The 52,134-nt window shown below is 68.6% G+C and overlaps 1 protein-coding gene across 1 annotated transcript; it reads right to left on the reverse strand.

Moving 5' to 3' along the window:
• Positions 1 to 1,169: 1,169 nt before the first annotated feature.
• SHANK1 (SH3 and multiple ankyrin repeat domains 1) lies at positions 1,170 to 42,562 on the reverse strand (the record flags this gene model as incomplete). The annotated part of the gene is given in 26 exon segments (XM_062600946.1): positions 1,170 to 1,802; positions 1,805 to 2,129; positions 2,305 to 3,268; positions 3,969 to 4,056; positions 4,644 to 4,733; positions 5,522 to 5,640; positions 6,450 to 6,506; positions 8,105 to 8,128; positions 9,854 to 9,937; positions 10,648 to 10,783; positions 11,578 to 11,702; positions 12,972 to 13,054; positions 22,980 to 23,055; positions 24,319 to 24,432; positions 25,340 to 25,500; positions 26,305 to 26,608; positions 27,650 to 27,716; positions 28,271 to 28,348; positions 29,276 to 29,392; positions 31,762 to 31,929; positions 33,129 to 33,286; positions 35,654 to 35,762; positions 37,994 to 38,065; positions 39,603 to 39,806; positions 42,345 to 42,439; positions 42,442 to 42,562. Coding segments are annotated over 26 exon segments (4,572 nt in total), but the record flags the coding sequence as incomplete, so codon positions are not given.
• Between the last annotated feature and the right edge of the window lie 9,572 nt (positions 42,563 to 52,134).

Raw genomic sequence — 52,134 nt, forward strand, 5'->3', positions numbered from 1 at the left:
TGTTTGCACCCAGGAGCTCGTGCAACAGGCATCGGTGTGCTCGTGGCACTCAGGTGTTGGGGGCTGGGGTGCACGTTGCAGCTGAGTGCTCGGGTATTGGGTGAGCAACGGGGATTAGGGTGCTCTTTGCACCCAGGGGCTCGTGCAACAGGCATCGAGGTGCTCGTTGCAGCCGGCTGCTCAGATACTGGGTGAGCAACGGGGCTCAGGGTGCTGTTTGCACCCGGGAGCTCGTGCGATGGGCATCGGTGTGCTCGTGGCACCCAGGTGTTCGGGTGTTGGGGAAAGGGGAGGAATGGAGGTGAAAAGGGGGAAGGGAGAGCGAAAAGGGGAGGAAAAGGGGGGAACGGAGAGGAAAAGGGGGGAACAGAGAGGAAAAAGGGGAGGAAAAGGGGGGATCAGAGGGGAAAAGGTGGGAATGGAGGGGAAAAAGGGGAGGAAAAGGGGGAACAGAGAGGAAAAGGAGGTGACAGAGGAAAAAGGGGAAGAAAAGGGGGGAACAGAGGGGAAAAGGGGGGAACGGAGAGGAAAAGGGGGGAACAGAGGGGAAAAGGGGGAGGAAAAGGGGGGATCGAAGAGGGAAAGGGGAGAACGGAGGGGAAAAGGGGGAGGAAAAGGGGGGATCAGAGGGGGGAAAGGGGGGAAGGGAGAGGAAAAAGGGGAGGAAAAGGGGGGAATGGAGGGGAAAAGGGGGAGGAAAAGGGGGGATCGAAGGGAAAAGGGGGGAATGGAGGGGAAGGGGGGAATAGAGAGGAAAAAGGAGGGAATGGAGGGAGAAAAGGGGAGGAAAAGGTGGGAATGGAGGGAAAATGGGGGGAAGGGAGAGAAAAAGGGGAGGAAAAGGGGGGATCAGAGGGGAAAAGGGGGGAATGGAGGGGGAAAGGGGGGAATAGAGAGGAAAAAGGAGGGAACGGAGAGGAAAAAGGGGGGGAACGGAGGGGAAAAGATGGGGAATGGAGAGGGAAAAGGGGGGATAGAGAGGAAAAAGGAGGAACGGAGGGGAAAAAGGGGGGAACGGAGGGGAAAAGGGGGAGGGAACGGAGGGGAAAAGGCGGGGGAACGGAGGGGAAAAAGGGAGTGGAAAACGGCAGGCAAATGGGGGGGGGAAAGGGGGGCCGGGGAGAGGGGAGCTGGGAAGCGGAGGCGAGCGAGGGGCGGCGGGCGCCTACCTGTGCCGCTGCAGCGAGCCGGGTCGCTCGGGCCCGGAAAGCGGCGGCGGCAGCGGCGGCGCCATCGGGGCCGCGGGGCCACGGTCCCCCCACTCCTCCTCCTCCTCCTCCTCCTCCTCCGCCGATGTGCTGCAGCTTGGAGCTGAGCTCGCTGATGATGCTGGCCTTGACGGCGGCGACGGCGGGCGGCGGCACGGCGACGGCGGGCGGCGGCGGCGCCGCGGCGTCTTCCCAGGGCAACGTGGGCGAACGGCGGGCGGGCGGCTCCGGGGCTCGGCGCGGCGGGAAGGGCCTGGCGCGAGGTTTGGGCGCCTTGTCGTAAGGCGCCGCCGGCCCGTCCAGGTAGGAGACGTAGGTGTCGAGGAGCTCGGCGCCCTCGCTCGACAGCGACAGCGTCGACACGGAGCTGATGGTCTCCAAGTGATGGTCGCTGCTGCTGCGGCTGTCGACCTCCTCGATGCCCGAGTCGGTGACGGCTTCGGCCGCCTCGGCCGGGATGGCGATGGAGGCCACCACGGCGGAGAAGTTGACGTGGGGCTCGCGGGGAGCCGCCGCCGCCGCCGCCGCCGCCGCCTGCGTCAACGTGGCCACCTCGCTGTCGTACGACGTCAGGCTGGAGGCCGTCGAGTCGAGCGGGTTGGCGGCGGCGGCACCGCGACGCCGCCGTCGGCTTTGTCGAAGCTGTTGGAGAACTCGAGCGGCGGCGGCAGCGGCTCGGCGAAGAGGAACTCGTCCTCGGCGTCCACTGAGGGAGCCGGCGGCGGCAGCGCCAGCAAGGGCAGCCCGTCCGCCGCCGCCATCGCCGCCGCCGCCGCCATCGGCGGCGTCGCCGCCATCCCGCCGCCGCCGCCGTCCTCCACGAAACGCACCCGCAGCTCCATCTTGGCCTCCTCGGGTCGCTTCTCGCCGGCGGCCGTCCAAACCGCCTCGGTTTCGGGGCGGCGAGGCGAAGCGGGCCGGCTGGGGAGACGGCGGCGATCGGGAGGCGCCGTATCGGGCGCCGCCGGGCGCGTCGCGGCCGCCGGCCGCCCCATCATGCCGCCGCCGCCGCCCGCCAGCCTCGAGGGCGACGCCGCCCGAGCAGGAGGAGGAGGAGGAGGAGGCGCCGCCGCCGTTGCCGCCGCCGCCGCCACACAAGATGGCGGCCGCCCCCCCGCCGCCGCCACCACCACACAAGATGGCGGCCGCCCCCCGGCCGCCGCCACCACACAAGATGGCGGCCGCCCCCCCCGCCACCGTCGCCACACAAGATGGCGGCGGGGCGGCGGCGCAAGATGGCGGCGGGGCGGGCGGCACGGCGCTGAAGGCCCCGCCGCCGCCGCCCGAGGAGGCCTTGGCGGGGCGGTAGGAGCCGCCGTAGGCGCGAGGCGCCAGGGCCTCGCCGGCAAACATGGCCTCGTCGATGCTCTTGGAGTGGCGGAGACGCGGCAGGGCCGCGGCCGCCGCCTCTTCCTCGTCCTCTTCGGTGGAGAGGAAGAGCGCGGAGCGGCGGCGCCCTTCGGGCGGCCATTCCCGGCGCGCCGCCCCGACCAAAGCGGCGCCGAACTGCGAGGTGAAGTCGAGAGGAGGCCCGGCCGCCATGGGCCCGGCCGCGCCGCCACCTGCCGCCGCCGCCGCCATCGTCCCCCCCACAGCAGCCGCCATCGTCATGGCGCCGGGCGCCGTTTCGGGCGCCGCTTCGGCCTCCACGCTGCTGCCCTGGCTGCTGCGGCCGCTGCTGCTGGTGGACGGCGCTTTCACCACGATGGTGGGGATGGCGATGGAGCTCTTGTCCTTGTCGCCCGCTCCGTCCTCCACTTTGGTCTGCTTCACCAAGGGGCCTTTGCGGCGCGGCGCTTTGCCGCCGGCGTACAGGGCGCCGGGCCGGGCCGCCACGTTGTAGAGACGCAGTTCGGCGGCGGTGCCGACGCCGCCGCTCCGCCACGGCGAACCGCTTTTGTTGGCTACGCCGGCGACGGAACCGGAGGCGTAAGGTGGCTCCGGCGGCGACGTCGTAGGAGGCGGCGGGATTTCTTCCGGCCCCGGAACCGAAAGGCTCCTACTAAATTTCGACGAACTTCCCGGAGGCGTTAGGTAAGGTTTGTCTTCCTCGCCCGAGCCTACGGCACGGCGGAGACGTGTTGCCGAAGGGGCCCAGGCGTCCGGGCAGGGCACCCCCCGCCCCCGCCTCCACTGACACACACTCCCATGGGGTCCCGGGAGCAGCGAGGGGCCCAGGCGTCCGGGCAGGGCACCCCCATCCCCCTCACACTGACACAGACTCCCATGGGGTCCCGGGAGCAGCGAGGGGCCCAGGCGTCTGGGCAGGGCACCCCCCGCCCCCGCCTCCACTGACACACACTCCCATGGGGTCCTGGCAGCAGCGAGGGGCCCAGGCGTCCGGCAGGGCACCCCCATCCCCCCCACACTGACACAGACTCCCATGGGGTCCTGGCAGCAGCGAGGGGCCCAGGCGTCCGGGCAGGGCACCCCCCCCCCCTTTACACCAACACACACTCCCATGGGGTCCCGGGAGCAGCGAGGGGCCCAGGCGTCCGGGCAGGGCAGCCCCCCCCTTTACACCAACACACACTCCCATGGGGTCCCGGGAGCAGCGAGGGGCCCAGGCGTCCGGGCAGGGCAGCCCCCCCCTTTACACCAACACACACTCCCATGGGGTCCCGGGAGCAGCGAGGGGCCCAGGCGTCCGGGCAGGGCACCCCCCCCTTTACACCAACACACACTCCCATGGGGTCCCGGGAGCAGCGAGGGGCCCAGGCGTCCGGGCAGGGCAGCCCCCCCCTTTACACCAACACACACTCCCATGGGGTCCCGGGAGCAGCGAGGGGCCCAGGCGTCCGGGCAGGGCAGCCTCCCCCTTTACACCAACACACACTCCCATGGGGTCCTGGGAGCAGCGAGGGGCTCAGGCGTCCGGGGTCTGCACCCCCTGCCCCCCTCCTATGGGGTCCCGGGAGCAGCAAGGGGCCCAGGCGTCTGGGGTCTCCACCCCCCCCCATGGGGTCCCCGAGGAGCAGCAAGGGGGCCCAGGCGTCCGGGGTCTCCACCTCCCTCTCCTATGGGGTCCCGGGAGCAGCAAGGGGCCCAGGCGTCCGGGGTCTCCACCCCCCCCTCCTATGGGGTCCCAGGAGCAGCAAGGGGCCCACGCGTCCGGGGTCTCCACCTCCCTCTCCTATGGGGTCCCGGGAGCAGGAAGGGGCCCAGGCGTCCGGGGTCTCCACCCCCACCCCAGTGGGGTCCCAGGAGTAAAACGGGACCCAGGTATCCTCCCCCCCCAAAAAAAACACACCCCCACCCCACCCCCCGAGTTGGCCCAGGTGTCCGGGTCCGTCCCCCCCCCCCCCCCCCCCCCGCCCCCTGAGGGGGCCCAGGTGTCCGGGTCCCCCCCCCCGCCCCCATCCCCCAAGGGGGCTCAGGCATCCGGGTCCCCCCCCTCCCCTGGCCCCCAAGGGGGGCCCAGGCGTCCGGCCTCACCGGCAGGCATGAGGCCGTGGGGGGGCCGGGGGGGGGCAGGAACGGCCGCTCGTAGCCCCCCGGCCCCAGGCGGTGCCCCTCGAAGGTCGCCTGCGCCGCGACTCGCCTCAGCCCCCCCTGCGGGGCCCAGGCGTCCGGGCACCCCCCCCCCCCACCCCCTACCCTGCCCCCCAACCGCACCGCCTCCCCCTCGTGGGGCCCAGGCGTCCGGGCACCCAGCCCCCCCACCCTGCCCCCTACCCCCACCCCCCAACCGCCACCCCCCCCCCCCCGTGGGGCCCAGGTGTCCGGGCACCTGCCCCCCCACTCCCCCCCACCTCTAACCCTCCCCCCCGCCCCGTGGGGCCCAGGTGTCCGGGCACACACCCCACACACACCCCCCGCCCCCCAACCCCCCCCCCCGCCATGGGGCCCAGGCATCCGGGCACAAGCCCCCCCCCAACCCCCCTCCCCCCGCGGGGCCCAGGCATCCGGGCACACACCCACCAACCTCCCCCCCACGGGGCCCAGGCGTCCGGGCACCCACACCCCACACCCCCAACCCCCCACCATGGGGCCCAGGCATCTGGGCACAACCCCCTCCCCCCAAACCCTCCCTCCCAAGGGGCCCAGGCGTCCGGGCACCCCCCACCTTCCCCCCAGGAACGCAGGCATCCAGGTGCCCCCCCCAACACCCCCAACACCCCCACCCCCATCAAGGGGCCCAGGCGTCCGGGCACCCCCTCACCCCCCAGGAACCCAGGCATCCGGGTACTCCCCGAACCCCTGCCCCCCAAAAAAGGGGCCCAGGCGTCCGGGCGCCGCTGCCCCTCCCCCACGCCCCCTTCCCCACCCCCCCTACCCCCAAAGGGGCCCAGGCGTCCGGGCCGCCGCCCTACCTCGGGGCTGAAGTAGCCCCTGGGCCGGGCCTTGCCCAGGGGGGGCAGCGGGGCGGCCCCCGGCCCCTCGCCCGCCCCGATGCTCTGCTGCGCCGCCGCCAGGATCTCGTCCAGCTTGTCTGCGCCGCGAGGGGCCCAGGCGTCCGGGCACAGCCGGCACCCCCCCTTCCCCCACACCCCTCAACCCCGCTGCTCCCAGCACCAGCAGGCCCAGGCGTCCGGGGACCCCTTCCCCCCCCCCCAAAAAAAATGGCATCCTGGTGGCTTAGGGGCCCAGGCGTCCGGGCGCGGCTGGCACCCCCCCCTTCCCCTACACCCCCCACCGCCCCACCCCCACACACACCCCTCAACCCTCCTGCTCCCGGCACCCAGCGGGCCCAGGAGTCCGGGGACCCCTTCTCCCCCCCCCCCCCCAAAAAAAAATGGCATCCTGATGGCTTAGGGGTCCAGGCGTCCGGGTGGGGCTGGCACCCCCCCCCCCGCACCCAACCCCCCTCCCGCTCCAGCGCTCCCAGCACCCGGTGGGCCCAGGCGTCCGGGGACCCCTTCTCCCCCCACCCCTAACCCAGGGAGCCGGACCTCTCTCTCCCCCCCCCCCTTGTCCCCCCTCCCCCCAAAAATGGCATCCTGGTGGCCCGGACTCCTGGGCCCCTCCCCATCCCCCCCCCCGACCCAAGGGGACCCAGGTTGGGGCGGGGGGCCCAGGCGTCCGGGGATCCTCCCCGCCCCCCCCCCACCAAGGGGCACCCAGGTGTAGGGGGGGCCCAGGCGTCTGGGACCCCCGGGCCCCCCCCCGCCCCCCTTCCCCCAGCCGAGGGGCCCAGGCATCCGGGCCCACCCCCGCCCTCCCCAGCCAAGGGGCCCAGGCGTCCGGGTCCCCCCTCCCTGCCCCCCCGTCCAGCCGAGGGGCCCAGGCGTCCGGGCGTACTCAGCGCCAGCTGATAGACCGTCCGCTTCTTCTCGGTGGCCGAGGCCGGCTCGAACTCTGGGGGCACAAAGGGGGCGACACCGGGGAGGGGGGTGCTACGGGGTGCTGGCGGGGGGCCACGGGGCGCCGAGGGGGGGTGCTATAGGGTGCTGATGTGGGGGGGGGTCTGCCGGGGTGCTGGGGGGGGAGGGGGGCACTCTAGGGTGCTGGGAGGGTGCTGTAGGTGTTACAGGGCACTGTGGGTTCTATGGGGTGCTGGGAGGGTGCTGGGAAGGGGTGTCACGGGGTGCTATAGGGTGCTGGGGAGATGCTGGTGGGGTCCTATAGGGTGCTGGGGGGTGCTATAGGGTGCTGGGGAGATGCTGGTGGGGTGCTATAGGGTGCTGGGGGGCTGCTATAGGGTGCTGGGGGTGCTATAGGGTGCTGGGAGATGCTGGTGGGGTGCTATAGGGTGCTGGGGGTGCTATAGGGTGCTGGGGAGATGCTGGTGGGGTCCTATAGGGTGCTGGGGGGCTGCTATAGGGTGCTGGGGGTGCTATAGGGTGCTGGGGAGATGCTGGTGGGGTGCTATAGGGTGCTGGGGGGCTGCTATAGGGTGCTGGGGTGCTATAGGGTGCTGGGGAGATGCTGGTGGGGTGCTATAGGGTGCTGGGGGGTGCTATAGGGTGCTGAGGGGTGCTATAGGGTGCTGGGGAGATGCTGGTGGGGTGCTATAGGGTGCTGGGGGGCTGCTATAGGGTGCTGGGGGTGCTATAGGGTGCTGGAGAGATGCTGGTGGGGTGCTGTAGGGTGCTGGGGGGCTGCTATAGGGTGCTCGTGGGGTGCTATAGGGTGCTGGGGGGATGCTCTAAGGGGCTGGGGGGTGCTATAGGGTGCTGGGGGTGGTGCTGGAGGGTGCTGGGTGTCAGGGAGTGCTATAGGGTGCTGGGGAGATGCGGTGGGGTGCTATAGGGTGCTGGGGGTGCTGAGGGATGCTATAGGGTGCTGGGGCGATGCTGGTGGGCTACTGTGGGTGCTATAGGGGTGCTGGAAGGGTGTCATAGGGTGCTGTAGGTGCCATAGGGTGGTGGGGGGTGCTATAGGGTGCTGGGAGGGTGTTAGGGGTGCTATAGGGTGCTGGGGGTGCTATAGGGTGCTGGAAGGGTGCCATAGGGTGCTGTAGGTGCCATAGGGTGCTGTGGGGGGGGGGACAACGGGGGATCCATAGGGGTGTGACAACGGGGGGGGGGGAGTCGGAGACTATGAGCCACGCGAGCAGGCTGATGGGTGTGCGACGGGTGTGCGAGGGGTGTGCGAAGGGCGTGCAAGGGTGCAACGGGGGTGCAAGAGGGGGATGCAATGCAAGGCGTGGGGTGTGCAATGGGGGTGCAAGGAAGGGGGAGGTGCAAAGGGGAGAAGTGGGGGCGTGTGGTGGCGTGCGAGGGCGCCGCGGGTGTGCAAGGGGGCGCGGCGAGTGTGCAAGGTGCGTGAGCGGCGGCGGCGGGGGGGGAGGAATGCCTGTAGGTGTGCAAGCTTCGCACCGGGTGTGCAAGCTGTGCACGGTGGGGGGGGGGGGGGACGTGCATGCGGCGGGCGTGTGCGAGGCGCGTGTGCGAGGCGCGTGTGCGAGGCGTGTGCGAGGCGCGTGTGCGAGGCGGGCGCCGGCCCCCACTCACCGCTGCGCTTCTTCCAGGGCGAGACTGGGGAGGGGGGAGACCAGAGGCCGTTACTGGGGGGGGGGGGGGCAAACGCGGGGGGGGGGGGGTCCCCAGGGCTCAAGGGGAGGGGGGGGAGGTCACGAGGGGTCAAGGGGGGGGCCCAAGGGGTCACCAGGAGGGTCAAGGGGTTCCCCCCCCCCACTACTTACCCTTCTCCACTGGGGGCCGGCGGCAGCGGGGTGGGGGGGGGGAAGGGGGGAGATCGAGAAGTCAGAGCCCCCTCCCCCGCACTAGGGACCCCCCCAAAAAGAACGCTCCCCAAAACCCACCCAAGGGAGACCCCCAAGACCTGCCCCCCCCCCCCCACCAGATCCAGTCTCGGGACCCCTCAAATCCCCCCCCCCAAGGGACTCCCCCCAAAAAACCCTTGGGGACCCCAGGGGACCTCCCCAGGCCCCCCAGGGACCCCCCCAAGACCCCCTTGGGGACCCCAAGGACCCCTCAGCTGCCCCCCAGAGACCCCTTGAGACTCTCTTGGGGACCCCAAGGACCCCTCAACCCCCCCCCCCAGGGACCCCCAAGACCCCCTTGGGGACCCCAAGGACCCCTCAAACCCCCCCCCAGGGACCCCCCAAGACCCCCTTGGGGACCCCAAGGACCCCTCAACCCCCCCCAGGGACCCCCCAAGACCCCTTGGGGACCCCAAGGACCCCTCAGCTGCCCCCCCAGAGACCCCCTGAGACTCTCTTGGGGACCCCAAGGACCCCTCAACCCCCCCCCAGGGACCCCCAAGACCCCCTTGGGGACCCCAAGGACCCCTCAAACCCCCCCCAGGGACCCCTCAAGACCCACTTGGGGACCCCAAGGACCCCTCAGCTGCCCCCCCAGAGACCCCCTGAGACTCTCTTGGGGACCCCAAGGACCCCTCAACCCCCCCCCAGGGACCCCCAAGACCCCCTTGGGGACCCCAAGGACCCCTCAACCCCCCCCCAGGGACCCCTCAAGACCCCCTTGGGGACCCCAAGGACCCCTCAGCTGCCCCCCAGAGACCCCCTGAGACTCTCTTGGGGACCCCAAGGACCCCTCAACCCCCCCCCCCGGGACCCCTCAAGACCCCCTTGGGGACCCCCAAGGACCCCTCAACTGCCCCCAGAGACCCCCTGAGACTCTCTTGGGGACCCCAAGGACCCCTCAACCCCCCCCAGGGACCCCTCAAGACCCCCTTGGGGACCCCAAGGACCCTCAACCCCCCCAGGGACCCCCCAAGACCCCCTTGGGGACCCCAAGGACCCCTCAACCCCCCCCCCAGGGACCCCCCCAGACCCCCTTGGGGACTCTAAGGACCCCTCAACTGCCCCCAGAGACCCCCTGAGACTCTCTTGGGGACCCCAGGGACCCCTCAAGACGCCCTTGAGGACCCCAGGGACCCCTCAACCCCCTCAGGAACCCCTCAAGACCCCCTTGGGGACCCAAAGGATCCCTCAACCACCCCCAGGGACCCCCCAAAACCCCCTTGGGGACCCCAAGGACCCCTCAACACTCCCAGGACCCCCCAAGACCCTCCTTGGGGACCCCAATGACCCCTCAACCCCCCCCATGGACCCCCCAAGACCCCCTTGGGGACCTCCCAACTCTTCCCAGGAGACCCCCAAACTCTCAGGGGATCTCCCCGCTCTCCCCCTCCCCCCTCGCCAAGACCCAGGCCCGGACCCCTGTGTCCAGGGCAGGGGTGGGGGGGGCCGCGGGCCCAGGCGTCCGGGCACCCACCCATCTCCTCCAGCTCCGACGTCATGGACTTGGAGCGCAGTGAGATGGCCGGAGCCGGCAGGCGCTTGGGCTGCTGGGGGGCCGCTGCCGGGGGGCGAAGGGGGGGGGGTGTTAGTGTCAGCGTCGGGGGGGCCCAGGCGTCCGGGAGGGCCCAGGCGTCCGGGGAGCCGCCACCGTGCACCTCAGGGGCCCAGGCATCCGGGGAGGGGGAGGGGAGGCAGGCATCTGGGGACCCAGCCCCGTGCACTCTGGGGCCCAGGCGTCCGGGGGGGGGTAGCCATCTGGGGACCCACCCCCATGCACCCCAGGGGCCCAGGAGTCCGGGGGGGGTCAAGCATCTGGGGACCCACCCCCATGCACCCCAGGGGCCCAGGCATCCGGGGGGGGGGGGGTCAAGCATCTGGGGACCCAGCCCCATTGCACCCCAGGGGCCCAGGCGTCCGGGGGGGGGGCAGGCATCCGGGGAGCCGCTGCCATGCACCCCAGGGGCCCAGGTGTCCGAGGAGCCGCCCCCATGCACCTGGGGGGGCCCAGGCGTCCGGGGAGCCGCCCCCATTCACCCTGGGGTCCCAGGTATCTGCCCCTCCCCCCTGCCCTCCCCCCCCACCCCGGCAAGGGGCCCAGGCGTCCGGGTCCCCATCCCCACCCCCACCCAACACACCCCAGGGGCCCAGGCATCCGAGCACAGACACCCCCACCCCCCACCCCGCGGCAGCCCCCCTGCAGGGACCCACGTGTCCGGGACCCTGGCGTCCAGGGGACCCCGCCCCCCGAGGGCCCAGGCGTCCGGGTACCCCGGCGGCGGGGGCCCTCCGGGGCCTCGGGGTGTCGCGTCACCATGACGACCTTGACGACGAGGCTGTTGCCCCCCTGACGGATCATGTTAACGACCTGCCGGTGCCCGACCTTGACCACGTTCTGCCCGTTCACCTGCACACGCGTGTCCCAGGCGTGTCACGCGCGTGTCACACACGCGTCACACGCCTCGTCAAGCCAGCCCCCCCAAAAAAAACCAACCCAGATGGACTCCCCCAGTCCACAAGCATGTTGTGGGCGTGTGACACGCGTGTGACACGCATGTGACACGTGTGTGACACGCGTGACCGCAAAGCGGCCCGTGCATGGGCACCGGTTCCCGCCTGTCACCACGCCTGTGTCACCACTCTCCCCCCAAAACCAACCGCTCCCCCAGTCCACAAGCGTGTTGCGGGCGTGTGACACACACATGACACATGTGTGACACACATGTGACATGCGTGACCGCAAAGCGGCCCGTGCATGGGCACCGGTTCCCGCCTGTCACCACGCCTGTGTCACCACTCTCCCCCCAAAACCAACCGCTCCCCCAGTCCACAAGCGTGTTGCGGGCGTGTGACACACACATGACACATGTGTGACACACATGTGACATGCGTGACCGCAAAGCGGCCTGTGCACGGGCACCGGTTCCCGCCTGTCACCACGCCTGTGTCACCGCTCTCCCCCAAAAACCAACCGCTCCCCCAGTCCACAAGCGTGTTGCGGGCGTGTGACATGCGTGTGACATGCGTGTAACACACGTGACCGCAAAGCGGCCCGTGCACGGGCGCCGGTTCCTTCCTGTCACCACGTCCGTGTCACCGCTCTCCCCCGTCCCCAACCTCCCGCCACCGCAAAGAGAGGACAACACGCGTCCCGTGTGCGCGCGTGCGCGCGTGTTGCACGCGTGTTCAGCCGTGTAGCACCTCGATGAGGAAGTCGCCCATGCGCAGCCCGGCCCGCCAGGCCACGCCGCCCTCGTCCACCGACTCCAGGTACTGCAGGGCCGGGAAGGCCGGCGTCGGCGTGAACTCCTCGATGGGGGTCTGTGCTGTTGGGGGGGAGGGTGTGTGTGGGGCGGGGAGGGGGGTGGCCCATCAACCTTAGGGACCCCTGGGGACCCCCAAGATCTCCCAGGACCTCCAGATCCCTCCAGGACCCCCCAGAGACTCCATAGGACCACCGAGAGCCACCTCAGGCCACCCAGAACCCTCCGGAGACCCCCTAGGACATCTCCAGGACTTCCCAGAGATGCTCAGGGACCTCTCAGAGACCCTTCAAGACCTCCCCCCCCACCAGCACCCTCAGGTCTCCCAAGAGATCCCACAGGACCACCAAGAACCTCCCCCCCCCGCCCTAGAGACCCACAGGACCCATGAGAGACTCCCCAGGGCCCCAAGGACCCACCAGAGACCTTCAGAATTCCCTCCCCAGAGACTCCCAGGACGCCCCCAGAGACCCTTGAGGACTACCAGGCTCTCAGGGATCCTCCAGAGACCTGTAGGACACCTCCAGGACGCCCCAAAGATCCTCAGGGACCCCTAAGATTCCCCTTGGACCCTCAGGGCTCCTAAGAGATCCCCAAGGACTCCCCCAAAGACCCTCAGAAACCCACCAGAGACCCTCCAGGACTACCAAGACCTCACCAGAATTTCCCGGAGACACACAGGATTCCCCCAAAGACCCTCCAGAATGACCAAGACCCTCTCCAGAACTTACCAGAGACCCTCAGGGATACCCCAGGACCACTGAGAGATCCCCCACAACCACCAAGAACCACCTAGGGCCATCCAGAGACCTTACGGGACCCTCTAGAGACTCCCCAGGACCCTCGGGGCTCCCAAGAGAACCCCCAGGACCACCAAGACCCCCCTCCCAGAGACCTCCCAGGGCTGCCAAGGACCCTCCCTGGTGACCTCAGAATCCCTCCAAAGGTTCTCCGGGATGACCAAGACCCCACCAGGACACACCAGAGACCCTCAGGGACCATCCAGGACCTCTAAGAGACCCCTCAGAACCACCAAGGCATCCCCAGGGTCATCTAGAGACCCCCAGGACACCCCCACGGAGCCTCAGGACCTCCAAGAGGCCTTCCAGGACAACCAGGACACCTCCAGGCTATCCAGAAACCACACAAGATCCTTTCAGAGACCCCTAAAGGCCCTCCAGAACCCCCCAGAGACGCCCAGGACCCCCCAAATCCCCTCCAGAACCACCAGGACACCTCCATGCTCTCCAGGGACCCCACAAGATGCCCTCAGAGACCCGGAAGACCCCCTCAGGACTCCCCAAGAGACCCTCAGGATCACCCCGCACTCACCCTTGGCCCCACGGAGGACGAAGCCGAAGCCCTCGTTGTCCTTCTTCTGCAGCAAAACGGTCTTCTCCTTAATGATGTAGTCGCTGTGGGGACACAGGGGGACATGGAGGGACACGGACGACATGGACACGGGGGACATGGGAGGGACACAGGGGGCACAGAGGTGACTGAGGGTCCCAGCTGTCCCACATCCCCACACCAGGTCCCCTCCAGGCTGCAGCGAGTTCACCGTGCTCAGCACACGTGCGTAAACATGTGGCGCAGGGCACGCATGTGCAGGGCTGGCCCATGCTGTCACGTGTCCCAGCCCGTGTGTGGTGACGGCGCTGTGGCGACACGGTGGCCCTGCTGCAGGGGGACTGTGGGGAGCCGAGGGATTGGGACAGGGGCAAGGAGGAGGGCCACCACAGGGACCTCCATGGGGACAGGGACACGGTGGAGGCCACAGCTGGAGGGGGACCTCCATGAGGACAGGTTGGGGACAGAGATGGGGATCCCATGGGGACAAGGTTGGGGACAGGGATGGGGATCCCATGGGGACAAGGTTGGGAACAGGGCTTGGGACAGGTTTGGGGACAAGGATGGGGATCCCCTGGGGACAAGGTTGGGAACAGGGATGGGGATCCCCTGGGGACAAGGTTGGGGACAGGGCTTGGGACAGGTTTGGGGACAAGGATGGGGATCCCCTGGGGACAAGGTTGGAGACAGGGATGGGGATCCCATGGGGACAAGGTTGGGGACAGGGAATGGGACAGGTTTGGGGACAAGGATGAGGATCCCCTGGGGACAAGGTTGGGGACAGGGATGGGGATCCCATGGGGACAAGGTTGGGGACAGGGAATGGGACAGGTTTGGGGACAAGGATGAGGATCCCCTGGGGACAAGGTTGGGGACAGGGATGGGGATCCCATGGGGACAAGGTTGGGGACAAGGATGAGGATCCCCTGGGGACAAGGTTGGGGACAGGGCTTGGGACAGGTTTGGGGACAAGGATGAGGATCCCCTGGAGACAAGGTTGGGGACAGGGATGGGGATCCCATGGGGACAAGGTTGGGGACAGGGAATGGGACAGGCTTGGGCACAGGGATTGGGACCCCCATTCGGACAGGGATGGGGACAAGGCTTGGGACAGGGTGAGGATCCCATGGGGACAGGGCCACCATGGGAACCTCTAGTGGAGTCCAGGATGGGGACAAGGACCCAAATTGGGACAAGAAGGGGGGACCCTAATGGTGACAGAGCTGGGGACAAGGACACAGTGGGGACAACGTTTGGGACAGGGATGGGGCCACAGCTGGAAGTCCAGCGGGGACCAGGACAGGGACACGATGGGGACAGGGACACACGCTGCACTGGGGACCAAACTGGGACAGCACCAGGGACCAGCATGGGGACAGGGACCACAACAGGGATGAAGACAGGGCCAGCAAGGGGGACGGTGATGGAGGCAGCTCCATCACTGGCACCATTGTGGCAGCGGGTGCCAGAACCAGCCTTGGGGACATTGAAGCCAGGGGATGCTGGAGCCAAGGGGACACCAGAGCCAAGGGGATACCAGAGCTGAGAGGATGCCGGAGCTGAGGGGACACCAAAACCAGGGGATGCTGGAGCCAAGGGGACACCAGAGCCAAGGGGATACCAGAGCTGAGAGGATGCCGGAGCTGAGGGGACACCAAAACCAGGGGATGCTGGAGCCAAGGGGACACCAGAACCAAGGGGACACCAGAGCTGAGAGGATGCCGGAGCTGAGGGGACACCAAAACCAGGGGATGCTGGAGCCAAGGGGACACCAGAACCAAGGGGACACCAGAGCCGAGAGGACACCAAAACCAGGGGACGATGGAGGCAAGGGGACACCAGAGCCAGCCCTGGGGCCACCGAAATCAGGGGATGCTGGAGCCAAGGGGACACTGGCGCCGATGGGACACCAGAGCCAGCCCTGGGGATGCTGGAGCCAGGGGACACCAGAGCCAAGGGGACACCAGAACGAGCCCTGGGGCCACCAAAACTTGGGGCCACCAGAGCTGAGGGGACATCAGAGCAGAGGAGACACCAGAGCCAGCTCTGGGGCCACCGAAATGGAGGGGACACCAGAGTCAAGGGGACACCAGAGCTGATGGGACACCAGAAGCAGCCCTTGGGCCACCAAAACTTGGGGATACCAGAGCCAATGGGACACCACAGCCAGCTCTGGGGCCACCAAAGCCTGGGGACATCAGAGCCAAGGGGACACCAGAACCAGCCCCGAGGCCACCAAAACCTGGGGACAACCAGAGCCGAGGGGACACCAGAGCCAGCCCTGGGGCCACAAAAGCTGGAGAACATCAGAGTGGAGGGGACACCAGAGCCGAGGGGACACCAGAGCCAGCCCTGGGGCCACCGAAACCAGGGGACGCCGGAGCTGAGGGGACGCCGGAGCCAGGGAGGCCGGAGCGGGGACGTCACGGCCGAGGGGACGCCGGAGCTGGGGGAGGGGGAGGAGGGGGGGGGACGGGGACGGCAGACGCGGAGGCCTGAGGGGACACCGGAGCCGATGGCACAGCAAAGCCGGGGATGGCGGCGGGGAGACGAGGCCGGGGGGGGGGGGGGGGACGGCGGCGCGGCCCGGCGGCGCCGGTGACGCCGGTGACGGCGCCGGTGACGGCGCCGGTGGCCCTACCTGTAGATGTACCAGACGCTGCGGCGGCGGGGCCCCAGCGCGGGCCAGCTGGAGGAGAGCGGGGCCGAGCCGGGGCGCGGGTCGCCCCGCCGGGCCATGGCCACCCGCCCTGCCGCATCGCCGGCGCCCGCGCCGCCCCCGGCGCCCGCGCCGCCGCCGGCACCCGCCGGCACCCGCCGCCGCCGCCGCCGCCGCTGACGGAGCCGTGACGGAGCCGCCGTAACCCCTTCGGCGCCGGCCGGCGAGCCGAGAGCTGCGCCCGCTCCGGCGGCTGCGCCCGCTGCACCGGCTGCGCCCGCTCCGGTGCCTGCACCCGTTGCTGCGCCCAGGGCTGAGCTTGCTGCGGCGTCGGCACCCGCTGCACCCGCTCCGTTGCCTGCACCCGCTGCTGCGCCCGCTTGCACCCGCTCCAGCGTCTGCGCCCGCTGCTGCACCGGCTCCGGTGTCTGCACCCGCTGCTGCGCCCAGGTCCGAGCCCGCTGCTGCGCCCACTGTGGCGTTGGCACCCGCTGCACCGGCTCCAGTGCCTGCACCTGCTGCTGCACCCAGATCTGCGCCCGCTGCTGCACCCGCTCCGGTGCCTGCACCCGCTGCTGGGCCCACTGCACCGGCTCCAGCGTCTGCGCCCGCTGCTGCGCCCAGGTCTGTGCCCGCTGCTGCGCCCACTGTGGCGTTGGCACCCACTGCACCCGCTCCAGTGTCTGCGCCCGCTGCTGCACCCAGGTCTGCGCCCGCTGCTGCACCCACTCTGGTGCCTGCACCCGCTGCTGCGCCCGCTGCACCGGCTCCAGCGTCTGCACCTGCTGCTGCGCCCAGGTCTGTGCCCGCTGCTGCACCCGCTCCAGTGCCTGCACCCGCTGCTGTGCCCGCTGCACCGGCTCCAGCGTCTGCGCCCGCTGCTGCACCCGCTCCAGTGCCTGCACCCGCTGCTGTGCCCGCTGCACCGGCTCCAGCGTCTGCGCCCGCTGCTGCACCCGCTCCAGTGCCTGCACCCGCTGCTGCGCCCGCTGCACCGGCTCCAGCGTCTGCGCCCGCTGCTGCGCCCACTGTGGCACCCACTGCTGCACTGGATCCAGGGCCTGCAGCCGCTGCTGCGCCCAGGTCTGCACCCACTGCTGCACCCACTGCACCGGCTCTGGCCTCTGCACCCTCTGCTGCACCCGCTGCACTGGCTCTGGCATCTGCACCCACGGCTGCACCTGCTCTGGTACCCACTGCTGCACCAGTTCTGGTGCCTGCACCCGCCGCTGCACCCAGGTCTGCACCCACTGCTGCACCCAGGTTTGCACCGGCTCCAGTGCCTGCGCCTGCTCCAGCATCTGCACCCGCTGCTGCACCTTCATCTGCACCCACCGCACCAGCTCCAGCACCTGGTGCTGCACCAGCTCCGGTGCCTGCACCCGCTCTTGCGCCCGCTCTGACATCTGCACCCACTGTGCCAGCTCCAGCACCTGCACCAATATCTGCACCTACATCTGCACCGACAGCTGCACCCACGGTGCACCCACATCTGCGTCGGCTCCTGCACCCAGAGCCGCACCGGCTCCAGCACCTGCACCCATAGCTGCACCCATGGGTGCACCTGCAGCTGCATCCGCTCTGGCACCCGCTGTCGGCACCGGCTCCGGCATCACCTCCAGGATCGGCTCCAGTTTGGGCACCAGGATCTGCAGCAGCTCCGGGATCGGCACCGGGATCGGATCCAGTTTCGGCACCATATCGGACAGCAGGCGCCGGCCATGGCTGCAAAGGGGGGGACCCCGAAACCGAGCCGGGGGACCCCAAAATGGAGCCAGAGCCAGGGGGCACCCCAAATCCAGATGCCGGTGTCGGAGCTTGAGGCGGAGGACCCCAAAACTGAACCCCGTGCTGGAGCCAAGGGGAACCCGAAACTCACCCCGAGTCGGCTCAGGGACCCCAAAACCAGCCCGAGGACCCCAAAACCCAACTGGGGTCCCCCAAAGCTACCTGGAACCCCCCTGAACCAGCCTGGGATCCCCCCAAAACCAGTCCAGGGACCTCAAAAGCAGTCCAGGGACCCCAAAATCAGCCTGGAGACCCCCTGAATCACTCTGGGTCCCCCTCCAAACAGATCAAGAACCCCAGTCTGAAAGCCCCCAACGGAGATCAAGGCCCCCAAACCATCACAGGAGCCCCCAAACCAGACTGGTGGCTCCCCTAAAACAGCCTGGGCAACCCCCAAATGGTCCCAGTGACCCCAAAATTGGACTGAAGACCCCTAAGACAGACTGGAGACCCTTAAAATCATCATGGGGACCCCAAAATTAGCCTGAGACTCCCCCAAACCAGCCTGGTAACTCCAAAATCAGGCCAAGAACCCTCCAAGACCAGGCTGAGAACCTCCAAACCAAACTGGAGACCCCCCCAATCCATCACAGAGACCCCAGACCTAGCCCCAAGCTCTCCCCCAAAAAAACCAACCTAGGGACCCCAAAATCAGCTTAGGAGCCCCTAAACCAGAATGAGAACCTCCAAAACAGTCCAGAGAGCCCCAGAACCATCAAGAGGACATCGAAAACGGCCTGGAGACCCTCTCCAAAACCATCATGAAGACCTCATAACCAGACTGAGACCCCCCCGAAATCATCACAGGGACCCCAAAACCAACATGAGGACCCTAAAATCAGACTGAGAATCCCCAAACCAAACCAGAGACCTCCAAATTCATCCCAGGGACCCCAAAATAAGGCTGAGAACCCCCAAATCAGCCAGGTGACCCCCAAACCAGCCTGGCAGCCCCAAAACATCATCACAGTGACCTCAAAACCAGTCTACAGAGCCCCTAAAACCATCACAAGGACCCCACAATCAAACCAGAGACCTCCCAAAGCATCATGAGAAGCCCAAAACTAGACTGAGATCCCTCAAAACAGTCAGGTGGTTCCAAAACCAACCTGGAGACCCCAACACACCATCATGGGGATCCCACAACCAGCCTGGGACCCCCCCCCCAAAAAAAAAAAAAAGCATCATCAGGACCCCACAACCAGCCTGAGAACCCCGAGATCATCACAGAGATGCCCCAAAACGTCAAGGCCACCCCAAAACTAGACTGAGAACCCCCGAATCAGGCAAGTGACCTCAAAACCAGCCAGGTGACCCCCCCCAAACCAGCCTGGAGACCCCAAACGAGGCTGAGAACCCCCCCAAATCAGGCACCTGAGCCCCAAACCAGCCAGGAGACCCCAAAACACCATCACGGGTCACACGCCGGGTCACGCCGTAGGGGGGGGGGGGTCAGTCATGCACAGACAGGAGGACACGCAAGGGATCGCACACCGGAGGTCACGCGTGGCCATGTATGGGGCGGTGTAGGTCCACGCGCATCCGTGGGGTGTCGCCCAGCTGCCCCATTGCTCCTCACCTGCCCCATAGCTCCCCCCCATAGCCTCCAACTGCCCCGTTGCTCAACTGCCCCATAGCTGCCCCCAGATGCCCCACTGCCCTCCAAATGCCCCACAGTTCCCCCATAGCCCCACATGCCCCACTGCCCCCAACTGCCCCATAGCTCCCCCATAGCCCCACTGCCCCCCAAATGCCCCACAACTCCCCCATAGCCCCACATACCCCCAACTTCCCCATAGCTCCTCCATAGCCCCACATGCCCCACTGCCCCCAACTGCCCCATAGCTCCCCCCATAGCCCCACATGCCCCACATGCCCCCAACTGCCCCATAGCTCCCCCCATAGCCCCACATGCCCCCCAACTTCCCCATAGCTCCTCCATAGCCCCACATGCCCCACTGCCTCCAACTTCCCCATAGCTCCCCCCATAGCCCCACATGCCCCCCAACTTCCCCATAGCTCCCCCATAGCCCCACATGCCCCATTGCCCCCCAACTTCCCCATAGCTCCCCACCAGAGCCCCACATGCCCCATTGCCCCGCTGCTGCCCCAGAGAAACCAACTGCCCCATAGCCCCTCTTGCTGCCCCACAGCCCTCCTGAAGCCCCCCAAATTGCCCCCAACCTCCTCAATATCAATTGCCCCCAGAGCCCTCCCATTGCCCCCAGCCCCATAACTACCCCCGAGCCCATTGCCCTGTCCCCCAGCTGCCCCATAGCCCCCCCAGCCCCACCACCAATTGCCCCACAACTCCTCCAGTCCCCCCCCAGTTGCCCCCAACCACCCTCCATTGCCCCCTAGGTCCCCCTCCAGCCCCTCAACTGCCCCCTGTCCATTCACCCCACAACCCCCCAATTGCCCCACAACCAGCTTGCTCCCCTCGACTCACCCAGGCTCCTCGGGCCCCATGGCGCCGCCCGGGGGGTCCCACAGCACCCATGGGTGCCCCCCGGCCCCCTGCAGCCGCCGCGCCGCCGCGATGTGGGTCGTGCCGGGGACGGGGCGGGGGGGGAGCACACACGTGTGCACACGCGTGTGCACGGCCACCCCCCCCCGCGACACGCTCAAGGACGGACACGGAAATGGGCCAGGTCCCAGGGGACCCCCCCCCACGTCCCACCCCCACTGCGGGAGGGCCCAGGCATCCGGGCTTGGGGGGGGGACAGCTTGGGGGGAGGGATTTGGGGGAGATTTGAGGAGGTTGGGGGGATTTGGGGTCAATTTGGAGGATTTGGGGCAGTTTAAGGGGATTTGGGGCAGTTTGGGGGGATTTGGACAGTTTGGGGGCCAGTTTAGGGGATTTGGGGACTTTGGAGGGATTTGGGGGGATTTTTAGGGGAGTTGGGGATGTGGGGGGGATTTGAGGGGGGATTTGGGGCGGTTTGGGGGAGATTGAGGGGAGTTGGGGGGATTTGGGGTGGTCTGGGAGGATTTGGGGGGCAGTTTGGAGCAGTTTGGGGCATTTGGAGGAGATTTGGAGGGTTTGGGGTCAGTTTAGGGGACTTGGGGGGGGTGAGGAGATTTGGAGCAGTTTGGGGGGATTTGGGGACCGGTTTGGGGGAGATTGGAGGGATCTGGAGGTCAGTGGGGGAAATTTTGGGTGATCTGGGGGATTTGGGGGCAGTTTGGAGCAGTTTGGGACATTTGGGAAAGATTCACGAGGTTGGGGGGGGATTGGGAGGATTCAGAGCTAGTTTGAGGGTTTGGGGGTAGTTTAGGGGATTTGGGCAGTTGGGGGGGGATTTGGTGGAGTTTGGGGGGATTTGAGGGCGTTGGAGGGTTTTGGAGCTAGTTTGGGACAATTTGGGGTGGTTTGGGGGAGATTTGCAGGGGCTGGGGGAGGGTTGGGGGATTTGAAGGATTTGGGGCCATTTGGGGGGATTTGGGGGGACTTGGGGGGCTTTGAGGGGATTTGGGATGTTTCCGGAGGGCTTTGGGGGTGGGTTTGGGGCAGTTTAGGGGGTTTTAGTGAGTTTGGGGATTTGGGGTGGTTCTGGGGCATTTTGGGGGTTCTGGGATGCATTTTGGGGGGGGATTTGGGATGGTTCTGGGATGTTTTTGGGGGGAGTTTGGGGGATTTGGGATGATTCTGGGGCATTTTGGGGGTTCTGGGGGGTGGGGGAATTTGGGGGGATTTCAGGATTTGGGGGGATTTGGGACGGTTTGGGGGATTCTGGGGTGGGTCTGGGGGGAGTTTGGGGGGATTTGGGAGAGTTTTGGGGTGGTTTGGGGAGTTTAGGGGGGACTTGTGACAGTTCTGGGGTGGTTTGGGGGGTTCTGGGGTGGTTTTGGGGGTGTTTGGGGGGATTTGGGACAGTTCTGGGGTGGTTTGGGGGGTTCTGGGGTGGTTTTGGGGGGAGTTTGGGGGAATTTGGGACAGTTCTGGGGTGGTTTGAGGGGTTCTGGGTGATTTTGGGGGGTGTTTGAGGGGATTTGGGACAGCTCTGGGGTGGTTTGGGGGGTTCTGGGGTGATTTTGGGGGGATTTGGGACGGTTCTGGGGTGGTTTTTGGGGGGGTCGGGGGATTTGGGATGGTTCTGGGGTGGTTTGGGGGGTTCTGGGGTGGTTTGGGGGGTGTTTGGGGGGATTTGGGACAGTTCTGGGGTGGTTTTGGGGGTGTTTGGGGGGATTTGGGACAGTTCTGGGGTGGTTTGGGGGGTTCTGGGGTGGTTTTGGGGGGAGTTTGGAGGGATTTGGGACAGTTCTGGGGTGGTTTGAGGGGTTCTGGGGTGGTTTTGGGGGGAGTTTGGGGGAATTTGGGACAGTTCTGGGGTGGTTTTTGGGGTGGTCGGGGGATTTGGGATGGTTCTGGGGTGGTTTGGGGGGTCTGGGGTGGATTGGGGAGTGTTTGGGGGGATTTGGGACAGTTCTGGGGTGGTTTGGGGGGTTCTGGGGTGGTTTTGGGGGGAGTTTGGAGGGATTTGGGACAGTTCTGGGGTGGTTTGAGGGGTTCTGGGTGATTTTGGGGGGTGTTTGAGGGGATTTGGGACAGTTCTGGGGTGGTTTGGGGGGTTCTGGGGTGATTTTGGGGGAGTTTGGGGGGATTTGGGACGGTTCTGGGGTGGTTTTTGGGGGGGTCGGGGGATTTGGGATGGTTCTGGGGTGGTTTGGGGGGTTCTGGGGTGGTTTGGGGGGTGTTTGGGGGGATTTGGGACAGTTCTGAGGTGGTTTTGGGGGTGTTTGGGGGGATTTGGGACAGTTCTGGGGTGGTTTGGGGGGTTCTGGGGTGGTTTTGGGGGGAGTTTGGAGGGATTTGGGACAGTTCTGGGGTGGTTTGAGGGGTTCTGGGGTGGTTTTGGGGGGAGTTTGGGGGGATTTGGAACAGTTCTGGGGTGGTTTGGGGGGTTCTGGGGTGGTTTTGGGGGGTGTTTGAGGGGATTTGGAACAGTTCTGGGGTGGTTTGAGGGGTTCTGGGTGATTTTGGGGGGTGTTTGAGGGGATTTGGGACAGTTCTGGGGTGGTTGGGGGGGTTCTGGGTGATTTTGGGGGGAGTTTGGGGGAATTTGGGACGGTTCTGGGGTGGTTTTGGGGGTTTAGGGGGATTTGGGATGGTTCTGGGGTGGTTTGGGGGGTTCTGGGGTGGATTGGGGAATGTTTGGAGGGATTTGGGACAGTTCTGGGGTGGTTTGGGGGGTTCTGGGGTGGTTTTGGGGGGTGTTTGGGGGGATTTGGGACAGTTCTGGGGTGGTTTGGGGGGTTCTGGGTGATTTTGGGGGGTGTTTGAGGGGATTTGGGACAGTTCTGGGGTGGTTTGGGGGGTTCTGGGTGATTTTGGGGGGAGTTTGGGGGGATTTGGGACGGTTCTGGCATGGTTTTTGGGGGGGTCGGGGGATTTGGATTTGGGATGGTTCTGGGGTGGTTTGGGGGGTTCTGGGGTGGGTTGGGGAGGATTAAGGGGGGTTGGGGATTCGGGAGGGTTTGGAGGGGTTCTGGGCTGGATTTCAGGGGGTGTTGGGGGTGTTTTTGGGGGGGGCTGCTCTCACCTGGGGGCGTCGAAGCTGTCGTAGGAGCCCACAGTGTAGTGCCGGAAGAGGCGCTTGGCCTTGTCGCTGCGGCTCTCTGCGGGCGACGGCGCGTCGGGGGGGTCCCGGCACCCCGAATCCAGGGATCGGGGGGTCCCGGCACCCAAAAAACGGCAGTCTGGGGGTCCCAGCACCCCAAAACTGGGGATTCGGGGGTCCCCATACCACAAAGCAGGGGGTCTCGGGGTCATAGTGCCCCCAAATTGGGGCTCTGGGGGGTCCTGGCACCCCAAATCTGGGGATTGGGAGGGTCCAGCACCCCAAAAATGATGGTCTGGGGGTCCTGGCACCCTGAAATTGGGGTTGGAGGGTCCCAGCACCCCAAAACTCGGGGTTAGAGAGTCCCAGCACCCCAAAACTGAGGATGGGGGAGTCGCAGCACCCCAAAAATGGGGGCCTGGGGGTCCTGGCACCCCAAAATCAGTGATTGGAGGGTCCTAGCACCCCCAAACTGAGGGCTTGAGGGGTCTCAGCACCCCAAAAACAGGGGTCTGAGGTCCCAGCACCCCAAACACTGGGGATTTGGGGGTCCCAGCACCCCAAAACTAGGGATTGGAGGTCCCAGCACCCCAAAAGAGATGGGGGGGACCCATTTTGGGGGGGGTCTCAATTTGGAGGGAATCACAGTTTGGGGGTCCCATGGAAGGGATCCAGTATGGGGGGGGGGGGCGGTCCATAATGAGGTCCCATTGGGGAGGCGTCCCAGTTTGGGGTTCCCACTGGGGTGGCCCATGGGGGGGGGTCCCAGTTTCAGGGTTCCCTAGAGGGGCCCGATTTGGGGGGGGGAAATCCTATGGGTGGGTCTCATTTTGGGGGTCCCATGGGGGAACCCCATTTTGGGAGGGGGGCATTTAGGGGGAGGCCCAGTTTTGGGGTCCTACTTGGGAGTCCCAATTTTGGGGTCCCAGTTTGGGGGGGGCCCCCATTGGAGAGAGGAGTCCTATGACGGGGTGTCCCATTTTGGGGGAGGGGGGGAGGTTATGCTGGGGAGGGTCCCATTGGGGGGGGGAGTCCCTAGTTTTGGGGTCCCAATGAGGGGAGTCCCATGGAGGGGAGAGGTCTCATTTGGGGGTCCCATAGGTGGCTTCCATTTTGGGGGGGTGCTTATTTTTGGGAGGGGGGGTCCCATTTTGGGGGGGGCCATTGGGAGGGTCCCAATTTTGCGGTCCTAAGGGGGGGGGGGTCCCATTGGGGGGACCCATTGAGGGGGGTCCCCATGAGAGGTCCCATTGCGGGAGGGGTTGTCTCATTTTAGGGGGGGGTCTCAGGTTTTGGGGGTCCCGGGGGGGGGTCCCCGTACCCGTCTTGCCATCAGGGGTCCGGGCGGGCACCTCCTCGACGCAGTCGGATGGGAACCAGCCGATGCGGCCTTTGGCCTGGCCCTCCCAGAAGCCTCCTTCGCCCACGCTGAGCACTGCGGGATGGGCGCCGCCGCCCCCAAAAGGCCCCAAATTCACCCCAAATCCCCCGCGCGCCCCTCAAAACACCCCACCCCCCAAAACAACTCACCCTCAAAGCCCAACACCCTCAAAGACTTCTCCTAACCATGGACCCAGGTGTCCAGGACACCCAACACCATGGACCTGGGTGTCCAGGGCATCCAACACTTCTCCTGACCATGGACCCTGGTGGCCAGGACACCCAACACCATGGACCTGGGTGTCCAAGGCAATCAATATCCCTCCAAAACATGGTCCCAGGCATCCAGGGCACCTAAAATCCCTCCAAACTATGGACCCAGGTGTCCAGGACACCCAACATCATGGACCAAGGTGTCCAGGACACCCCAAACTCCTCTAAACCATCAACCCAGGTGTCCATGACACCCAACATCATGGACCTGGGTGTCCAGGGCATCCAACACTTCTCCTGACCATGGACCCAGGTGTCCATGACACCCAACATCATGGACCTGGGCGTCCAGGGCGTCCAACACTTCTCCACACTATGGACCCAGGTGTCCAGGACACCTGACACCATGGACCTGGGTGTCCAGGACATCCAACACTTCTAACCATGGACCCAGGTGTCCAGGACACCCAACATCATGGACCTGGGTGTCCAGGGCATCCAACACTTCTCCAAACTATGGACCCAGGTGTCCAGGACACCCAAAACTCTTCTAAACCATGGACCCAGGTGTCCAGGACACTCAACCCCTCTCCCAACCATGGATCCAGGTGTCTGAGGGCACTCAAAATCCCTCCAAACCATGGACCCAGGTGTCCAGGGCACCCAGCGCCTCTCCCAACCATGGACCCAGGTGTGCAAGGGCACCCAGCACCCATCCCCAGCAGGGTCCCCGGCATCCGGGCACCTACCCTTGATCTTCTCGCCCTTGCTGAGCGAGAGCTCGCCATCACCCTGGGCCTGGTAGGGCTTCACGGCCATGAAGGTGCGGCCGGGCACGGCCGAGTAGAGCTTCCGCTTCACCCCGCGGCTGTTGAGGGTCCCGCCGGGTCCCGGCTCCCGGGCGAAGCCACTCGAGCTGCCACCGCGAGCAAGGGAGGACCCAGGAGTCTGGGTGGCTCTGGGTGCTCCCAGGGGCCGGCCGTTCCCCCCCCCCCCCCCAGGAGAGACCCAGGGGGTCCGGGCAGTTTTCCTGCACCCCATGCACCTGGAGAGGGCCCAGGAGTCCTAGCTTTCCCCACCTCCAAGGGACCCAGGCATCCGGGCACCCACCCACCCCCACCCTCCAGGGCACCCAGCATCCCCCACCCAAAGGGACCCAGATATCTCAGCCCCTCACCCCCCCCCAAAGGATTCAGCCTCCCCCCTGGGGTCCCAGGTATCTGCCCCCCACCCCAGAGGGCCCAGGTGTCCGGGTGCCCCCCCCCTCCACCCCAGCAAGGGTCCCAGGCATCCAAGGGTCCTCCAAAAAGGGGTCCTAGGCATCCAGGTGCCTCCCCCCACCCAGGGGCCCAGGTGTCTGGGTGCACCCCCCTAGTGGTCCCAAGCCTCTGAGCCCCTCCCTAGGGGGCCCAGGCATCCGGGTGCCCCCCCCCCACCAAAGGGCCCAGGTGTTCGACCTGCTGCCCACAACCCAACGGGGGAGTCCCAGGTGTCCCAGTGCCCCCCTGCCTCACCCAAGGGCCCTGGCATCCGACCCCCCCCCCAGCCCCCAAAACCTGGAGGGGCCCAGGCATCCGAGTGCCCCCCACCATGGTGGTCCCAGGTGTCCGAGCCCCTCCCTAGGGGGCCCAGGCACCCGGGTGCCCCCCCCACCCCATCCAAGGGCCCAGGCATCCAACCTCCCCCCCCTCACCCCTCCCTAAAAAAAAAAAACCCGGAGGGGCCCAGGCGTCCGGGCGGCGAGTACCTTGGGCGCCCGCGAGGTTGCCGGGGCCGGGAGTCATCGGGGTGCCGGGGCCGGGAAGGCGAGCGGGCGCGGGCGCCCCGGGGGCTGCTGGCGCTGCGCAGGGTGCCGGGGGGGCCACGGGGCGCCGGCGGGGCGCCGGGGGGGCCACGCGGGCCCCTCTCGGCCCCCGGCCCCGCGTCGCTGTTGGCTCGCAGCAGCCCCCGCGGCAGCGGCAGCCCCCGGGGCCCCTCGCGGCGCCGCCCCGCGAACTGGGGGCTCTCCTGGAACGGCACTGGGGGGCCGTCAGGGGGCACCGTGGGGCGGCTAGGGGGCAGCTGGGGGGCTGGGAGGGCACTGGGGGGCCATTGGGGGCACTTGTGGGGCAGATATGGGGCAGCTGTGGGGCTGGGAGGGCACTGGAGGGCCGTCAGGGGGCACCGTGGGGCGGCTAGGGGGCAGCTGTGGGGCTGGGAGGGCACTGGGGGGCTGTCAGGGGGCACTGTGGGGCAGCTATGGGGCACCTGTGGGGCTGGGAGGGCACTGGGGGGCTGTCAGAGGGCACCGTGGGGCAGCTATGGGGCAGCTGTGGGGCTGGGAGGGCACTGTGGGGCTGTCAGGGGGCACTGTGGGGCAGCTATGGGGCAGCTGTGGGGCTGGGAGGGCACTGGGGGGCTGTCAGGGGGCACCGTGGGGCAGCTATGGGGCAGCTGTGGGGCTGGGAGGGCACTAGGGGGCTGTCAGGGGGCACCATGGGGCAGCTATGGGGCAGCTATGGGGCTGGGAGGGCACTGGGGGCTTGTCAGGGGGCACTATGGGGCAGCTATGGGGCAGCTGTGGGGCTGGGAGGGCACTGGGGGGCCGTCAGGGGGCACCATGGGGCAGCTATGGGGCAGCTGTGGGGCTGGGAGGGCACTGTGGGGCTGTCAGAGGGCATCGCGGGGCAGCTAGGGGGCAGCTGTGGGGCTGGGAGGGCACTGGGGGGCCATCAGGGGGCAGCTATGGGGTTGTGGGGGGGGGGAACCCATGGGGCAGCTGTGGGGCTGGGGGCTCTGTTGCAGGGGTGCAGTGGGGCCCCCCATGTCCCTCCATGTCCATGTCCCCTCACGTCCCCCCGTGTCCCCCCCATATTCCCCAGGTCCCTGTCCCCCCCGTGTCCCCCCGTGTCCCCCCATGTCCATGTCCCCTCATGTCCCCCCGTGTCCCCCACATCCCCCCATGTCCCCCCGTGTCCCCCCATGTCCGTGTCCCCCCACGTCCCCCCATGCCCCCCCATGTCCCCCACGTCCCTGTCCCCCCCGTGTGTCCCCCCCCGTGTCCCCCCTCCCCGACTCACCCACGTCCGAGTCGCGGTGGTTCTTGATCAGCTCCCCCAGCTCGAAGTTCCCCGCGATGACGGCGACCTTGGGGGGGGGACATGGGGGGGGGGGACACGCAGGGACACGGAGGACCACGGAGGGCCACGAGGGCGCATGGCGAGGCCGTGCCCACGTGCCACCACGGCCCCCGATGGCCCCCGGCCCCTCAGCACCCCCCCCCCCAAAAAACCTCCCAGGACCCCCCCACCCCACCAGGGACCTCAGAACCGCCTCCTGGAGCCCCCCATCGGGGACCTTTGGGGACCTTTGGGGACCCTTGGGGACTTTTGAGGACCCTCGGGGACCTTTGAGGACCTTTGGGGACCCTCGGGGACCTTTGAGGACTTTTGGGGACCTTTGAGGACCCTCGGGGACCTTTGGGGACCTTTGGGGACCCTCGGGGACCTTTGGGAACCCTTGGGGACCTTTGAGGACCCTCAAGGACCTTTGGGGACCTTTGGGAACCCTCGGGGATCTTTGAGGACCCTCGGGGACCTTTGGGGACCCTTGGGGACCTTTGAGGACCTTTGAGGACCCTCAAGGACCTTTGGGGACCCTTGGGGACCTTTGAGGACCCTTGGGGACACCTGGGGACCCACCTGGAAGGGCGTCTGTCCGCTGTTGTTCTTCACCTCCTTGTTGGCCCCGCGGTAGAGCAGGATCCGGGCACAGCTCTCCTGGGGGAGGTGGCACCACGTCACCACGGTGTCCCGTGTCCCCCCCCCCCCCCGTGTCCCCTCTCCCCCCCGTGCCCCTCACGTAGCTCTTGTCCCCTCCGTGTCCCCCCTGTATCCCCGTCCCATGTGCGTCCATGTCCCCCATGTCTCCCTGTGTCCTTCCATGCCCCCCCATGTCCCTCCATGTCCAGGTCCCCCCACGTCCCTCCAGGTCCCATGTCCCCATGTCCAGGTCCCTCCATGTCCCCCTATGTCCCCCCATGTCCCATATGTCCCCCGTGTTCCTCCATGTCTCTCCATGTCCCCCCATGCCCCCCACATCCCCCCATGTCCTTCCATGTCCCCCCATGCCCCCCACATCCCCCCATGTCCTTCCATGTCCCCCACATCCCTCCACGCCCCCGATGTCCCTCCACATCCCCCACACACCCCATGTCCCTCCATGTCTCCCATGTCCCTCCACGTCCCCCCATGTCCTTCCATGTCCCCCACATCCCTCCATGCCCCCGATGTCCCTCCACGTGCCCCATGTACCCCATGTCCCTCCATGTCCCCCCATGTCCCTCCACGTCCCCCATGTCCCTCCATGTCCCCCATGTCCCTCCACGTCCCATGTCCCCCATGTCCCTCCATGTCCCCCTATGTCCTTCCACATCCCCCATGTCCCCCCATGTCCCCCATGTCCCTCCATGTCCCCCCATGTCCTTCCACATCCCCCATGTCCCCCCACATACCCCCATGTCCCTCCATGTCCCCCTATGTCCCTCCATGTCTCCCACGTCCCCCCAGGTCCCTCCATGTCCTCCCATTTCCCCCATGTCCCCATGTCCCCCATACCCACTGTATCCCCCATGTTCCCCCATGTCCCCCCATATCCCCCATGTCTCCTCGTGTCCCCCCGCGGCCCCCCGCGGCCCCCGGTGCCACCTTGTTGTAGAGGGCGCAGATGTGCAGCGCCGTGTTGCCCGAGGCGTTCTGCGCCGCCGGCTCGGCCCCGTAGAAGAGCAGGTGCTCGAGGTGCTGCGAGTGGCCGTGCTGGCACGCCTGGCGCGGCCCCGTCAGCACCGCGCCGCCGCCACGCGCCCGCCCCACGCCCCACGCCCCACGCCCCACGCGCCACGCGCCACGCGCCACGCGCCCGCAATGCACGCGGCACGCACGCGGCGTGCAAACGGCACGTGTGTTGGACGCACACGGGCAGCAGGCACACAGGATGGATGTGGCACGCGTGTGGCACACACGTGGCACGCACACGGCATGCATGCGGCACACGTGGCACGCGTGTGGCATGCACGTAGCACGCACATGGCGTGCAAACGGCACGTGTGTTGGCCGCACACGGGCAGCAGGCACACGGGATGGATGTGGCACGCGCGTGGCAGGCATGTGGCATGCACGCAGCGTGCAAACGGCACGTGTGTTGGACGCACACAAGCAGCAGGCACACAGGATGGATGTGGCACGCGCGTGGCAGGCAAGTGGCACGCATGCGGCGTGCAAACAGCACGTGTGTTGGACGCACACGGGCAGCAGGCACACGGGATGGATGTGGCACACGCATGGCAGGCAAGTGGCACGCACACGGCATGCACACGGCACATATGTTGGACGCACATGAGCAGCAGGCACACGGGATGGATGTGGCACGTGCGTGCCACCCACGCAGCACGCACACGGCATGCAAATGGGACGTATCTTGGACGCACATGGGCAGCAGGCACACGGGATGTATGTGGCAGGTGCGTGGCACAAACGTGGCATGCACACGGTGTGCAAACGGGACATATGTTGGACACACAAGGGCAGCAGGCACATGGGATGCACGTGACACGCGTGTGGCACACACATGGCACGCACACAGCATGCACGCGGCACACGTGGCATGCGTGTGGCATGCACACAGTACGCACATGGCGTGCAAACGGCACCTGTGTTGGCCGCACACGGGCAGCAGGCACACGGGATGGATGTGGCACACGCATGGCAGGCAAGTGGCACGCACACGGCATGCACACGGCACATATGTTGGACGCACATGAGCAGCAGGCACACGGGATGGATGTGGCACGTGCGTGCCACCCACGCAGCACGAACACGGTGTGCAAATGGGACGTATCTTGGACGCACATGGGCAGCAGGCACACGGGATGTATGTGGCAGGTGCGTGGCACAAACGTGGCATGCACACGGTGTGCAAACGGGACATATGTTGGACACACAAGGGCAGCAGGCACATGGGATGCACATGACACGCGTGTGGCACACACGTGGCACGCACACAGCATGCACGCGGCACACATGGCACGCGTGTGGCATGCACACAGTACGCACATGGCGTGCAAACGGCACCTGTGTTGGACGCACACGGGCAGCAGGCACACGGGATGGATGTGGCACACGCATGGCAGGCACGTGGCACGCACGTGGCATGCAAACGGCACATATGTAGGATGCACATGAGCAGCAGGCACACGGGATGGATGTGGCACGTGCGTGCCACCCACGCAGCACGAACACGGTGTGCAAACGGGACGTATGTTGGACGCACATGGGCAGCAGGCACATGGGATGTATTTGGCAGGCGCATGGCACGCACACGGCACACACACAGTGTGCAAATGGGACATATGTTGGACGCGCACGGGCAGCAGGCACATGGGATGGATGTGGCACGCGCATTGCACACACGTGGCACGCACATGGCATGCACGTGGCACACACGGCACGCGCGTGGCATGCACGCAGTACGCACACGACATGCAAATGGGACATATGTTGGACGCACACAGGCAGCAGGCACACGGGATGGATGTGGCACGCGTGTAGCACGCATGTGGCATGCACACGGCATGCACGTGGCATGCACGTGGTGTGCAAATGGAACATATGTTGGACGCACACGGGCAGCAGGCAGACAGGGTGGATGTGGCAGGCACGTGGCACGCACATGGCACGCAAACGGGACGTATGTTGGACACACAAGGGCAGCAGGCAAATGGGATACACGTGGCACACATGTGGCACGCACGTGGCATGCACACGGCATGCATGCAGCACGCACACGGCGTGCATATGGCACTTTCATTGGACGCACACGGGATGGACGTGGCACACGCGCGTGGCATGCACACGACACGCACACCGCACACATGCAGCAGGCGAACGGCGCACACGTGAGACGCCCACGGGCCGCCCACGGCACGCACCCGGACAAGACGCCCACACCACGCACACGCCTCGCACACGCACCCCGTGACCCGCCCTGACCGCCCGCCCTTGCACCACCTCTCCCCCCACAACAACCCTCCACCACAACCCCACGGGCGTGCACGCACACGTGTGTGTGGCCACCCCAGCCCCGCGCCCGCCCCGCGCCCGCGCGGGCAGCACCCGTGGGTGCCAGCAGCACCCACCTGGTGGATCTCCTGCCAGCCGTTCTCGTCCACGGTGCCGATGTGCGCCCGGTTGTAGAGCAGCAGCTCGCAGCACCGCGGGTCGCCCCCCACCATGGCCGTGTGGTAGAGGGGGGTCAGGCCCCGGCGGTCCTTGTAATTCGGGGAGCCCCCGAGGTCCAGCAGCGCCTGGGAGGGGGGTGGGGGGGGGGAACGACAGGAGGGGGAGCCCCGAAATGCAGCGGCGGCGCGTGCAATGCATGGGGCGCGTGCAGCATCGGGCGTGCAAGGGGCCGTGTGCGCTGCACCGTGTGCGGGCGCTGCATTGCACGGGCTGCGGGGCGCGTGCGTCGCACAGGGCGTGTGCAGCATCGGGTGTGCAAGGGGCTGCGTGCGATGCACCATGCGCAGGCGCTGCATTGCACGTGTGTCGCACGGGGCGTGTGCAGCATCGGGCGTGCAAGGGGCCGAGTGCACTGCACCGCGTGTGCGCGCTGCATTGCACGTGCTGCGGGGCACGTGCAGCATCGGGCGTGCAAGGTGCCACGTGCGCTGCACCGCGTGCGGGCGCTGCATTGCACGTGCTGCGGGGCGCGTGCAGCATCGGGCGTGCAAGGGCCCGTGTGTGCTGCACCGTGTGCACGCGCTGCATTGTGTGTGCTGAGGGCTGCGTGCAGCATCGGGCGTGCAAGGGCCCGTGTGTGCTGCACTGTGCACACGTGCTGCATTGCACGTGCTGCGGGGCGCGTGCGTTGCACAGGGCCGCGTGCAGCATCGGGCGTGCAAGGGGCCGCGTGCACTGCACCGTGCTCGTACTGCATTGCACGTGCTGTGGGGTGTGTGTGTCACACGGGCACCCACAGGTGCAGGTGGGTGCTGTGGGTGGGTGCCTCTGCATGCCCCGTGCACGTCCATGGACACTAGTGGGTGCCCTGTGCATGCCGGTGGGTGCCCAAAGGTGCAAGTGGGTGCTGCAAGCAGGTGGGTGGGTGCTTCTGCATGCCCCACGCACATCCATGGACACTAGTGGGTGCCCCGTGCATGCTGGTGGGTGCTCACAGGTGCAAGTGGGTGCTGCAAGCAGGTGGGTGGGTGCTTCTGCATGCCCTGTGCATGTCCATGGCCACCCGTGGGTGCCCTGTGTGTGCCAGCGGGTGCCCGCGGGTGCAAGCAGGTGCTGCAAGCAGGTGGGTGGATGCTTCTGAATGCCCCGTGCATGTCCATGGCCACCCCTGGGTGCCCCCTGCACGCTGGTGGGTGCCCACAGGTGCAGGTGGGTGCCGTGGGTGGGTGCCTCTGCATGCCCCGCGCACGTCCATGGCCACCCGTGGGTGCCCCGCACGCGTGCGCCAGTGGGTGCCGGCGGGTGCCGCGGGCCGGGCGCCTACCAGGAGGGCGGCGTAGCGGCGGGTGCAGACGGCGCGGTGCAGGGCGGTGGCACCGTCGCGGGCGCGGAAGTCCAGGTGGGCCCCCCCCAGGCACAGCAGCCGGATGATCTCCACCTCGCCGGGGCCGTCGCGCTGCGCCGCCAGCGTCAGCGGCGTCTCTGCGCCCAGCGCGTCAGCCCCGGGGCACCCGGCTGCGCCGAGGCTGCCCGGGGACGCGGCGGGGCGCCCGGGGACATCGGGGTACCCGGGGGACTTCGAAGTGCCCCAGGATGTCAGGGAGCCCGGGGACTTCGGGGGTGCCGGGTGCTAGGGACACCCAGGGACATCGGGGCACCCAGGAAGTCTGGGGACATTGGGGCGCCCGGGGACGTCGGGGCGGCCGGGTGCTGGGGACACTCAGGGACATCGGGGCACCTGGGGACGTCGGGGCACCTGGGGATGTCGGGGCACCTGGGGACGTCGGGGCAGCCAGGTGCTGGGGACACTCAGGGACATCGGGGCACCAGGGGACGTTGGGGCACCCGGGGACATCAAGGCAGTTGGGTGCTGGGGACACCCAGGGACATCGGGGCACCCAGAGAGTCTGGGGACATTGGGGTACCCGGGGACATCGGGGCGGCTGGGTGCTGGGGACACCCAGGGACATCACGGCACCTGGGGACGTTGGGGCACCAGGGGACATCAAGGCAGTTGGGTGCTGGGGACACCCAGGGACATCGGGGCACCCAGGGAGTCTGGGGACATTGGGGCGCCCGGGGACGTCGGGGCAGCCGGGTGCTGGGGACATCTGGGGATGTCAGGGCACCCTGGGGACATTGGGGGACCCAGGACACCCGGGGACATCGGGACACCTGGGTGCTGGGGACATCTGGGGACATCGGGGCAGCTGGAGACTCCTAGGGACATCAGGGCACCCGGAGCACCCCGGGGACATCAGGGGACATCGGGGCACCCGGGGCCATCAGGGCAGCCAGGTGCTGGGGACATCTGGGGACATCAGGGCAGCTGGGACATCTGGGGACATCAGGGCAGTCGGGGACGCCTGGGGACATCGGGGCATCCAGGCACCTGGGACTTTTAGGGACATCGGAGCAGCTGGGGACACCCGGGGACATTGGGGCACATTGCGGGGGGGGGTCACAGGGGACACGGAGGCGTCCCCAAGGGGCACGGGGACATGACCGTGGGGTCACCGGGGGCACGGGGACATTGCGAGAGGGTCAGAGGGGACACGGGGGGTGTTCCCAAGGGGCAGGGTGACATGGCCGGGACGTGGCCGAGGGGCAGGGGGCCGTGGCGGGCATGTGGCTGAGGGGCAGGTGGCTGTGGCAGCACGTGGCCAAGGGCCAAGGGGCCATGGCGGGCCCCGAGGGGCAGGGGGCCGTGGCAGGGATGTCCCCGAGGGGCAGGGAGCTGTGGCCGAGGGGCAGGGGGCCCGTGGCAGGGATGTCCCCGAGGGGCAGGGGGCCGTGGCTGAGGGACAGGGGGCCGTGGCGGGCACGTGGCCGAGGGGCAGGGGGCTGTGGCAGGGATGTCCCTGAGGGGCAGGGGGCCGTGGCTGAGGGACAGGGGGCCGTGGCAGAGATGTCCCTGAGGGGCAGGGGGCCGTGGCTGAGGGACAGGGGGCTGTGGCGGGCACGTGGCCGAGGGGCAGGGGGCCGTGGCAGGAATGTCTCTTTGGGGCAGGGAGCCGTGGCCGAGGGGCAGGGGGCCGTGGTAGGGATGTCCCCGAGGGGCAGGGGCCGTGGCTGAGGGGCAGGGGGGCCGTGGCAGGGATGTCCCCGAGGGGCAGGGGGCCGTGGCCGAGGGGCAGGGGGCCGTGGCAGGGCCATCCCCGAGGGGCAGGGGGCCGTGGCCGAGGGGCAGGGGGCTGTGGCGGGCACGTGGCCGAGGGGCAGGGGGCCGTGGCAGGGATGTCCCCGAGGGACAGGGGGCCGTGGCTGAGGGGCAGGGGGCTGTGGCGGGCACGTGGCCGAGGGGCAGGGGGCCGTGGCAGGGATGTCCCCAAGGGGCAGGGGCCGTGGCCGAGGGGCAGGGGGCTGTGGCAGGGATGTCCCCGAGGGGCAGGGGCCGTGGCTGAGGGACAGGGGGCTGTGGCAGGCACGTGGCCGAGGGGCAGGGGGCCGTGGCAGGGATGTCCCCGAGGGGCAGGGGCCATGGCTGAGGGGCAGGGGGCTGTGGCGGGCACGTGGCCGAGGGGCAGGGGGCCGTGGCAGGGATGTCCCCGAGGGGCAGGGGGCCGTGGCCGAGGGGCAGGGGGCCGTGGCAGGGATGTCCCCAAGGGGCAGGGGCACGTGGCAGAGGGGCCGAGGGGCAGGGGGCCGTGGCGGGGCCATCCCCGAGGGGCAGGTGGCTGTGGCCGAGGGGCAGGGGGCCGTGGCAGGGATGTCCCTGAGGGGCAGGGGGCCGTGGCCGTGGGGCAGGGGGCCGTGGCGGGCACGTGGCCGAGGGGCAGGGGGTCGTGGCAGGGCCGTGGCCGCGGGGCGGGGGGCCGTGGCGGGCACGTGGCCGCGGGGCAGGCTCACCGCCGGAGTCGGAGTCGTGGTAGTTGGGGTCGAGGCCGCGGTCGAGCAGCCGCGCCACCTTCTCGGCGGAGCCGTGCTGCACGTAGTCCAGGAACTTGCGCAGCCCCGTCTGCGCACGGCGACGCCGTGGGCACGGGGACGCCGGCGGGAGCGGGGACACCGGGGGGCGCAGGGACGCTGGGGGGTGCGGGGACACCAGGGGGTGCGGGGACACCGGGGGGCGCGGGGACACCGGGGGGTGCGGGGACACCGGGAGGTACGGGGATGCCAGGGGGCACAGGGATGCCAGGGGGTGCGGGGACGCTGTGGGGCACGGGGACGCTGGGGGGTATGGGGATGCCGGGGGCTGCGGGGATGCCAGGGGGGCATGGGGACACGGGGACTCCAGGGGGCACGGGGGCACAGGGACGCCAGGGGGCATGGGGATGGGGACGTCATGGGGCACGGGGACACCGTGGGGCACGGGGATGCTGGGGGTACAGGGACATGGGGATGCCGGGGGGCATGGGGACACCGTGGGGCACGGGGACGCTGGGGGCACAGGGACATGGGGATGCCAGGGGGCACGGGGACGCTGGGGGCTCAGGCACACCGGGGGCACAGGGACACCGTGGGGCACAGGGACACCATGGGGCACGGGGACGCTGGGGGCACAGGGACATGGGGATGTCAGGGGGTACGGGGACACCGTGGGGCACGGGGACGCTGGGGGCACAGGGACATGGGGATGCCAGGGGGCACGGGGACACCGTGGGGCACGGGGACGCTGGGGGCACAGGGACATGGGGATGCCAGGGGGCATGGGGACGCCGTGGGGCACGGGGACGCTGGGGGCACAGGGACATGGGGATGCCGGGGGCACGGGGACACCGTGGGGCACGGGGACGCTGGGGGCACAGGGACATGGGGATGCCAGGGGGCACGGGGACACCGTGGGGCACGGGGGACGCTGGGGGCACAGGGACATGGGGATGCCAGGGAACATGGGGACACCGTGGGGCACGGGGACACTGGGGGCACAGGGACATGGGGATGCCAGGGGGCACGGGGACGCTGGGGGCTCAGGCACACTGGGGGCACAGGGACACCGTGGGGCACAGGGACACCATGGGGCACGGGGACGCTGGGGGCACAGGGACATGGGGATGCCAGGGGGCACGGGGACACCATGGGGCGTGGGGACACTGGGGGCACAGGGACATGGGGATGCCAGGGGGCACGGGGACGCTGGGGGCACAGGGACATGGGGATGTCAGGGGCACGGGGACACCATGGGGCGTGGGGACACTGGGGGCACAGGGACATGGGGATGCCAGGGGGCACGGGGACGCTGGGGGCTCAGGCACACTGGGGGCACAGGGACACCGTGGGGCACAGGGACACCATGGGGCACGGGGACGCTGGGGGCACAGGGACATGGGGATGCCAGGGGGCACAGGGACACCGTGGGGCACGGGGACGCCCTGGGCATGGGGTCATGTGGACACCGTGGGGTGCGGGGACATGGGGACGCCATGGGGCACAGGGACATCATGGGGTGTGGGGACATGGGGACACCAAAGGATGTGGGGACATGGGGACATTGTGGGACTTGGGGATGCCGTGGGCCATGGGGACGCTGTGGGGCACGGGGACACCATGGGGCGCGGGGACATGGGGACGCTGTGGGGCACGGGGACACCATGGGGTGTGGGGACATGGGGACACCAAGGGATGTGGGGACATGGGGACGCCGTGGGATGTGGAGATGCCGTGGGATGTGGGGACGCCGTGGGCCATGAGGACGCTGTGGGGCATGGGGACGCCATGGGGCGCGGGGACATGGGGACGCCGTGGGACTTGGGGACGCCGTGGGCCATGGGGATGCTGTGGGGCACGGGGACAAGGGGACGCCGTGGGGCACGGGGACATGGGGACGCTGTGGGACTTGGGGACGCCGTGGGTCATGGGGATGCTGTGGGGCACGGGGACAAGGGGACGCCGTGGGGCACGGGGACATGGGGACGCTGTGGGGCACGGGGACAAGGGGACACCGTGGGACTTGGGGACGCCGTGGGGTGTGGGGACACTGTGGGGCACAGTGACAAGGGGACGCCGTGGGGCACAGAGGGACTGGGAGGGACACGGGCTGAGAGGGCGGGGCCAGGTGGGGCGGGGCCAGGTGGGGCGGGGCCAGGTGGGCGGGGGCGGGGCTGGCCATCCACGGGCCAAGGCGCCCGGGGAAGGGGGCAGGGGCTGGGAGGCCAGGTGGGCGGGGCCAGGCAGCAGGGTGGGGCGGAGCCAGGTGGGTGGGGCGTGGCCAGAGGGGTGGGGCGGGGCAGGGGGCGGGGCCAGGCCCACCTTGGTGTGGAGCTTGGCCAGTTGCTTCTCGTCCAGGTTGGTCTGTTTGTAGACCCGGGTCTTGTACCTGAACTGGGTGTGTGTAGGGGGGGGTGCCGGGTTAGCCACGCCCCCTCCCAGGCCACGCCCCTCCCGGACACGCCCACACAGGCCACACCCCCCTCTGACCTGCCACACCCCCCTCCTTTGAGCCCCACCCGCCTGGAGGTAGGGCAAAGCTCCCCTCCCAAATCCCGCCCCCTTCACCCTTTGGCCACGCCCCCCTGTGGCCACGCCCCCGTTTAGTCCCGCCCACCTCACAGAAGGACACGCCCCCCCCCCCCTTTCCTCCATTAATGCTCTGGGAGCAGGTGCCCCGGGCGGGGGGGGGGGGAGGGGAGGTAGAGCCCTGCCCCCCAGACCCCACCCCCCTCGGGCACCACCCCCTCTTTAGCCCCGCCTCCCTCGTGGTAGGGCACCACCCCCTCCCAGCTCCAGGGGGCGAGCCCCGCCCCTCCCAGGCACCGCCCCCTCCCTGGGTCCCACCCTCTTCAGGCCTCGCCCCCCTTCAAGCCCCACCCACCCCCTTCCAGGTCAGTCACTGCCCAATGGAAGCTCTGAGAACACTGGGGGGCGGGGCAGGGCGGGGGGACCCTCCCCTCCTAAGCCCCGCCCCTCTATGGGCCCTACCCCGTGGGCCACGCCCCTCAGGCCACGCCCTAGTCCAAGGGGCTGTATTGGGGAAGGTGGCTCCTTCCCTCCCCGGGCCCTGCCCCCTAAGGCCCCGCCCCTCCATAGGCCCTGCCCCCTCAAGCCCCTCCTCCTCCCCCAGGCCCCGCCCACCTCAATGTAGGGCACGCCCTGGTCAAAGCTCTGTGGAGGAGGAGCTTCTTCCCTCCCCAGGCCCCACCCCCTCCTCAAGCCCCACCCTTCCTCCAGGACCCTCCCTCTTTGGCCCCACCCCCTCCATGAGCCCCCCCACCTCGAGGTGGGGCACGCCCTAGTTGAAGCTCTGCCAGGGGGTAGCTCCTCCCAGGGCCCCGCCCCCTATGGCCACACCCCACCACCAGGCCCTATCCCACCACACGGCCACGCCCTCATCTGCAGGCCACACCCACAACCCTCGGGCCACACCCACCTCGAGGAAAGTGTCTAAGCTCGGGCAGTAGCTCCTCCCCGGGCCCCGCCCCCCCAATGCCTGGCCCCACCACCAGGGCCCGCCCCCCTCTGCAGGCCCCGCCCACCTCGAGGTAGGGCATGCCCTGGTCGAAGCTCTGTGGTGGGGTAGCTCCCCCAGGGCCCCGCCCTCTAAGGCCCCGCCCACCACCAGGCCCCGCCCCCCTCTGCAGGCCCCGCCCACCTCGAGGTAGGGCACGCCCTGGTCGAAGCTCTGCGGGGAGGGCAGCTCCTCCCCGGGCCCCGCCCCTAAGTCCCCGCCCCCTGAGGCCCCGCCCCCTCCCGAGGCCCCGCCCCCCCTCCCGAGGCCCCGCCCACCTCGAGGTAGGGCACGCCCTGGTCGAAGCTCTGCGGGGAGGGCAGCTCCTCCCCGGGCCCCGCCCCTAAGTCCCCGCCCCCCTAAGGCCCCGCCCCCTCCCGAGGCCCCGCCCCCCCCTCCCGAGGCCCCGCCCACCTCGAGGTAGGGCACGCCCTGGTCGAAGCTCTGCGGGTAGTCGCGCAGGGGCCGCTCCTCGTCGAGGAACTTGGCGTCGCGGCCGGCGGCGGCCGGCTGGAAGAGGCCGTAGTTGAGGACGTCCTGGAGGCCCTCGGTGAGGGTGCAGAGCACCTGCTGCTTGGCCGCCCACACGCCGCGCCGGGGTTCGAAGCGCAGGCACTTCTGGGGGGGGGGGGGAGGCCGGGTGAGGGGCGCACGGGGCCCCCCGACACCCCCCCACCCACCGTGGGGTGGAACCGCGGGGTGCTTCTGGGGGGGGGGGAGGCCGGGTGAGGGGCGCACGGGGCCCCCGACACCCCCCACCCACCGTGGGGTGGAACCGCGGGCGCTTCTGGGGGGGGGGGGAGGCCGGGTGAGGGGCGCACGGGGCCCCCGACACCCCCCACCCACCGTGGGGTGGAACCGCGGGTGCTTCTGGGGGGGGGGGGAGGCCGGGTGAGGGGCGCACGGGGCCCCCGACACCCCCCACCCCACCGTGGGGGTGGAACCGCGGGTGCTTCTGGGGGGGGGGGGAGGCCGGGGTGAGGGGCGCACGGGGCCCCCGACACCCCCCCACCCACCGTGGGGTGGAACCGCGGGTGCTTCTGGGGGGGGGGGGAGGCCGGGAGTGAGGGGCGCACGGGGGCCCCCGACACCCCCCACCCACCGTGGGGTGGAACCGCGGGTGCTTCTGGGGGGGGGGGAGGCCGGGTGAGGGGCGCACGGGGCCCCCGACACCCCCCCACCCACCGTGGGGTGGAACCGCGGGTGCTTCTGGGGGGGGGGGGAGGCCGGGTGTGGGGGCGCACGGGGCCCCCAACACCCCCCACCCACCGTGGGGTGGAACCGCGGGTGCTTCTGGGGGGGGGGGGGGGAGGCCGGGGTGAGGGGCGCACGGGGGCCCCCGACACCCCCCACCCACCGTGGGGTGGAACCGCGGGCGCTTCTGGGGGGGGGGGGAGGCCGGGGTGAGGGGCACACGGGGCCCCCGACACCCCCCACCCACCGTGGGGTGGAACCGCGGGTGCTTCTGGGGGGGGGGGAGGCCGGGGTGAGGGGCGCACGGGGCCCCCGACACCCCCCACCCACCGTGGGGTGGAACCGCGGGCGCTTCTGGGGGGGGGGGAGGGCCGGGGTGAGGGGCGCACGGGGCCCCCGACACCCCCCACCCACCGTGGGGTGGAACCGCGGGTGCTTCTGGGGGGGGGGGGGGACGGGGTGAGGGGCGCACGGGGCCCCCGACACACCCCCACCCCACCGTGGGGTGGAACCGCGGGTGCTTCTGGGGGGGGGGGGGGAGGCCGGGGGTGAGGGGCACACGGGGCCCCCGACACCCCCCACCCACCGTGGGGTGGAACCGCGGGTGCTTCTGGGGGGGGGGGGAGGCCGGGGTGAGGGGCGCACGGGGCCCCCCGACACCCCCCACCCACCGTGGGGTGGAACCGCGGGTGCTTCTGGGGGGGGGGGGAGGCCGGGGTGAGGGGCGCACGGGGCCCCCGACACCCCCCCACCCACCGTGGGGTGGAACCGCGGGTGCTTCTGGGGGGGGGGGGAGGCCGGGGTGAGGGGCGCACGGGGCCCCCGACACCCCCCCACCCCACCGTGGGGTGGAACCGCGGGTGCTTCTGGGGGGGAAAAGCCCCATACGGCGGCCCCGTCCACCCCCCCTTCCCCCCCCCCCCGGCCGCCTTGTGGCACTTCTGGGGAGAAAACAGCAGAAATCACCCCAAAATTGCGCTGTTTTCGGCCCCCCCCACCCCCGTGTGAGGGTTTCCCGCCTTTTTCGCAGGGGTTTCCCCACATCCAGTCCGTCCCCTATTCCGGTCCCCCAGTGTGACTTTGGTCCGGGCCCTTTTTCAGTCCCCCCGTGCAACTCGCCCTCCCCACATTTTGGTTCCCCCCATACTTTGGTTCCCCCTCCCACTCTAAGCTTCCTCCCCCACCCTCCATATTTTGGGGTGTCCCCCCTCCTATTTTAGAGCTTCCCCCCCTCTATATTTTGGGGTCACCATCTTTTGGTCTGCCCCATATTCCAGTCCCCCCCAACACACACACATATTTCGGCTCCCCTCCCCCCCATGTTTTGGTGTCCCCCCCCCCCCCCATATTTTGTTCCCTCCCTCCTCTCAAACCCCATTTTTCATGGTTCTCCCCCCAATTTTGGGTACCCCTCCCATATGTCCTGGCTTCCCCCATCTTAAATTAGGGGCTTCAGGACCCCATTTTTCCGGTTTTCACCCCCAATTTTGGGGGGGATCCCGCCCCACTTCTGGAGTCCCCTCCTCCCCCCAAAATTTGGAGATTTCTCGCCCCCCTCAAGTTCCCCCTCCTCATTCCCCTCCACCCACACACACTCCCCAATTTGGGTGTCCCCCCTCCATTTGGGGGGATTTCCCACCTTTGAATTTTGACATTCTCCCCCCCCCCGCCATTTCCCCACTTTTCCTCCCCATTTCACAAGATCCTCCCCCCACAGTTTTGCTGCCCCCCCCCCCCCCATTCTTGGGCTGCTCCCCAATTTCGAGCCCCCCTCCCCCAATTTGGGATATCCCCCCCCCATCCAGATTTTGGCATTCTGCCCCCCCCATCTTTCCATTCTCCCTGCCCATTTTACAGGATTTCCCCCAATTTTGGGTGCCCCCCACACACACCAAGGATTTCTCCATTCCCCCCCCCCATTTTAAGGCCCCCCCCCCCCAAATTTCGGGGTCACCCGCTCACCGTCTGGTGCAGGTCGGGGATGCCGATGCGGAAGACCATCATGCTGAAGTGGCCGTCGTCGGGGGCCGGGGGGCCGCGGGGGGCCGGCGCGGGGGCCGGGGGGGCCCGGGGTTAGAACCGGGGGGGCCCTCGCGGGAGCTGCCCGAATCCGAGTCGCCCTCGGGCCCCTCCGAGGCCCGGCCCTCCTCCTCCTCGCTGGAGGCCGGCGTGCGCGGCATGCTCCCGGGGGCTCGCCCCGCCGCCTGCACCATTACACACGCCTGCCGGCACACGCCACGTCACGCGTGCGCCCGCGTGACCGCGCTGCGCCCGTGGAAGGGGTGGGGGGTGGGGGTGGGGGGCGGCGGGTGACGTGGTCGAGGTCCCCGAGCACCCACGCACCACACACACGCTTGGGTGTGCATGGACACGCTTGCTCGTGCGTGCACACGTGTGGCCGCGCTGCACCCACGCATGATGTAGGCGTGTGGGTCAGCGTGGCCGAGGTCCCTGAGCACCCCACACACCACCCACACGCTTGGGGTGTGCATGGACACGCTTGTGCATGCGTGCACACGCGTGGCCGCGCTGCACCCACGCATGATGTAGGCGTGTGGGTCAGCGTGGCCGAGGGTCCCCAAGCACCCACACGCCACCCACACGCTTGGGTGTGAATGGACATGCTTGGGTGTGCGTGCACACGTCTGGCCACGCTGCACCCACGCATGATGTAGGTGTGCAGGTCAGTGTGACTGAGGTCCCCGAGCACCCACACGCTTGCACACGCTTGAGTGTGCATGGACACGCTTGCGCACTGCGTGCACACGCGTGGCCGCGCTGCACCCACGCATGATGTAGGCGTGCGGGTCAGTGTGACTGAGGTCCCTGAGCACCTACACGCCACCCACACGCTTGCACACACTTGGGCGTGCATGCACACACTTTGGCGTGCATGCAAACCTGTGGCCACACTGCACGCACACACACACACACACACACACACGATGGGACGGATGCGTGTCAGCATGGCCAGGGTCCCTGAGCATCCACATGCTTGCACACGCTTGGGTGTGCATGCACACGCGTGGCCACGCTGCACCCTCGCACGGCAGACAGGTCCCACCCCCCCCCCAAGCACCCACACGCCTGCCTGCGTGTGCACACTCATGCACACATCTGTGCCAAGCGGTGCGGCCCACCCTTGCACACGCGTGTGCCCAGGTGCACACACGCACCCCCACAACACACGCTTCCCCCCACACACAACCCCCCCCCCCGCCACGGTGTGCACAGCCACGTCCCGCCGGCGCCAGGGCACGGCCGCCCGCCCGCCACGTGCACACGCTTGCACGCCCGCCGGCGGCTAATTTGGGCGGCGGGGTGGGAAGTGGGGGCGGCTCCCGGGGGGGGCGCGGGGAGCGGGGGGGGGGGGCGCAGCGGCGCCAGACCCAGATTCGACGCCCCCGGCGGCGCCGTGACATTGCCCTTGTCCCAGTTGTGGCGGCACCCGGGGGAGGGAGCGTGCAAGGAGCGCGCGTGCGCGGGCCGGTGTGCGCGCGGGGACTTGCGGGAATGAGGGAACATGCGTGCAAGGAGAGTGTGCATGCATGCGGGAGCGGGTGTGCGTGCAAGGAAATGCAAGCGTGAGGGAGCGTGTGCGTGCAAGGAGAGTGCACGCATGCGGGAGCGTGTGTGCGTGCAAGGAAATGCAAGCGTGAGGGAGCGTGTGCGTGCAAGGAGAGTGCACACACGAGGGAGAGTGCATGTAAGGAAATGCAAGCATGAGAGAGCGTGTGTGCAAGAAGAGTGCACACCTGAGGGAGCGTGTGTGTGCAAGGAAATGCAAGCATAAAGGAGCATGTGTGTGCAAGGAGAGTGCACATGCAGGTGAGTGTGCACATGCAAAGAGAGTGCACACACAATGAAATGTGTGTGTGCAAGGAAGTGCAAGGTTGAGGGTGCGTGTGCGTGCAAGGGGAGTGCACAGGAAGGGCAGTGTGTGCATGCAAAGAAATGCAAGCGTGAAGGAGTGTGTGCGTATAAGGAGAGCACACGTGTGAGGGGAGAATGTGTGTGCAAGGAGCATGCACGCAGGAGGAGCATGTGCATGCAAAGAGAGTGCACACATGAACAAGTGTGTGGGTGCAAGGAAATGCAAGTGTGAACAAGCATGTGCATGCAAGGGGTGCACACGTGAGTGAGCATGTGCGTGCAAGGAAGTGCAATTGTGAAAGCATGTGTGTGCAAGTGCACACATGAGGGAGCATGTGCATGCAAATGGTGCACACGTGAGGAGTGTGTGTGCACGCACAGAGGGTGCACATATGCTGGAGCACATGCGTGTGCAGGGCTTTGTGCACGCACACAGCAGCGTGCTTACACGCGCAAAGTGGGAGCACGTGCAGGGGGCATGATAACGTGTGTGCACACGCATGATGACGTGTGCATGCAGGTGCGTGCATCACACTGAGCAGGGTGCCAAGGTGCTAACTCACACCGCTTGCACACCCACATGGCTGTGCGGAGCTCGCACATGCCCCATGCACGCTTGCACACACCCCGGGCATGCTCGCGCACACCTGGCGTGCTCACAGAGCAGTACACAACTTGCACACAACCCTGTGCATGCCTGCACGCACCGCGTGCACACACTCAGTCCCGGTGTGCACTCACACATGCCCCATGCATGCTCACACGGCTCATGCATGCTCACACTGCTCGCACATGCCCTGTGCACACCTGCACACGCCTTAGGCATGCTTGCACACCCACATACACCCCAGGCACGCTCACACAGCTTGCATGTGCCCCAGGCATGCTGGCACACACGCCGTGCACACTCTCACCACCCCCCCCACCCACACTTGCACATGCCCCATGCACACACACACAGCTTGCACACGCCCCAGGCATGCCGGCACACACCCCGTGCACACTCTCACCACCCCCCCACCCATACTTGCACATGCCCCATGCACGCACACACAGCTTGCACGTGCCCCAGGCATGCCTGCACACACCCCATGCACACTCTCACTGCCCCCCCACCCACACTTGCACATGCACCGTGCACTCACACAGCTTGCACATGCCCCAGGCACACTCACACAGCTTGCACGTGCCCCAGGCATGCCTGCACAACCTGTGCGCACTCTCACTGCCCCCCACCCACACTTGCACATGCCCCATGAACGCACACACAGCTTGCACGCGCCCCGGGCACGCTCTCAGATGCCAGTGCACGCTTGCACGCACCCTGTGCACGCTCACGGCGCTTGCATGCGCCACCCCATCCCCACCCCATCCCCGTGCACGCTCGCAGCCGCCCGGCTCAAGCACGCGCGCGTGCACCCGGCAGTGTGAATCAAAGCCGGGTGCTAAGAATAGCCGGGGCTGGCGCAGGCGCCGCGCTGGGGGGGGGGGCGGGGGGGGGACGGGGGGGAGGGGGAGACGGAGGAGTGCGAGGACGGTGGCGGGTGGGGGGGGGGACACACGGACACGAGGGTGCCGCGTCCCAGCCCCACGTGCAAGCGATTCGGGGGCAGAAACGTGGCGGCGGGCCCCCCACACACCCTGCGTGTGCAAAACAGCCCGCGCCCCGTGGCAGCCACGTGCAAAAGCAGAGGCGTGCAAATCCCCCCCCCCCGAAAAAAAAACACCGAAGAGTGGGGAGGAGGGTGCCGGGTGTGGGGCGCGCACACGCACACACGTGTGTGTGTGTGTGTGTGTGCGTGCCCGGGTCGGCCCGCCTGGCGCACACGTGTGCCGGCCGAGCGCACGTGGGCTGCCGGCGGCCGCGTGTCGCACGAGCGGCCGCCGGCGCCCACGTCTTGCACAACTCCCCCCCCCAATCCCCGTGGCATTGCACGAGGCTCCAGTTTGCAAAGCGCTCCCCCCCCCGCCACGTGCATCGCACGGGGCTGCCGAGCGCCTTGCACACTTGCACGGCCCTCGTGCGCCTCGCACGCTTGCGCCGGGGTTGGTGGGGGGGACGACCCCGGCTGGGCGTTATACGGCGGCGAGCCCCTCGCACAGGGCAGCCTGCGCCTTGCACGACTGCAGTTGGCTCGCCGCACGCTGACCCCGCCGCCGGGTGCGCTGCACAAGGGCACCCCCACCTTGCACAATCACCTTGTGCATTGCACGACTGCTCCTGCCTCGCACAGACACCCCCCCCGGGGTGCATTGCACAATTGCAGCTGCCCTGCACAGTCCCCCCCCTCCGCATTGTGCACTGCACAATTGCACCCCCCTCTTGCACAAATCGCTGGCTGCATTGCACAATTGCACCTCGCCTTGCACTGATCACCCTGTGTATTGCACAACTGCTCCTGCCTTGCACAGAGCCCTGGGGGGCATTGCACAATTGCACCATCCTCCTTGCACAGACCTTCGGGGGCACCACACGATTGCACCCCGCCTTGCACTGACTTCCATGTGCATTACACAATTGCACCCCCTTGCACAATCACCTTGTGCATTGCACGATTGCACCATCCCTCTTGCACAGACCCCCAGATGCATTACACAGTTGCACCTCCGCTTGCACTGACCTCCATGTGCATTGCACAATCACACCCTGCCTTGCACAGAACCCCAAGTGCATTGCACAGTTGCACTCTGCCTTGCACAATCCCCTTGTGCATTGCACGATTACCCCTCCCTTGCACTGACTCCCCCGGGGCTTTGTACGCCCCTCCCTGGTGCATGCACCCCCCCCACGCTGCACGGCCACCCCCTCCCTTTGCACAGACACCCCCCGGTGCATCGCCCGGCCCCGTTACACCACCACCCCCGCTGCATTGCACGGTGCTCCCCCGTGCATTGCACGCCCCCGTTGCACGCCCTTCTCCGGTGCATTGCACGCGTCCGTTGCACACCCCGCCCCGGTGCATTGCCCAGCCCCGTTACACCAGTCCCCTCCTGGGGCATTGCACGCCCCCGTTGCACGCCCGTCCCCGGTGGCATTGCTCGGCCCCGTTACACCGACCTCTCCCCGGTGCATTGCACGGCCCCGTTACACACCCCGCCCCGGTGCACCGCACGCGCCCGTTGCACCGACCTCTCCCCGGTGCATCGCCCGGCCTCGTTGCACGCCCTTCCCCGAGGCATCGCCCGGCCCCGTTACACCGCCCCCATCCCCGCGCATTGCACGCCCCCGTTGCACACTCGTCCCCGGGGCATCGCCCGGCCCCGTTAACCCGATTCCCCCAGTGCTTTGCACGGCCCCGTTATACCGTCCCCGCCCCGCGGTGCATTGCACGGCCCCGTTACACCGATCCCCTCCCCGCCGCCTTGCACGGCTCCCCCCAGTGCATTGCACTGCCCCGTTACACCGATCCCCTCGCCGGCGCCTTGCACGGCTCCCCCCGGTGCATTGCACGGCCCAGGTACACCGATTCCCCCCCCCGCCGGCCCCTTGCACGGCCCCGGGTACACCGATGCCCCCCCCCGCGGGTGTATTGCACGGCTCCCCCCGGCGCCTTGCACGGCCCCGGTACACCGATTCCCACCCCCCGCCCTCCCCCGGTGCATCGCTCGCCCCCGTTACACCGATCCCACCCCCGTGCATCGCCCGGCCGCGCTTGCGCCGACCCCCGCGCCCCCCCCTCCCCGGTCCCCGGCGCGTGCCCGGGCCCCATCGCAGCGCCCCATCGCCGCCGTATATCGGGGAGGGGGCAACGGGGGCGGGGGGGGGGGGGGGGGACCCTGCCGTACCTGCCGGCGGCGCCGGGCGCGGGGCGGCCCCGCGGGGCCGGGGCCCGGTGCGGAGCCCCCGGCGCGGCGCGGCGCGGCCGGTGCCACCCCCCAGCGGCCGCCTCCGCCGAGCCGCCGCCGCCGCCGCCCCGCCCCCGCCCGGCCACGCCCACCGGCCCCGCCCCGCCAGGGAACGCCCCGCCCAGCCACGCCCCCCCCCGCCTACTCCCTCCCCCCCCCCCCCGCCCCCCGCCCCCCGCCGCCGCGCCGGTACGGCAACGCCCCTCGGAACGCCCCGCCCCCCGGAGAACGCCCCGCCCCCACGGGGAACGCCCCGCCCTCCTACCCCCCCCCCGCCGCGCCGGTACGGGCAACGCCCCTCGGAACGCCCCGCCCCGCCCCCCTGGTGAACGCCCCGCCCCCTCGGGGAACGCCCCGCCCTCCTACCCCCCCCCGCCGCGCCGGTACGGGCAACGCCCCTCGGAACGCCCCGCCCCGCCCCCTGGTGAACGCCCCGCCCCCTCGGGAACGCCCCGCCCTCCTACCCCCCCCCCCCGCCGCGCCGGTACGGGCAACGCCCCTCGGAACGCCCCGCCCCCCGGAGAACGCCCCGCCCTCTCGGGGAACGCCCCGCCCTCCTACCCCCCCCCCCCGCCGCGCCGGTACGGGCAACGCCCCTCGGAACGCCCCGCCCCCCGGAGAACGCCCCGCCCTCTCGGGGAACGCCCCGCCCTCCTACCCCCCCCCCGCCGCGCCGGTAAGGGCAACGCCCCCCGGAACGCCCCGCCCCCCGGCATTGGGAACAGCCACCTCCCACCTCGAGAACGCCCCGCCCCCCGGGGATGCCCCGCCCCTCCCTTGGGCCGGCCCCGCCCCATGGCAAACGGAACGCCCTCCTCCGGGAATGCCCCGCCCCTCCCCTCTGCCGGCCCCGCCCCTCTGGCAATGGGAACGCCCCCCTCCAGGAACGCCCCGCCCTCCTTGGATGGGCCCCCGCCCCCCCAGCACTGGAAACGCTCCTCCTGGCCCCGCCCCTCCCTCACACAGAGAACACCCCGCCCCCCCCGCACTGGGAACGCCCCCCCCGGGAAAGCCCCGCCCCCCATAATCTTCACCCCGACCCCGCCCCCAGTATGCCCCGCCCAATGGCCCCACCCACTTGTTTTGCCCCACCCCCTCAGCAACACCCCCACCCACCACCTCCATCCCCCCCACCCCTCCCATCCAAGCCCCGCCCACCGGGGGTGCCCCACCCCCACCCCCCAGAGGTCAAAGGTCCCCTCTGCCCCCCCCCCCCCGGACTCCTGGGCCCCCACAGAGCACACGGCAGGCGGCCTGGGGTGGGGGGGGGGGAAGGGGGGTGTTTATTCAGTGCTGGGGCAGCAGCAGCTTGACCCCCCACCCCAAAAAAAACCTGCCCGCCCCCACCCCCGGGGGCAAGAGGCAGCCCTCACCTGCCCCCCGCGCCCCCCCCGGCCCCGCTGCCCCCCCCCTTGCCCCCCGGCGTCGGGCGCTCCGGACATCATGAGGAAGAGGACGATGGGGATGATGTACATCCACTGCGGGAGAAACGGGGGGGGGGGGGTCAGACCCCTGCGCACCCCTCCCCCACCTCAGAACCCTCCTACCCCCCCCCTTACCTCCCCCCACCCCACCCCAATCCCCCCAATTTGGGTGGGACCCCCCCAGCATGGGAAAAGAGGGCTCAAGGCGAGGGGGGGGGGGCTGGGACCAGATTGGGGGCAGTGAGGGGGGGGGGACCCAGGAGGATCTGGGGGGGGGGGACATAAGGGGGGGGATTGGGGGTGTCCAAGGGGCCCCTAAGACTGGGTTGGGGGGATATAGGGGGGCCCAGAAGGGAGTTGGGGGGACCCTGGAGCAGGGTTATGGGGAGTTGGGGGGGGGGGCGAAGGGGCTGGGGGGAATGGGGCGGGGGCTCAGGGCAGGTTTGGGGGGGGCTCAAGGACAGAGCTGGGGGGGGCTGGGGGGCTCAGGGGGCGTTTGGGGGTGCAGCAGGGAAGTGGTGGGGGGGGAGGGGCTAAAATGGGGCTGGGGGGAATTTGGGGGCCCTGGGAGGATTGGAGGGGGGGGGCAGGGGGACCCCAGAATGCCCGGGGGGGGGGGGGGGAGATCGGGGGCGGGTGGGGGGGGCACAGGATGGATTTGGGGGGACCCACAGAAGGTGAATTTGGGGGGGGGGTAAATGAGAGAATTCGGGAGGTTTGGGGGTCCGAGGGGGATTTGGAATGGCGGGGGGGGGGAGGGGATCCGGGGGGGGGGGGATTTGGGATGGGGGGGGTCCGAGGGGGATTTTGGGGGGGGGGGGGCATACATATTTGGCGAAGAAAGATTTCTGCTCCTGGGGGTTTTTGGCCCGTTGCGCCTGCTCCTGCTCCAGGCGCTCGATGAACGCGGCCGTCTCGGGGCTGGGGCGAAAAACAGGGGCGTCGGCCAGGCTGGGGGGGGCCCCCCCAAACCTGGCACAACCCCCCCGCCAAACCTGGCACCCCCAAACTGTCCCCTTCCACCCGCTCCCCCCTTCGAAACGTGGGACGCCCAAAACGTCTGCCCGGTACCGACAGGCCCCCCCCCCCCCAAAGCATGGGACCACCCCAAAATGTGTGTCATTCCCCCCCCCCCTCAGTACTGGCGGGGGACCCCCCCCCCAAAAAAAAACACGGCACCCTCTCCCCAAATGTCCCCCGCTTGCCAGCACCAACAGGGCCCCCCCCAAAATACGAGGACCCCCCAAAAAAACACGGCACCCTCTCCCAAATGTCCCCCACTTGCCATCACCAAAAGGGCCCCCCCCCCAAAATACGAGACCCCCCAAAAAAAACACGGCACCCTCTCCCAAATGTCCCCCACCCCCCCCAGCACCAACAGGGACCCCTCCCAAAATGTGGGACCCCCCAAAAAAACATGGCACCCTCTCCTAAATGTCCCCCCGTCCCCCCAGCATCAACAGGGACCCCCCCAAAACGTAGGACCCCCAAAATGTCCCCCCCCAGCACCAACAGGACCCCCCCAAAGTGTGGCCCCCCCAAAGAAATGTCCCCTCCCAGCACCAACAGGGACCCCCCTGAAACACGGGACCCCCAGAATGTCCCCCCCAGTACCAGCAGAACCCCCCAAAATGTGGGACCCCCCCCCCCAAAATGTCCTCTCCAGGCACCAACAGCCCCCCCCCAAAATGCAGAGCCCCAAAATATCCCCCTGGTACCAGTGGGACCCCCCCCCAAAGCGTGGGAGCCCCCCCAAAATGTCCCCTCCCAGCACCAATGTCCCCCCCCGAAATGACCCCAAATCAGAGCTCGTGTGCCCCCCCCGGTCACTGCATCCCACCCCCCGAGGGTCACTGTGTCCCCCAGCACCCCCATGTCCCCCACAACAGGTCACCATGTCACCCCTGGGCCATGGCCCCCCACCCCCGCCAAGGCCACCGTGTGCCCCCCCCCAGTGCCACCGTGTCGTCCCCCCCGTAAGGTCATCCCACGTCCCCCACGTGGCCCCCCCCCCCCCACCAGACACGGGGGCTTCAAAGACCTCCCCGTTGACGTCCTCCACCGCGTCTCCCCGTCCCCTTCCTCCATGGTGGCCCCGTGTCCCACTGCGTCCCCCACGGAGCAGCTCCGAGTGTCCCCCCCCCACCCACCATGTCCCCACATGGGTCCCCTGTGTCCCCACAGGGTCCCCACGTTCCCCCCGTGGCAGCGGCGGCACGGGCCAGCACGGGGCCGCGGAGGTGCCGAAGGCCTCCACGTCGACGTTCTCCACCACGTACCCGCCCCGCGTCCACCCCACAGTGTCCCCGTGTCCTGTCCCCCCCCCCCCGTCCCCCTCCGTGTCCCCGAGGCACTCGTATGGCAGCGGGCACGGGCTGGCGCAGGGCCACGGACACGCTGAAGGCCTCCACGTCAACGTGGTGGAGAACGTCAACGTGGTGGAGAACGTCAACGTGGTGGAGAACGTCCTTCCCTGTATCGCTCCCGTGTCTGCACCCTGTGGTGTCCCCATGTCCCCCCCCCCACCCCGTGTCCCCGAGGCACTCGCACGGCGGCGGGCACGGACTGGCGCAGGGCCATGGAGACACTAAAGGCCTCCACGTTGACAT

The sequence above is a fragment of the Rhea pennata genome, unplaced genomic scaffold (assembly GCF_028389875.1).
Source record: "Rhea pennata isolate bPtePen1 unplaced genomic scaffold, bPtePen1.pri scaffold_168, whole genome shotgun sequence".
NCBI lineage: Eukaryota > Metazoa > Chordata > Aves > Rheiformes > Rheidae > Rhea > Rhea pennata.